At 37.6% G+C, this 72,089-nt stretch overlaps 3 protein-coding genes and 1 pseudogene across 3 annotated transcripts; all 4 read right to left on the minus strand.

The window, feature by feature from the left end:
* Window positions 1–18,448: 18,448 nt before the first annotated feature.
* Window positions 18,449–20,770, minus strand: LOC133794491 (serine/threonine-protein kinase-like protein CCR2; annotated as a pseudogene).
* Window positions 20,771–22,029: 1,259 nt separating this feature from the next.
* On the minus strand, window positions 22,030–23,212 carry LOC133796168 (secreted RxLR effector protein 161-like). The gene is made up of 2 exons (XM_062233650.1): window positions 23,131–23,212; window positions 22,030–22,493 (listed from the first exon to the last, which is right to left on the minus strand). The coding sequence occupies exons 1-2, from the start codon at window positions 23,210–23,212 to the stop codon at window positions 22,030–22,032; spliced, it is 546 nt and encodes a 181-aa protein (XP_062089634.1).
* A 13,336-nt stretch (window positions 23,213–36,548) lies between these two features.
* LOC133796170 (protein EXPORTIN 1A-like) lies at window positions 36,549–40,592 on the minus strand. Its single transcript, XM_062233651.1, has 7 exons — window positions 40,533–40,592; window positions 40,375–40,419; window positions 39,905–40,012; window positions 39,717–39,815; window positions 38,893–39,096; window positions 38,604–38,672; window positions 36,549–36,578 (listed from the first exon to the last, which is right to left on the minus strand). The coding sequence occupies exons 1-7, from the start codon at window positions 40,590–40,592 to the stop codon at window positions 36,549–36,551; spliced, it is 615 nt and encodes a 204-aa protein (XP_062089635.1).
* Window positions 40,281–41,881, minus strand: LOC133794492 (protein EXPORTIN 1B-like). Its single transcript, XM_062231731.1, has 6 exons — window positions 41,798–41,881; window positions 41,648–41,730; window positions 41,082–41,220; window positions 40,895–40,963; window positions 40,533–40,815; window positions 40,281–40,419 (listed from the first exon to the last, which is right to left on the minus strand). The coding sequence occupies exons 1-5, from the start codon at window positions 41,810–41,812 to the stop codon at window positions 40,723–40,725; spliced, it is 399 nt and encodes a 132-aa protein (XP_062087715.1). The 5' UTR covers window positions 41,813–41,881; the 3' UTR covers window positions 40,281–40,419; window positions 40,533–40,722.
* Window positions 41,882–72,089: the final 30,208 nt, after the last annotated feature.

A 72,089-nucleotide genomic window follows, 5' to 3' on the forward strand; every position in this document is an offset into this window, starting at 1 on the left:
AGGGGAAGAGATATACAGTTGGATCGATGAATGTTTTGAAAAATGATCATTGCACAAAATAAGAACCAGAAGTTCAAAATGATAAAATCATACATATATGTATGCCAACTGCAAATCAATATTATTTAAATTGAAAAAGAATGAGTCTAATAGCGCTTGAAGTGTAAGTGAACAAAGTACAAATTATAAAAACAAATGTTCATTTGGTTTGTCCTGAAGATGTTGTAAGCAAGAGATACTCATGAAGATACATTAATATTATAGAGTGTTGATGATTTGAACATTAAATAAAAATGTGTTTATGCGGTTTCAATAGAGTTTTTGTATATCAAGAATGATGCCCTTTTTCTATCCATTCTCCTGGTATTTATAGAGGATTTTCCTAGACAGCTTTGGGTAACCGCGTACATAAATATTGTAAATCATAAATTCAGATAACCTCCCATTTACATTGGGATGTGATTGCCTATGGAATTTACATCTGTTATCTTGAGTAATAAATGTGTAAAAAAATCTGGGCATTAATGAGTGTATAAGGAATCTTCGAATCTTTTGGGATCCTTCCTTGTGTGTCATGACCAAGCTTCCGTAAGCTGGTCACTTCCTTTGAGCTGAATGCCTCAGAACTAACCTATCCTAGCACATGTTAAGTTCATAGTTCCAAAGAAGGGGATCTGGCCATCATGCATCTCGAACTAGGTTTTCGGCGTAGGAGGCCATCTTAAGATTATCTGGTCTTCGTAAGCTGTCAAGTTCAACTCGAGTTGCTCACTCCATAGTTAACTAGATATTCTATATGTACGCTTTCTCCCTGCGCTTATCTGCCAGCTACACCCCGTGCCAAGTGATTCAATTCGTATTTATTTTGGGGTACAAAATTTTCCCCCCAAGCTCCTGCTCGTGCATGATGTCACCTCTGAAACACACAGTTGGGGCTTTTAGGCTTCTGTTATGTGAGATCATGCTCGCCCTCTACTCGAGTGTGAAACACATGTCAGTCTGTAATCGGGTTTCGAGTAATGTAACAATTATTCTGTCAACTTTTTGTCGCCGCAGGGGTTATTTAAACTAGGCCCTTGGATCCCGAATTGACCTAATCGGGTGGCCCAGATTGGTTCCTGAAGTTTACGTATAAATAGGAGAAACAGACATGAACCTCACCACATTTTCATTCAAAAAATTTCCTTTTCCTTCTCAAAACACCTTCCAAACCATTGGCATTCCCTCATTCTCCAGAAGTTTTTAGGCTACTATCTTTGGGGATGTCATAACTTCCCTCAACTGAACAACCAATATGTAAGTATCTCTATATTCGGTTTAAATTTCATCTTCTTTTTTTTTCAATATGTTTTATGAAATTTTCCAGTATTATTTCTTACTTAGGTTATGTTCAAGTTTAATATGGGCTTTTATTAGGCCAAAAATAATAGTACTAGGTCTGATTAGAAATGATGTGCATAAAGAAATGGTTAATTTTCTGGGTTTTGAATGAGGATCGACTGAGTATGTGTGTAAAAATTTGAGGGTTTTTAGGTTCAATTCTGGGTAGCTTAAGGGTTACGATTTCTCGAGCGGTTTTGCATTAAACCGCTTTCCAAAAAGGTGTTGGGTCTTACACGTGAATGTCAAAATATCAGGGGATTTCTTGAGTTTACAGTGCATTGTTACTGAACGCGGGTGAACATACACGTTGTTTCTAGGGGATATCTTAGCTCGTGTATATCTAAGGTCAAATAGATTGAATTCAAACCCTCGGGCCGCCATACCATTATTGTCATATCAATTTTTTTTATCTTAGATCGCCTCTAACAGGCTGCTTTTTAACCAGGCGAGCTAAATCATGGTCTACTAGAAGAAGTCAGTCGCAAGCTCTTCTTCCCAAAGCAAGAGTAAGGTTAAGTAGGTTGCATCTGAGATCCTTATTCGCCACTTCGGCCCAGTAGTGGATAGGGAGATTGTAGTTGACTCCAATGCCTTTTTTGAGGCTGAGCGCATCGAATCCCAGATAAAGACTCTGGGCAAGGTGAATGAAATTTTGTTGAGTCACATGATCGAATTGGGGTCAGAGGGCCTTGTTGCTCGTCCTCCGCTGGAAGGAGTGCGGAGCTGTACTCCACTTTAGGATAACTTCGGGGCCTGGAGTGATGAGCATCTAATGGCATGTGCCTTTCTCCCTTTGGACCAGTACTTCATAGATTTTTTAAACTATGTTGAACTGGCACCATTCTAACTTCCCCCCAATTCGTATCGCCTTTTGGCAGAGTTAAAATATCTATTCTTGAAGTACAAGTGGGACGTTCCCACCCCTGCCGACATCATGTACTTATTTTGTCTCAAAGTCAACCTTGAACAGAAAGGGTGAAGTGATGGCTTCTACTACCTCACCAGATTCCCCAATACGACCTCCGTCATCAACATCCCCAGCCACCTGAATGACTACAAGGATCAATTATTCATGTCAAATGGGTTCAAGAACTGCACCCATCTGTAACGCCCTACTACCTTAGAGCCGTTACCAAGTGAGTTTAAGATAGAAATCGTGCTTTTGACTGACTCTAAGTGGTTTCTAAAACCAAAAGTGTGGATAAATCAGAATTTAAGGCTGTACTCTTTAAAATGTTTAACTTCATTGAAAACGTAAGTATAAAACATCTGGGATCCCAAAATAAGGTTTACAAAATATTTGCAATTCAAAAATAGATTTACATCAGGTTAACTATCAAAAGAATGGATCTATACAGCCATTTACAAAAATGCCCCAAACCAAAGCAGTCGGGCAGGCCGAACATGTACGCGCCGCTCCCACGCTCTCCATACTCATGGCCGGTTGACTGACTCCTTGCTTTTACCTGCCACACGGAGCACCCGTGAGCCGAAGCCCAGCAAGAAAACCCAAATAGCACATAACATATGCAGATAATATCACTGGCATAATTTACTGATAAACAGGAAATCATTAATTAAACAAGCACGGCCATGCCGCCCCAGAGGCCTTACCAAAGGTTGGGGGTCTCGATCATTACCGTAGGATAACTCATGTATCCCTTGGGTCCCACCCTCGCTATAGCATCCCATGTGCTGAGCGTTACTTCCGGCCCCGCTGCCGTACCCGGCCTCGCCGCTCGCGGCCTTAGCCGTTCATTCCATTACAATCACACATATAACACATTCAGAAATAACCATTCAAACATACAATAATTTATCTAAGATTACACATTCGCACACAACACAATCTAGGGCCGCGCCCTGCAATCACACAGTGGGCCTACGCCCTATTCTCAGGTGTTACGGTTTTCTGACCTGTATTCCGTGCTTTCTGATGCACCACGATCACGAGCACGGTCCACTAGTACGAGCCTCCCGAAATCCTAGTCACAACACACAAAAGACACTTTTAATACCAACCAAGCCCAAGACCACTTCCCGGGACCAATCCCGCACTCCCGGGACCTCTAAATCCATAAAACAAAGCATCGGAACCATCCCCCGTGTCCCCGGGCAAAACCCCTAAAAATCCAACATTTGGGCTGCCAAAATGGCCTAGGGCCGCGGCACACCCCTCAAGGGCCGCGGCGCCCAGAGCCCATGCCCTCATCCTGAAGCCTCCTCGCGCCGCGGCGCCCAAGAACAGGGCCGCGGCGCTCCATCGCGAACCCAGAAAATCTGGGTTTTTCCTGCATTTTTCCCGAGCTTTAACCTCTCCAAATCACCCCAAACCAATACCTAAACCCCAAAACTCAAATCCAAACCTCATATGAGCAATCTAACATCCCATAAACACTAGAATCAAGCCAAAACATCAACATACCCAAGATCCACTCCTATGATTTCAAATTTCAGCAACTAACCCCAAAACCCAACAATGTTTAGCTTAGGCATTTAAATTCCTTAAATCAAAACAAAATCCATATTTAGATATGTATAAAACCTTTACCTCAAATGAAGAATCCACACAAGTCCTTGATCCCCTCCCAGACTCCCACTTCTCCTTCTCTTCTTCTTCTTCTTCTTGCTTGCCCTAGCCTTTTTCTCCTCTTCCTTCCTTCTCTTCTAATTTTATCAAGACACTAAATGAGCCAATGCCCAAACCGTACACCCCATATACCCAGCTGCACTTGCCTATTTGCCTTTCCAAAAGACCAATTTACCCCTTCCTAATAATCCCTCCTTAGCTAAACCTTCAAGGGCACTTAAGTCATTACACTTTCATTTCAATTCTACCACTTTCTATCTTAAAACTTGTTACCCACAGCAGTTACAAATGGTTACCCAATCACCAATAACTAACCACTCATTCCCAACTCAACTTATAAGATTCCCAAAGTACCCCTAGGCTTTACCCGAGCCGGGTACAACATCCCGTTGTGACTTTTAGACTAAATGGCTCACTACCACCTCACATGGCACGGTTCACGTAGTACAATTATCACAGTTATGCCCAAACATGGCCAGATTACAATCATGCTCATTCTAAGACAATCAAGTCTACATGCATACTAATTCACATAGTCGTGCATCTCAAATAGTCAAATAGTCATATAACGTGCAATAAGTCATAATCATGCATTAAATTCATAAAAATCACACACAGAATCCCATCATGCCCTCCAGGCACACTTCCCCAGGCCCTAAGCCTAAACACTGAATTTGGGTCGTTACACCATCGGTATTTCAACCGTCCTCGTAAGTTTCTTGGCTCATTGAACTTTGTACATGAATTCTTTTGTAATAAAGTTTTAATATATTCTGATTGAGTTGTTACATTGTGCAGCTACATATAAGAGAACAGGACAGTCAAAGACCCTAGGAGGTCAATATGAGACGTTGGCTCGTATTTCTGCCAAGGAGAAAGAGTTCTGGATGGTAGTTAATGACGCTACCATGGTGGCCTGCAAACTAATCCGGAAAGAATAGATTGTGGCCATCAGAGCTCGAGGTCCTCCCCCTGAGCACCCTCCTCCTCCTCCTCCTCAAGAAGTCATCCCTGCTGCTGAAGACATTGAAGAAGAGGAGGAGGTCACGCAACTGGTGCACAAAAGAAAGGTCTCTAAAGAAGGACAACATCCTGACCAAGGCCGAGCTGAATCAAGGGCAGAAGTCGACACCTCCGGCTAAGATAACCCATATAGAGAATTAAACCGAGCTGCTGCCAATTTTAGGCAAGTTCAATTCAACCCATGACAACTCGTGAGTCAACATCCGGTTGATCCAGACCTAAACGTGACCCTCCTTCAGTGTGTGGATCACTTGGTTGTACGCTATGATCATAGCTACCCCCGGTGTATTGTAGTGGTAGATAGCACCCTTCATTTTAGATCCACCATTTTGGAGGAGTACGGTACAAACCTTTTGTCGTGGCCTTCCCTCCGTCAGAGAGTCTTTTCCCTGGGTATTAGGCAGGCCCTGCATTAGTCTAGTTCATATAAGGAGCCTAAACCCTGTAGGTCCCAAAATTTAATAATATCAAAGTCCCCTACTCTTCTGATAGTTGAAAAGTTAGAGGTTTTACCCAGCCCGGTTCGTAATACATAACCGATCATATTAGTTTCCTCCTCTAGCTCGGAGGGTGTAACGCCCTAACTTCCCTAATATGATTTAGTACCTTGATTGGGGGGCCGGGAAACAATGATTGAGTTAATTATGTGCTTATGTGTTATGAGCATGTTATTATGTGAATTCAATTATGATATGATTATGCTTGCATGTTTAAGTGTATTAAATATGTGTATGGGCATGTTTCTTTTTAGAAGGGCATTTTCATAACTTTGACCAGCTGAGGGTATAAGTGTAAATACGTGTGATGTATAATCGTGACCACATTATTATGTGGATATATTTGAGTTACCCTGCACGAGGCAATCCTAGGGAGAAAGTTAGCGGAAAAGTCACAACGGGGTAAAATACCCGGCTCAGGGTGAGCTTAGGGGTATTTTGGAAATTTGGTAAATTACTGGGAATTATCAAGTAATGGGAAGATAATTGATGAATATTTTGGTTGATAGACTTATTTGAGATTAGCAAGAATTATGCCAGATGACAATTTTTCCCTTGTGGGTAACCTTTGAGGTTAAATAAGGCAAGAGGCATTGTGGTCATTATACCACATGGGATAACATTAGGCTAGCAGTTGGGCACTTAGGCTCATTCATGTTTTTGACATTGCTTTTGAGCTCTGGGAGCATTTTCTTTGAAGAACACACAAGGTACTCCAAAGTTAGGCCAAGTATTGGATTTTTGGTGGAGATTGAAGGGAATTCTTGTGAGATGGAGCTTGGATTGGGATTAGAGGTTACTAGGGTTATCTTCATCCCCAAGCAATTCAAAATTCAGAAGTAAGACCTATGTTTTTGGTGTTCTTGAATTCCTTTTGATTTTGAATCCTAGTTTGGGTCTCTATGGCTTTTTGTGATGAGTTGAGTAGTGGGTTTTGTTGCCTAGGCCTAGCGATAAGTTTTTGAGGTTGGAATCCTACTGGAAAATATTTGTATTGGTCAAATTTAGGGTCTGAATTTGTAGGAAATCGCCGAGTTAGAAATTGGGGAAGAACACTTGTGTTCTAGGCCATTTTCGAGTTCTTTGTGATCTAGTGCGATCGCGCTAGGTTGTAGCGTGACCGCGCAAGTGTCCCCGAAATGGCAGAATTGAAATTCCACTTGGGTCTCAAGTTGAGGGGCGTGAGCGCGCCAATGCCCTTGGAACCTCAAACTTTCTGGGGGCACGACCACGCCAGGGGTCTTGAATTGCTGATTTGTTGTAATTTAAGGGAAAGGCACGAGGGCTCAGGAATTTGATTTGGGAGGCCGCTTAGGGGCTCGGGGGACATTTTTAGCGCACCGTTAACTGGGAACAATGGTTTTAATTGTTAGAGTTCAGTTTGGAACTCGGGCTCTTAGCTTAATTCTTGATGAACATATGCTTGTGTTGTGACTATGGTTTCTGCCAGGCTCAGGTCAGGGATAACGCTATGGGTCGTTTCTTTACTCGCACGAAGCTCGATATAAGAAAACTGCACCTAATGTGTGAGATGTGTGATTAGGGCTTGACCAAGTTGTTAAATGTAAATAGGAATAGGGCTTGGCTTGACTATCAAATGTAAATATGATTAGGCTCAGCCTAGTTGTTAAATGTGAGCATTGTTAGGGCTCAGACCCCTGTTAATAAGCATAATTATCATTATTCCTATGAATATTTGTTTAAGCATACTAGAATGTATTGTATTTGTTTATATGATTTATATATTGTATGTATGATTGTTCCTAATTGGAAGGCTCGGCTTATAAGCCGTGGTCGGCGCTATGCATGTTGAACGCAGTCCATTTTGACTAGGCCACCCTGTGAGTGTATTATGCACTTGACTGGCTCAGATGCCACTTGAATAAGTAGAAGTGCGATACACACTTGTGTGACCCTGTAGTCGCTTACTTGTATAATGTGTCTGCTTGGTTTCATTTATTACTATTAAGCATGTTGTTCTGTTATGTTGATTATCTGATTTTGTTTAAATTTGTTTACTTGTTAAGCCTTGGCTCACAGATGCTATGTGGTGCAGGTAAGGGTAAGGAGAAGCTTGGCCAGCCATGAGTTGTAGAGCGTTATAGGCGATGTGTACATATGCAGTCTGCTCGACCGCCACGACCGAGATATTGCAGGGGAACTAGTGTTGGCCTTGTTTTGCCGCTTAGGTCGACTTATTTTGTAATCTCAGCGTTGTAAACAATTTTCAAACTTTTATTTTGGGATCCCATGTGAAGAGAAAAGTTTTAATGGAAATGTTGATTTCTTTGACCAAATTTTTTAATACCTGAACCATTAGTTACTTAATCACATATTTTAGTCCAAATGACTTGTTTAGTGAGTCCAACACTAATTTAAACACACGTCGTAACACTCTCTGATTAGTAGGGTGTTACAACTTGGTATTAGAGCTACCATGGTTTAAGGGTTCATGATGATGGATTGGGCATGTACACTCGCTGCTAAAGACAAGCTCGACTCATGGTTTGGTAACTATTAATATAGTTATGGGTGCAATTGCTTAAACACTACTACAAATATAGGCTTTCTCTGCGATTTTTTTTTCAAACTTAAAAAAAAAATAGTGAGAAAAAAATTGAATGGGGAGGCGGAGACTTTTCTCCGCGGTTATTTTGAAAAAACCGCAAAGAAAAGTTGATTTTTCTTTGCACTTTGTAAAAATAACCGCGGAGAAAAGTCCATTCCCCATATAGTCGACCCCGGCCCTTCACTCTCCTCATTTTCCTTATTTCAGTCGCATGCGAGAACGGAAAATCCATCGTCTCCAGCCACGGTAATTACCATCTTCACCCTTTTTATGTATTTTTTATTTTATTTTTTTCCACATTAATTCTTTAAATCATGTATATACTCGTAAAAATGATTTATTTTGAAGTTTTAGGACAACAATGAAGAAATTTTGAGTGGGTTTAATGGGGGGCTTTAATGTATGTTTATAGATTGGGTCTTTTTTTTTTTTTTTACAATTTTTAGACGTTTTTGAATGTTTGTAGAGGATTAGAAGACATTTTCATGCTTCAAAACATGTATTGATCTCTTAAACTTGACTTTGTTTTTTATTTTTTTAATATTTTGGATTTTAGGATATTAATGCCTAATGTATTTATTTTTTCATAATGTTAATATTAATTATGTTCATTATTTACAATATATTATTTTTTACATATCTATTTATATTATTTACATAATGAATTTTTGTTAAGTTGATTTTTGTTAATTATTTTAGGAATCCAAATTTATTATTAATTTATCACTAATTTTGTAATTATGATTTAGTAAATTTAATTTTAGTGGTTTAACTAATTTATTAGAAAGTTACTAGTTAAAAATTTAGTTTACTTGTTTTAATTTAATAAATAATTTTGAATACTCTAATCATACAAATTACCATATTTACTAATCATTGTTTAAACTTTTATTATAGGAAAAGCTTGTTTGTTGAAGATTAATTTTGAAGGTGAGTAATAATACTACTTAATGTTTTATTTTTCTTGTTGATATTATACAAACTATTATTAGAGGAGTTTGAATATATTAGATATTCATCCTTAAAGAAGTAGATTTTGAGATAAAATTGTGTGTTGTAGAGATAACAGAAGGTTGAGAACATGTGTGTCTTAGTGACGTAGGTTCTACGAATTTTTTGTGATGCGGTGGTTTATGGACGAAATTATGCATGTTGATTGTTGTGTTTGTTTGAATTGAATTTATAGGTAGTAATAATTTGGGATATGCTATAGAAACAGAGGAAACTCTGCCCAATTTTTTAAAGATCAATATATTGAATGAAATTATGCATGGTGGTTTTTATGTATTAAGATACATTTATGATCTTGAAAATGCACCAAATCCAGTAGAAGTTATCAAGAAGAAAATATGTTATATTTTATACTTTTTTTTGTTTAAGAAAAACTATATATATATATATATTACTTAATCATCTAATCTATATTTACTTGTCAATTATGTAGTGGTTTGACAAAAATGTATTCAGTGTCAAGGATGATCTACTCCCACTACAAACCGACTGATTAGCAAGATTGATGTCATTTATATATGAAGTCTAATTTTTCTTATCTGTAACTTACATACTTGATTCATATGTTCTTATTAATTTTTCTTATGTATGTATATTTAACTACTTATATATATATATATAAATAAATGACATATTTTAATTAGTAATAATATATGAATGTTTTTCTTAATTTTAATTTATTCATTATGTTTATTTAGATAATAATTTATAAAATTACATATATAAGAATATGTTATATGTTATATTATTATATAAATTTGATATAAAATATGGTATTTTATATTAAAATAATTTTGTATTGAATATAGTATTATTAATATAATTTTATTGGTATAAAAAAAATAATCCGAATTCAAATCATATATGAAAGAAAACAGAAATAATTATACATTAAAAAAAACTTTTCTCTGTGGTTTTTTTAACAAAACCACAGTGAAAAGTACTTTTCACTACAGTTTTGTTAAAAAAAATCGCAAAGAAAGAAATTCTTTCTGTACGCTTTGTTTTAAAAAAAACCATAGTGAAAAGTAGCATTTTTCTCTGCAGTTTTTCGTGAACTTTTCTATGCAGTCAAATACACTGCGGTTCCTATTACTCTAAAAAACTGCAGTGTTTTAATGAAAAAAACCGCGGAGAAAGCCCTATTTTGTAGTTGTGAAATGAAATATATATGCCTTACCTACCGGTTTAGTTAGGAAGTATGAGCTATTTTGATAGGATATGGCTTTTGTCTATTGTATGCATGTTAAAGATGTGCTTATTAACACAATTGTTGCTTGTAAATGTTATAGAAATGCTTATTATTGCTCTTGAATGTTAGAAATGCTTAATAGCATTACGTTATGCATATGAATGTCAGGAGCGTGCTTATCATCACTGTTGGTGCTTGTGAAGGTTAAGAACGTGCTTATTAGCACCTTGATTGAGCATGAATATGAATCTTCGTGCTTATTAGCATGAATGTGTATGTGTGAAATTATTGGAATGCTTATTAGCATTGTCGATGCATGTGAATGCTTATTTGATCGATTTTAGACCATGGGTTGGCATGGAATACTGTTATTATTGCCTGATAAGTCAAGTCATTGATTGTAGATAGACTTGGAAGTATGTTTCCAAGGCAATCAAATGAGCTAGCCGGCGCTGAATATTAGGTCGAAAATAATGACCACGGTCAGAACCCTCAGCCAGCCCTTGAGAACTGACAACAAGTGCTTGCTGATATGCAAGCTAGGTTGCAGAGGCAGGAAGAAGAAATTCACCAGTTGAGACAACAATAGGTTCCAGTAGGGAACGCTGCGTTAGAAGCACCATCTACTGCCATAGTACCGGTCGTACAATAGTAGTCTGAGATAGAGAACTATTAGGAACTATTATATGAGTAGTTCATGAAACAGCACCCTTCGAACTTTGATGGTAGCGCAGATTCACTCAAGGCTGAGCAGTGCATGAGCATGATCACATCCATCCTAGACTTTATGAGGGTGGTGGGAAATGAGAAGGGGGCTTGTGCCACGTACATGTTTCAAGAGGATGCCCGAATCTGGTGGGAGGTGGTGTCCTAGACTAGGGATGTAACCACAATGAATTGGGAAGAGTTTAGAGATGTGTTTAATGAAAAGTGTTATAATGATGTAGTGAGAGCTACAAAGGCAGATAAATTTAATAGTCAGGTTAAGGGGAATATGTCAGTAACTGAATATGCCCTAAAGTTTGATAGACTAGCCATGTTCGCTATGGACTTGGTGCCTACTGATGTGACCAGGAAGGAGAGATTTCTTAGGGGGCTGAATCCATGATAGCCCAGGATGTCAAAATTACAACAGTACCTGGAGTGACAACATACACTCAGGTAGTAGAAACATCCATTACTGCAGAGGGCGCTGAGAACAAGATCTAGTGCAAGAACGGGGCCAGAAGAGATACTAGGAGGATGAGACCTCCCATTATAGGATCTGGTAGGAGTGGAGGCTCTAGTGACCAGAAAAGGAAGACCCCGGATACTGTTTTAGCTTCCGGCCCTGATAGGAAATCGCGGAGTGTACAGATTGGCCGCCAGGGCGACAATGAGGCCTGGAGGACATATCTAGAGTCTGCCAAATGTAGAATACTTCATCTGGGAAAGTGTCGGGTGAAGGCCTGATTTTTATGTGGAATCGTGGGGCATCTCAAGAAAGACTGCCCAAAGATAAAGAAAGAGGAGTCGAAAATGGTAGACAACTCGACTCCATCTCCAGTATTCACACGACGCAGGCAGAGGCTGAGGCTAGTCCCTTAGTAGTGACAGGTCAACTTTCTACTGCTGGGACTTCTTATACTGTACTAATTGACTTTGGTGCTACACACTCTTTTGTTTCTAGTAGGATTATTGATAGGCTGTGGCCATGTGATTACTATGCTGTCAGGTTCGGGACCTTATTACCCACTAGGGAGTTAGTAGTTTTCAGGAGATGGGTCAGATCACTACCAATAAAAGTGGACGACCGAAAGTTTTCAGTTGATTTGATAGAGTTTGTTATGATCGACTTTGACATGATTCTGGGAATGGACTGGTTAGCTAGATATGGGGCAACCATTGATTGTAAAAAGAAAATGGTAACCTTTGAGCCTGAGGGTGAGGATCCCTTTGTATTTGTTGGCACTGTGCATGGACCTTATGCGAGGGGATTGCTTAGGATTCCTAGCCAGTGTAGTGGATACCTCTCAGGTCGTGCCAGTGGGACCAAAAGAGACCAGATTATTCTATGAATTCCTAGATGTGTTCCCAGAGGAATTACCAGAGTTGCCTCCACACAAAGAGATATAATTTGTTATTGAATTGGCACCAAGGACAGAGCCAGTGTCTAGGGCACCATACAGAATGGCCCTAGTAGAGTTGAAAGAACTGAAGATACAATTACAAGAGTTGTTAGACTTGGGTTTTATCAAACCTAGTTTTTTTCCATGGGGTGTGCTAGTCCTATTTGTGAAGAAGAATGATGGTTCTTTGAGGATGTGCATAAACTACAGGGAACTGAATAAGTTGACCATTAAGAACAGGTATCCTCTGCCAAGGATAGATGTCTTGTTTGATCAATTGCAGGGTAAAATGGTATTGGCAAAGATAGATCTTCGATTTGGTTATGACCATTTAAGGATCAAGGAAGAAGACATACCAAAGACAGATTTTCGCACCAGATATGAACATTACGAGTTTCTCGTCGTGTCAATTGGTTTGACTAATTCCCCAGCAGCTTTCATGGATCTGATGAACAGGGTGTTCAAGGACTACCTGGATCAGTTTGTAATTGTCTTTATCAAAGATATCCTAGTTTATTCGCAGTCAGAGGAAGAGCACGAGCAACATCTCAGGTTGGTCTTACAGAGGCTGAGAGAGCACAGATTGTTTGTGAAGTTTAGAAAATGTGAGCTCTGGTTACCTCATGTGACTTTCTTGGGTCACATTGTTAGCATATATGGAATCAAGGTGGACCCAGCTAAGATTGAGGCTGTAAGAGATTGGCCAAGGCCAAGGCCAAGGAATGCCTCGGAGATCAGAAGCTTCTTTGGGTTGGCGGGCTATTATAGGCGGTTTGTGGAAGGGTTATCAAGGATAGCTACCCCATTGACAGAGTTGACACGCAAGAGCCAGAAGTTTGTGTGGTCAGATAGATGTGAGAGCACTTTCTCATGATCTGGAGAAGTTTGATTACCGCTCCAGTACTGAGTCTTCCGAAAAATCAGGAGAAGTTAGTGGTTTATTGTGATGTCACAAGGCAATGGATAGGTTGTGTCCTTATGCAGGCAGGGAAGGTGATTGCTTATGCATCACGCCAGTTGAAGGAATATGAGCAGAGGTACCGTACTCGTGATCTGGAGCTAGCAACAGTGGTCTTTGCCTTAAAGGTATGGAAGCATTACCTTTAGAGAGAGAAGTGTGAGATATACACTGACCACAAGAGTCTGAAGTACTTCTTTACACAAAAAGGATTTGAATAGGAGGCAGAGACGTTGGTTAGTGTTAGGAACAAGTTTCCTAATACGCAGCGGAATGGTGGTGGGTTGGCCCAGTGTACAACAAAAATTTTGTAACATATTTAAACTACCTTTAAATATGCGGATCCATTAATATACATACATTAATCATAAGCAATAAAAGAATAGAAAACATACCTCTTGATGCCTATTAAGTGTTATTGCTATCTTTTCGTAATTTGAACGAACTTCCTATCTAAGCTGCTCCCAGGTACTCACACCAAGATCTTCCACAACGTTCTCTACACCTCAAGAAGTGTGTGGGTACTTAGAGAATAAAGGATGGTTAATTTCTTATTTTACTTGATGTACTCAACACATGAGATCAAGAGAATAGACATGAGATTGGTTATGTATCTTTTTCAGGGAGAGATATAGAAATATCATTCTTTTCTCTAGAGCAAATAATAGTCTTTCTTGAGTATTCTGTTTATTTTCTGATAAGTCCAACTTAAAAAGAAAATATTCAAATTTTAAAAAAATAAATTTGTAACTAATTTACAATTTATCTTTTAATTAACTAATTATCTTATTAACGAAAATATCTCAAAACTAACTTTTGAATTTTCCATTACTTAATTAATCAAATAAATAAAATTTTAAAATCTATCCCTGAAAATCTGTGCAGTACACGCCACACACAGTCCTGGTCATGTACCACCCTATATATTTAGAGATATTTGATTTGTCCATAATTATTTAATTATTTATTCAAACTATCTTGTCAAATAAAAATCTAACAACTTGATAATTAATTCAAATTTGAATTAATTATCTTTTTAACTAATTATCAAATATAATTAATTATTTGAATAAATATCAATCTTTTAAATTCAAATCTAATTTGAACGTATCAGTATATTATCTCCCACTCAAATAAAGATATTTAATTAATTCTACCAATTAATTAAAACTAATTTAAATTAAATAATAATTTCGAAATTAAATATTTAATTTATTATAATTTCAAAAATTATAAATAATTAATTATTTAATATAATTTCAAAATTTGCATAATAATTAAATATTAATTAATTTTGTTAATTACAACTAATTTTTAATTAATTAATTAATTAATTATTATCACATAATTGCATATTTAGCTCGAAGAACAAATTTCTTCTTAAATATGTCTTTCAACTATTTTTTTCCTTTATATCAACTCTTGCCTTGAATAGTGTTAATAAAACCACTGTGGGGACCTATGGATCTATAATTCAAAGCTCCAATAAATATGAGATTATTAATTAAACTCTTTACTTAAATAATCTTAATTCATTAATATTATGATTACTCCATTATAAATATGAGACTGCACTCTTGTAATTATAAACATTTCATTTACTAAGTACTTTATAAAATAAAGCGTCCATTAATATATCATTACATACAAATTAACCCTCTAATAATGGTTCGTATTTAATCGGGAATAAAATTACTATTTTACCCTTTTAATTATATCTTGTTTCCTTAAGTTCCATTGACTTTACTTAAGTTTTAGTTTTATATTTTTAAGTTTTAATTCGAGAATTAAATTGATGCATTTAAAATTAATTTAATTTAATCTACATTCATAAATTTTTATTATTTAGGTTAAAAGGACACAATGGACACCAATGTTACCTTGATTTAGTAATTTATGGCAATATTGACTAATTTTAGGGTATTTTGGACATAATCAATTATCTTATTGCCATCTAGAATGTTACGATGTTACAAGATTAACAATGGCATTTATAATAATAAATTTAGTAAATTTATTTGTCAGTATACAATTTAATAAATTTTAAAATTAATCACTATATAAGATAAGATTAATATTATTAGTTTAAATTGTTTTAAATTTGTAGATATTTATTTTACATATATATATATATATATAAATAACCATAATTGTTGTTGTTCTATTCCAAATTAATATCTCAAATAGTATAAATCAAAGCAATATACACAAAGATTTTGATAAAAAAAAAATTATAAATCAAAAGAAAAAGGAATCGACTTGCCCGCCATTCGGATAGTTGTCATTGCTATAGGTGATAGACCAGTTTTAGGTTCGTTTATGGTCTAGTTTTTAGGAAGGTTTTCATTAGTTTAGGACTATTTTATTGCATAATTATGCTTGTTTGTTTATGTTTCAGGTTTTTGATGCTAAGATGGTGAAAAGAGTGGAATAAAGTGAAAGTGGAAGAAAATTGAGTTATTTTGGAGAAAATCGAGTCATTCGGGAGCAAGAAGTCCAAGTAATGTTTTTGTAAATAGTGCTACAGCGCTATCATAATGGCGCTACAGCGCTAGAAAGATGACTCAAAGGCATTTGTCTCTGTAAATAGCGCTACAGTGCTAGTACATCAATTTTTTGACGGAATTTGGCTCTGTAAATGGCGCTACAGTGCTCAAAACCTAGCACTACAGTGCTATCAACGCGGTTTTGAAATCTTAAGCCACTTTTAGAAGGACAAAACTGTCTTTTCACTTGGGAGCATTGGAAAACTATTTAAGTGACATTAATCTGCGAATTTAGAAGGAGTTTTGAGTTTTATAAACGCTAGATCTAGAAAAGACTACTGGGATTACTGTATTTTTTTTTAGATTTTTTTTTTCTGGTTTATGACTTTCTAGATTTCTTCTTCATCTTAATTCTTTAGGTTATTTTCTATGAACAATTATCTGAATTCTATTGTCATCATGTTATCTATGAACTAAATATTTTATCTAGGGATTAATGTAGTCGCTTGAATTTCAATTTAATTTTATTATGATGTTCTATTGATACTTCTTCTCCATTCTAATCTATATGATGTTTGCTTAATGCTAGTAAATACTTGATCACTATTTATTTGATTTTATGGTTTTGATTCAAAAATTGAAAGATGAGAATTGAATATGCTATTATCATATAGACATAGGTTGCATATTGGACGAAAGTATCTGTATGACTTGTGTAGTAATTAGGTTTCCATGCTTAATGTATTTTATATGTTTAAGTTTATCACAGAGTTGTGGAAAACCTGCATATAGATTGAGATCTTATATCTTGAAAAATAATAGGAATCGATTTATGTTAACCTGCTATTAGAATAGGAAGAAGAGATTTAGAACTAATTAGTAAAATTAATAGAATGAAAAGTTGATGAAATTAATTCCCTGGGCTTTTTATTATTGATTTTTAATCCGTTGATTCATTGTTCTGTTTACAGTTATTTAAATTGTGTTCGTAGTTTAGAATTATTCATCTTAATTTTAATCACCAAATAGAAATTGAAAAGAAATTATTGGTAATTGGTTAATAGTCTCTGTGGGACGATCTTTGTTCTTACAGAATTTATTACTTGACACGACCACGTATACTTGCGTGCAAATTTACAGATCAATAGGTCCTATGTCCCACAAAAGGTGATTAGAAAGTTTTTAAATGAATAAAAATATTATAAAATATATTTATTTTCCAAATCAGTTTTTTATTATTTAGGTTTTAATTTTAAAATTTAAGTTTTTTTATTGGAGAATTAAAGTGATACATTTAAAAATAATTTAATTTAATCTAAACTAATATATTTATTATTTAGGTCATAGACTACCACCCGCATTGTTATAATATCAACAATCACACTTATAAAAAAATATAAATGTAACGTCCTACTAATTCAGGATTATTACACCGTGTGTTAAAAATAATGCTTAACTCATTAAGCGAGTCATTTGAACTCAAAAAGTGTAATTCAGGTTAAACATTGGTTTTGTCATTAAAATTTTGGTTAATGAAGTCAAACTTTTCATTAAAAAGGTTTGAATATTTACAAGGGATCCCAAAGGTTTTTAAATCGAAATACCAGTATAATAAAATTACAAACGGTTAGCCTAATAGGGAACAAGTTATCTTGATGTAACGTGATATTTTGCTTTAAAAAATCTCACCAAAAACAAAATATCGAACAGAAAAGTAACTACCTTGATATATCATAAAACATATCATTGGGAGCAACTGATTACGCTACTATTATTTTTTTATTTTAGAAAAAAAGCTTTATATGGTGTAATTGGTGACCTATATTTAAAAAAACTCACCAAAAATATATCAAATAATGTAAGTAACTGGTTATCCCAAAAATTGTAATAAGTTACCTAATGGGGACATCTAGATCTGAAAAAACAAAAAATCATATCTGAAAACATGAGTTAATAAGATGCGTAACACAATTATAAGAAAAAAAATTATTTGAAGGGAAAAAAAACATACAGTGAAAGAAAAAACTCAAAAAAATTATTTTGACATTTTTTTACATATATTAAAAATAATTATGCAAAAAAATAAATCGAGTAATAAAAAGATATACCATAAAAATCTGGAAAAAATCGAAAAAAATTATATATATAAAAAAAAATATAGTAATAAAAAATAATAATGGATGATAATAAATAATGGAACAATTTTGTAAAATATTTCAAAAATATATGTGAAAATATATATTTATTCTTAATTAAAAAAATTAAATAATAAATTGATTTAAAAAAATTAATGACATGACCAAGTTACTCTCAAAATCAAAGAAAACATATGTATCATAAAAATGTGGCATAATTAAATTTTTTTGCAAAAATTTATGGGATAAAAAGCTATAAAAAAAAAGGGGGGGACAAGGTAAACCCACATAAAACTGTAAAAAGTGAAAGAAAAAAATGTCATATGTTATGCAATTTCCTCTTGTAAGGCCCTTATAAATCAGTAACTAAAAGGCTTTCTACAAAACGATTGTAATGTCTTTTAACATTGGTGGAGAGAGAAAAATGATTGAAATGTACACATTCAAATATTTTTTTGTCACAATGGTAATTAAATTGCTACAAAGTGGTGCAATTTTACATTGTCATTCCACATTTCATAGTCTGATCCAACAATGACACAACCTCCGATATGCTTGGCCGCTCGACGAGATTCTCCTTTAGAGCAAGCTCAGCTATGTCTGCAAGCTTAAGCAATGGTTCAACATTTCTTGGAAGAGCCACATTCTTGTCAACAGTGGCTGCTGCTTTGCCTCTTCTTATTAATGGCAATGCCCAATTAACGATTCCCGGAGGGCTGCAATCCCTATCATAAGCTTTCCTTCCACTTAAAATCTCAAGCAAAACAATCCCAAAATTGTAGACATCACTTTCCATGTTTCCATTCTGGTCCTTGTCAGTAGTAGTACTTAGCAGCCCAAAATCTGAAATCCTTGCCCCCCATTCCACATCTAAAAGGATGTTAGAGGTAGTCATGTCACCATGAACAATAGGCGGCTTGGCTTGTTGGTGAAGGTACTCAAGGCCCTTCACAGCCTGCAATGTGATTTTCAACCTTAGATTCCAATCCATAGGTAAAAGTTCCCCATGGAGATGATCATAGAGGGTGCCATGAGGCATATACTCATAAACTAGCAACCGTTCCCCCATCTCTGCACAATATCCCAATAAGTTTACAATATTATTTTGTCGGATGTTGCAGAGTATTTCAAGTTCTGCTTCGAATTCCTTGGTGTTTGTGTGAATTATGGTGGCTGCATTAGCCCTTTTGACAGCTACTTGGCTTCCATCAGAGAGAACAGCTTTATAGACAAAACCAAAGTTTCCTCTGCCTAACTCATTGTACTCCTTGAATCCATGAGTGGCATCTTTCATCTTGAAAAATTCAGAACACTTCGTTGTTGGTATATAGGTTGATACAGAAACCGATGCTTGTGAATTAGTTTCGGGGTCAGCCTCACCGCCTGCTTTCCTGCACACAAAAAGCAGCAGCTTCTTCCTTTTTCTTGATTCTTTGTTTTGATTATTCGGCTTAAAAGAAACCAGGAGATCATAACTAGTAAAGAACCTGAGACCAATGATCCAATGATGATCACTAATTTTCTCATGAAATCTTGTCTCTCTTGATCTCAAATCCCGGAAAAAGAGGATGAAGAGATCTTACATATACCCCAACAAGAACTGTTTTGGCAAAGTGAACAAGCAGTGCATACTCTATTAGTAATCTCAGTACAAATGCTAGAAGGAAAAAAGCCTTCAAAGCAATTTGTCCCACAAGGCATGCAAATTTGTACATCGTTTCTAGCACATAAACTAGTCAAACTTGGCTCATTCAAGACAACACTAGCATTGAATGCAAATTTTCCTAAAGCACACGAGCCTAGAGAGCACATGCCGGGGCTACACAACTGCAAAGGTGGGGTGTAATCCTGCTAGGACTGTCCATGAACACCCCAGCAATCAAGAACTAAGTCAACCTCTCTAACCCCACAAGTGGTGAAATCTGAAGAAGCAATTTCCATAATCCCACAACCTTTTGGAACAGACAACGGAGATTGGATACTTCCCCAACATTGGACACTATGATCGTCCTCAAATATTCCACAATAGTGTTTAGCTCCTACTGATAAGCTCATAAAACGAGCCCCAACAGGTGGAGAAGCAAACTCAGCAGCCTCACCCCAACATTTGGCTTCACCAGTCACAGTTGTAATTCCACAAACAGTTTGTCTGCCTGCAGCCAAGGACATAAGATCACCTGGGGACAATCCCAAATCGCAAGATTTGGGTCCCCAACAAATGACACCACCATCTTTATCAACACCACAACTAAAGCTCTCCCTAGAAACAATGCTTCTTAAAACTAAACCATCAATTATTTGAAGGGTCATGAAACAGGGAGTTAGATATAGTATTCACATTTGAACTATTATCTATTTTGTTAATATACTGCCAACAATCAATATTAGCCACTTCGTTTTTTTCATAGTAATATCCTCTAATACCACATACATGGTCTTTTCCCACCGCCATTTGTGAATAAGAGGTGCTTTTGTAAGCTTTAGGGACGAGATCCATCGCTGAATTTGTTTCCAAGCTCCAGCAATATGCCTTGGAAGAGTTTGACGTAATACCACACATGAATTCTTCACCACCGGAGAGGGAAACCATAGCCGGAAGAGAATTGAAATATGTCATTGATGATGAGGACTTGTTTTTCTTATCCTAGCATATAATGTCTTGCTTCCTGCTAGCGTCAATGGCGCAGAAGAACCCTTTTTTATGGAATGCAGCTGCAATGGGGTCGGGTGAGCCATAACCAAATGTAAACGGCAGCCATGGAAGATGAACAAGAAGAATGAAAATGGGAGCCCCAAAGAGACATATTTGGATTGTCATTCCCTTACTGGGCTTTGTAGGATTTAGTCCAAAAAATGTTTTTGTAACATGAAAATCAGTGTTTCTGAGTTGTTAACAATGGAGGGGTTTTGACCATTTTTATCTCTTATAGAAGTTTTGGATTTCAGACAGTTATAGAGTCAAAGAGAAGTGTCTGACTTTGAAAGAAGTAGTTAATGCAAAGTAACTATAATTTAAAATTTCATAAGGTCAGCTGTCTCATTGTTTTATATCTTATTTTATAATAATTATTAAATCAAATAATAATTATTAATAATTCTCTCTATTTCTCTCACATTTTACGATTTTTTTTGTCAGGCTCACATTTTACGATTTTAGTAGTACTTTTATAAAACATTTTTTGTTTTTTGTTAAAAAAAAAAGAGTTTTCATAATATAGATCCAACAAGCTCATGGGATCAAAGCAAGTTGTAGATTTTGGAATATTCATACAAATATTATAATAGATTTTCACATAAACTTCCATTGACTTGTATGCTACATATTAGTATTTTATCTTTCCTTTTGAGTCACCACTCAATCACCCTCAGCAAAGAACCCCTTCTTTGTTACCAAGAACAGTACTAGTTCAACTTGATTGAACTATCTCACACTCAACTCAAAGAGTTAACACAAAGATCAAAATAACTCTAAGGCAATTAAAGAGAAAATAATAGCTTTATTATTCTGTGTATCAAATTACAAATGATGTATCAGATCATTATTGAGTTACATTGGCCCTATTTATACATATAGGCTATTAATAGAAATGAACCGAATATAACAGTCATTGCTGGCTGGACAGTGGACTGACCAATAGAGTAAGAAACATAATACTCGTGGACAAGTATTAGCAGGCATCTAAACTAACAAATCTCCACCTTGACTGCTAATACAAAGCTAAAGAATTAATACAAAACATATTAAAGAAATCACTGATGACAGATATCGGTGATTTTGAGCAATTCAAGACAGTGATCGAGCTTGGTTGTTGCAAGTGATTTGGTGAGCATATCAGCTGCATTGTCTTCAGTAGAGACCTTGCAAAGTTTGACCTTTCCTTCATTGATTACATCTCTGATGAAGTGTAATCTAACATCTATGTGCTTGGTCCTTTCATGAAACACTTGGTTTCTTCTGAGGTGTAGGGCACTCTGGCTATCACAGTATATGTTTACACATCTTTTAACAATGCCTAGCTCCCTCTTGATTCCTTTCAACCAGATGCCTTCTTTTACAGCTTCTGTAAAAGCTATGTATTATGCCTCTGTGGTAGATAGGGCTACAATGGTTTGAAGATTGGCTTTCCAGCTGATTGTACACCCATTTAGCATGAACACATAACCTGATTGAGATCTCCTTGTGTCTAGATCCTCAGCATAGTCTGAATCTACATAGCCCATAACACCTGTATTGCTTGTGTCTGAACCATATACTAATCCAGTATTGGTTGTTCCCTTTAAGTATCTCAGAATCCACTTGACAGCCTTCCAATGTTGTTGTCCTTGTTTGCTCATAAATCTGCTCACCACGCTAACCCCATGACAGATATCTGGTCGAGTGCAGACCATGATATACATGATACTGCCTACAATTCTTGTGTAAGGAATAAACTCCAAATAGCTAGCTTCTTCTTCAGTGGTTGGTGCTTGTGAGCAGGATATTCTAAACTGATGAGATATGGGTGTACTGACTGGTTTCGCATCAGCAAACCCAAATCTATCTAGAATTTTGGTAATGTATTCACTCTGAGACAATTTAAGCCTTATGTTTCTTCTGTCTCTATCAATTTATATTCCCAAAATTATCTTTGCTGGACCAAGGTCTTTCATATCAAATTCCTTGTTCGGCAACCTCTTTACTTTGTTTATTTCACTCATGTTTTGCTGGCTATGAGCATGTCGTCTACATATAGCAGTAGATACACTAGGGCCTTCTCATTTTTGACATACACACAGCTATCAAAGGCACTCCTTTTGAAACCAGTTTTGATTACATAATCATCAAATCGTTTATACCACTGCCTAGGTGATTGTTTTAAACCATAGAGTGACCTTTTTAATAGGCAAACATGATTCTCTTTTCCCTTTACCTCAAAGCCTACTGGTTGTTTCATGATTATCTACTCCTCAAGATCACCGTGTAGAAAAGTAGTCTTGACATCAAGCTGCTCTAGTTCTAAGTCCTTTAGTACAACAAGGCTTAACAGAATCCTTATTGAAGTGTGTTTCACTACAGGAGAGAATATTTCATTGTAGTCAATACCCTCTCTTTGTGTGAAACCTCTAGCAACTAGCCTGGCCTTATATCTTGCTTTTCCACACCTGGGATCCCTTCCTTTAGCTTGAATATCAACTTACTTCCCACAACCTTCTTGCCAACAGGTTTCTCAATCAGGCTCCAAGTCTCGTTTTTCTTTAGAGAATCTATATCTTCTTCCATTGTAGCTTTCCATTTTTGATTATCACATGACTTCATGGCCTCTTCATAGGTTCTAGGTTCAAAGTCACCAACTTATGCAATGTTTAGTGCATAGTGAACCACATCTGCAAAGCCATACCTCACAGGTGCTTTCACAGCCTCCTCTTACGATCTCTGACCAATTCATAATCTAAAGTGGTATCCTCATCTTGATCGGATTCACTAGCTGCTAGTTCTTGCTTTCCTTCTTCCATAACTCCTTCTGTTGTAGCTGGAATGGTATGTTCTGATCGGTCAGACAGCTCCACCTCAAATTGAATATCATCATCAGCCTTCTTACTTTCTGCCTCAGCAAGAGATTTTAATGTGTCTTTGTACATCTTGCTTTCTTCAAACACTACATCTCTGCTGACAAAGTATTTCTGGTGATTTCCTGGTTCAATGCCCCACAATTTATACCCTTTGATACCCTCTGCATTCCCTATGAAAATGCACTTTCTTGCTCTAAGTTCTAGCTTGTCTTGTTTCAAGTGAGCATAAGCTACACACCCAAATATCCTTAGATGTCCATAGTGAGCATTATGTCCTAACCATGCCTCTATAGGAGTTTTAAAACCAATGGCAGATGAAGGGCATATATTGATTAGGTAGCTAGATGTTACCACAGCTTCACCCCAAAAGTTCTTAGGTAAGCCAGAGCTAATGATCATACATCTTGCCCTTTCAAGTAGGGTCCTGTTCATTCTCTCAGCCAACCCATTTTGCTGTGGTGTTCTCACAATTGTAAGATGCCTTCCAATCCCCTCTATCCTGCAAAAAGCTTTAAACAGGTCTACACAGAACTCCAAGCCATTGTCAGTCCTGAGTTTCTTAATTCTTTTTCCAGTTTGGTTCTCAAGCAGTGCTTTAAACTCCTTAAACTTGGGAAAAGCTTCATCTTTAGTTTTTAGAATATAGACCCATACTCTTCTAGAAAAATCATCAATAAAAGAAATAAAGTACCTGGCTCCACCTCTTAAAATTGTTCTAGCTGGTCCCCATAGATCTAAATGCATATAATCCACAATTCCTTCTGTGTTGTGTTGACCAACTCCAAATTTTACCCTAGTGGATTTCCCGAGCACACAATGTTCACAGAATTCCATGTCTTGGATGATGTCTTTGCCGAAAACTCCTTTCTAGTGTAAAACCTTTAAGCCTTTGTGACTTATGTGTCCAAGTCTCTTATGCCAAGTCATTGATGCATTATTGTTGTCTTTGATTGCAGCATTGATTTTATTCTTCATGGTACTTCCTTTCAGAACATAAATTCCATTCATTGATGATCCTTTCATAATAACCATGGACCCTTTTATTACTTTCATCAATACCATTCTCTACCTCTACTGAACATCCCTCATGATCCAACATAGCAACAGAAATCAAGTTCCTTTTGATCTCAAGAACATGTCTAACCTGTTTCAATTCAACTTCCAAGCCTCTATCTAAGATTAACTTGACTATCCCAATCCCAACTATAGAGCAGGATTTGTTGTCCCCAAGCTTCACAAAACCTGCTTTAATCTTTTGATAATCATGAAATTGGTTTTTGTTTGGACATACATGAAATGAACAGCCTGAATCCAGAATCCATCCTAGCTCCGATTGTCCATTTGAAACAACTAGTACCCCTGCACTCTCATAGCCATCACTGTTTGCACAATCAGATACAATATTTGCATTGCCATGTTTGTTCTGGTTATAGCTTCTAAAAATTGGATAATCTCTCCTTAAATGAGAGGTTTGATTGCAAATGAAACATCTTCTCTTTGATTTTGGATTTGTTTTTCCCTTATTTGAATCTTGTTTCCCACTATTCTCCTTTTTGAAGGGTTTTCCTCAAACCACCAATCCTTCTCCTGAACTTTCTTCCTTTAGTTCTGATCTCCTCTTGATCTCCTTAGACATTAGTGCATTCTGCACTTCTTCCAATGTTAAGGAAGCCTTACCATACATCATGGTATCCACAAAATGCTCATAGCTTTATGTGGGAAGAGAACTGAGAACTATGATTGCTTGGTCCTCATCTTCAATCTTGATCCCTATATTTTCCAGATCAAGAATGATCTTGTTGAAATCATCCAAGCGATCTTCAACATTCTTCCCTACTGTCATCTTAAATTAATAAAGTTTTTGTTTCAAGAACAGTCTCTTGGCCAAGGACTTTACCATGTAAAGATGATCTAATTTGAGTCAAAGTCCATCTGTTGTGGTCTCTTTTGAAACTTCTCGAAGTACCTTATCTCCAAGACTGAGAATAATGGTACTGTGAGCTTTCACCATGATATCCGATTTCTCCTTCTTTGTCAATTTAGCAGATAACTTTTCCTCCCCAAGCAATGCATCTTGCAAACCTTGTTGTACCAGGAGTGCTCTCATCTTCACCCTCCAAAGACCAAAATCATTCTTACCATTAAATTTTTCCAAATCGAATTTGGCATTCCCCATCTCTTCCGATTGATCACCAGAATCTTGAAACTTGAATCAAGAACCTTCTTCGAACAATCAACCCAGCTTTGATAACAATTGTTGAGTCACCACTCGATCATCCTCAGCAAAGAGCCCCTTCTTTGTTACCAAGAACAGAACCAACTCAACTTGATTGAACTATCTCACACTCAACTGAAAGAGTTAACACAAAGATCAAAATAACTCTTAAGGCCAATAAAGAGAAAATAATAGCTTTATTATTCTGTGTATCAAATTACAAATAATGAATCAGATCATTACTAAGTTACATTGGCCCTATTTATATATATATATATAGGTCATTAATAGAAATGAATTGAACATAAGAGTCATTGCTGACTGGACAGGGGGGACTGACCAATAGAGTGAGAAACATGATACACGTGGACAAGTATTAGCAAGCTTCTAAACTAACATTTCCCCTTGATTGTACCCAACAAACAAGATTATAACATACATAAAGTTATTTATTCTCCATATCAACTTGGTACTTTTTTTGTTGAAAAATAGTTATTCTTCAATTCCTAGTTGTGCGCTCTACAATAATACTTGAAAATTTTGAGTTGTCTAGCACTCTCATATTAAGGTTGTACTAAGTAAAGAAATATATGAGTCTTAATGAGATGATCTAAAAGATCATAAATCTAAATTAAACCACATTAACAATATGCATCTGAAATTAATTATATATTTTCTTTATGGCCTAGACAAAGTTGTAATGATTAATATGGTATATATATACAAGAGAAAAATTGCAACATTCAGATACTTTGTTTGGACATGACAGCTAATGATCAAGATATTATACTAATGAAATTAAAGCAGCATTATATTGAAGTGAATGTAGACTTAGTTTAATGCAGATAGGCATTTCCATTTATTTAGTCTTTATCACCATCATATCATTGTTATTAGTTAGTATTCTTAGATTTCTTGATAAGAGCAATGTGGGGCTGAAATCCATGGTATTATATATGGTACTATGTAGAGCCCCAAGAGTAATGCCATGAAGAAGAAGAAGAGGCTAGCTAGCTGTATATGAAGGTAAATGACATCAGTCTTTACTAAGACCCATTAGAGTGGCTTCTTATCTTTCTGTCTACCAAACTAAATTAAAGCCTTAAACAAGTACTACATCCAAATCATTAAGAGGGTATATAATGTTTTACCAATAATCGTTTTTAGTGTTACACACACACACACACATATATATATATATATAAATATGGGCTTCAATTATTTTTAGATACTATAATATATCTTCTTTCTAAGATTTCAGATCCACCAGTGTCCAGACCACATCTAATCATGCCTTGGTATGGAGAAAGCCATAACCAGTCATTGCCTGCTAACAAGACACATGAAGAATTACAATTCCATAATTGTCATTATCTAATTTAATTTATTTTTACTTTTTAAAACCAAGAAAATATTGTAGAACATGGGTTTGTCTAACTTGTGCCCCCTACCACCATGTGATGATATTTCATGAAAAATGGACAATATCATGTTATAAATGCTTTGTTCTTGAAAACCAGAAATTGAATTTCAATTAGATATAAAAACCTCGGAGTACCAAGAAAAATAGATAAAGATATAGCCAAGCAAAGAAAAATAAAATCATAAAATCTTCTGTAGAGATTATTTCATGTCGACCAATTAATTAGTGCATAGCTCTGAAGTTGGGTAGACTAATTTGACGACTTTAATTTGCAACCAATTTTTTTTTTATTATTATTATAACAATTTTTTTTCGTATTTTTAATGGAATCGACGAAATTTGTTGTGTGCGGCTAATAATTGAAAAACAGTCGTATCATTATATATATTCCATAAGTTTTATTTCTTTGAATATAATTTTATAAAATAAAATAAAAAAATCACTACATAGAATGATGTACGTAGCAGTTTCATTAGTGGTACGGGAATGAAACACAAAAGAATAAGACAACAGATTAGTCTAATAAAATTAGACATATGTGATTAGTAATCGCACTCTAATTAAAATTTTGAGATTTACAAGAAAAATTAGAGCTCAAACGATCCGATTATGTTGACCCAATATCACAGATTAATTAGCTCTAATTGTCTATAAATTAAAATATAATATGTGATCATGATGATAAAAGAGATATTATCACGTGGATATGAACGAAAATAGTGGGGAAAAGAGGAAATTTGTAAGAAGTCTCTTACGAACTCGAGTGTACCATATAAAATATCTCAAATAAAAGAGAGGAAATATAATTTGTCGATGTATAAAAGCGAAAAAATATTATCATATACGTAAAGAAGTTTGGTATTAAAAATAAGACTAGAGAGTACATCGATCCGTACTATTGTGAGAAGGGTTGGACATAAAAAAGAGTCCTCATCAGAGAGTTGTTTTGGTCTCCATTCTAAGTGAGTCAATGAGAACAAAAGGCACACTTTTTGGATTAATAAAGTCACAACATATGTGTTGAGTTATATAAGCAAAGATTCTCTAATATACTTCTTTAATAATAATTCATTTATAATTATTGTGCAACCATTAATTAATAATAATTTTCTAGTTTGCTTAACCGTTAACCCACATGTAACGTACACTTTGTTGTAGATTATTACTAAATGTAATATTGTTCCATGCAGACGTTAGTTTGCTTTTTCTTTTCTTTCTACAAATATATTTCCACTTTCTACCTTCTACAAGATATATTTCCTATTTCCAAGATCCCCAAGACCATATTGTTTGCTCTTGATCATGTTTGATAAAAAAAAATATTTATGTTTCAGTCAAAAAATTTCACATAAATCTTCTGTGCTTATGGACTTCAGATCGTTAGATCGTTGATGTTGCTCGCTTTTAGTTTACGCATTCTATTGACTTAATCAATTGCATAAATACGTTCTGTTATGAAATTAGTAGTAAAAAATATAAGGAGTGATCCTACAAAAGATACTCTAATGCTTAAGGCAGCACAATGTTTCCTTCCATCAGTCCTCAATTTTCACAAACTTTAACTGAATTAAAGTCGGTTGGTCCCAAATGTGGTCCCTCAATCATCTATTTATAGAGAAATAATGAAGGGAAAGGTTAAGAACACTTATCCTTATTGTCCACGTGTCGAACTTAACTCACCCTTCATTCTTTTCCCTCTTCATTTCACGCGTTGACTAATCAATCAATTGAGCGTTGAGCTCAGCTAGCTATTCATTTTGTTGAGCAATGAGCTCAACTAACTTATTCAATCATTTGAGCACTGAGCTCAGCTAATAATTCAATCTATTGAGTGCTGTGCTCAGCTAACTATTCTATCTGTTGAGCTGATTGTTATATTATTTTAAATAATATAATGTCAGATTAAATAATGTAACAAAATGTGATTTGTCACACAAATATGATTTGTCACACCTTGTAATATATTATTGAGAGTCACAAAATTGGACACATGTGTGTGCCCACATGTGACATATTTTGGAGTTACAAATTTGTAACTCCCAAATATTACCAAATAATGTGTAGATTTGATATTACACATTTTGATTTAAATTTCTCAAAGCCATAAGAGATATGGTTGTTAGAGATGTGATTTTAACTCTCATAATGTGTATGGAAGTTACAAAATCAAGTGTGGGAATGAATTTGGAACGTTTTGAAAATTTTGGAAAATTGGTAGCTGAAAAAATGTTGTGGGCCGAGGTCAGTGTTTTTCAGACCGCGGCTAGAGTGGCAGACAACATTTTCCAAATTTCAATTTTATCCAATTTTGAACGTTTCCAACAGCCAAGTAACTCTCAAATCTCTATCTTAATTCCATAAACATCCAATTAATCATTGGTAACAGCCATGAGAGTTGGTGGAATTTAAAATTCAAATGGTGTCTCAAAACTTTATAAATAGGAGCTTATTGCTCATTTGCATGACATATCATTTTCTATCCACAAAGAACTTGGCTGGAAAATATACCATAGATGCTTGATAATTCCAGAGCTATTTCCTTGAGAGATCCCTTAGTGCTTAGAGAGTAGGGGGAAATAAGCTTTTGGACAAAGGTCTTGAACTTTGTTCTAGTTTGTGATCCCCACTACTCTACACTTTAGTTGTGTGAGAGTTTGTGTTCTTTCTATTATTCTTTTCATTCTTTTGATCTTGTTGTTCTTATTTACTTGTATTATTATTGTTTTGAGTTTGTGATCTTTCCTCTTTTAAATCTTTCTATTTATTTGTATTTTGAGCATGTTGACGCAGTTTTGCCAACAGTGTATTAAGAAATAATAAGGGCAGAATAGTGCTTAATGATAAACCGTAATGAAGAAATAACAAAAACCCACTCAATAACATAGATCTTTTACGTGGTTCACTGGCTAAATCTCCACCTAATCCACGAGTCAACATTATTAATGTTTCTCTCTCTATTTTGACAGAGTTTCGGCATTACAGAATAATTGGGTCCTTTTCTATCAAACATTCCCAGTATTTATAGGGAAATTCCATGGAGAGGTTTTTGTTGTGTGAGTCAATCATGTAACTACATAATGTCTATATTTAATACAAATCATATCCCATTTATGTTGGGATATGATTTGATAACAAAATAAATATGTTCCTGCTATCTCGTATAATAAATATGACAGTCTGGTCATGAATAAGCGTGCAAACAAATCCCGAGTCTCTAGGGATTCTTTAGTATGCGTTATATCTGAATCACCACAAGGTGTAAATCTCTCACGAGCTTGTGCTTTGACAGCTATCTGACCCTGAGCTAGCGCTTTAACAACTATCTTATTCTTAGTTCATGGTAAAGTCAGGATGCCTAACACTAGGTCTGATCATTATGAATCTCGAGCTGTCCACATGGATAATAAGCAGATATTCTACTTGATTATTTTTCCACATATTTACCTGCCAGTTGTACCCGAGTTGAGTGAATGAACTCATGCTAAAATTAGGATGCAACATTTTCCCCCAAGCTCCTGCTCGTGTTTGTGTCGTCATTTTCTGACATACACAGTAGGGGCTTTTAGACTTTTGTCACATAAAACCATGTCTGCCTACTACTCGAGTATTGGACACGTGGTCTACTGCAATTGGCATCTGTTTGGGTTTCGAGGACTGAATAATGGTCTTGCCAACTTTTTGCCGCCATTTGGTCTATTTAATCTTGGCCATTGGATCTCGAGCTAACCCAATTGGATGGCCCAGATTAATTTATGTAGTTTATGTATAAATAGGATGATCAGACTTCAAACCTTACCACCTTTGCATTTGAAAATTTCCCATTTCTAAACTCTCAAGCTTCTCTTCTTCTTCCCCAGAATCCCCAAAACTGTTCATCGTGCCCAGACATTCAGAAGCTTTCTAGGAGCTTCCCGTTGCCGAATCTACATCCTCTAATCACCAAACATACTTCATGTAATTATCTGATCCCTTGGTTTGAAAAGTTTCCCTTTTTTCGTTATTCAATGAGATTTATGTTCTCAACAATGTTCGTCCGCAACGTTCATTGTTTGTTACCGTTAGGCTATTTCTAAATGTTCATAGGAAATAGGTTTCAATTTAAGTTCAATGGGTGAACCAAAACATGTTTTAGAAATAAGACATTCATAAAACTAGGCAAATTTCTGGGTTAATCTGGGGTAGCCCTAATGGCAAATTATTTTAAAGAATACTCATTCGAGGTAAAGAAACTGAAGGGTTTTTAGGTTTAATACTAGGTAGCTTAGGGGTTACGCTTCCTTGAGTGGTTTCACACTAAACCGTTTTCCAAAGGAAAGTAGTGGGTCTGACATTTCTAACACGCGGATCCCGAAGTATCTGGGGATTGTTAAGAAACCGTGGCACGTAGCCTAGGATATCGTGTGGCATCACGCGATGAGGCTAAGGCTAACTTTAGCTCGTGTAACAAAAATAGTCCATTTCATCCCTCGTACCTTTACGACATAGTTATAGACCATCCTAGGTCGCCTACTAACTAGGCCACTTTGTCGTTAGGCGATCTGATGGCACCCCCTAAGAAGAAATTCGCGAGCTCATCCACTCAACGCAAAGATAAAGGGAAGCAGGTTGCCCCTGACTCTCCTATTCTGCATTTCAGTTTGGTAGTGGAGAAAGAAGTTACTATCGACCCAACACATTCTTCGAGGCCAAGCACATAATCTCAAAAATCACAACTCAAAGGAAAGTGAATAAAATCATGTTGAGTCACAACATTAAGATGGGAGCTAGTGGTCTCCTCGCCCGACCTGCGCTTGAAGGGGAAAGGAGTTGCGCCCCTTTCCAAGATGACTTTGCGGCCAGCGATGAGCATCTGAAGGTTGGTGCCTTCCTTCCCCTGGACTAGTATGTCGTGGACTACGTGTAACTGGCTTCCTTCCAGCTCCCCCAAAATTCATACAGACTTTTGGCAGGGCTGAATTATCTGTTCTTGAGGCATGAGTGGGAGGTCCCCTCTCTAGCAGATATTTTGTACTTTTTCTGTCTCAAAGCAAGCCCATACTAGAGAGGACAAGGTGATGGGTTTTATTACATCACGCAGTTTCCAAACTCCGCCTCCTTCATTGAGCTTCCCACCCATCCAAATGAATATAAAGATTTATTCTTTATGTCGAATGGCTTCAAGAATTGAGAGCATCGATACTTCAACCGACCTCGTAAGTCTTCTACCTTTGTAAATTTAGCTCATGAATTTTTATTACTTTTACTTAAAATATTTTTTTTGGCACATGTCTTGATTGAGTTTGTTTCTCGTGCAACCATATTCGCCAGGACGGAAAAATCTGTGACTCTCGGGGGTCAATATGAGAAATTGTCCCGCCTTCCCCCTGGGGAAAAGGATTATTGCAAGGTCATGAATGATGTCACGATGTTGGCCTATAAACTGATCGACGAGGGTCAAACACTGGCTCTGAGGATCCGAGCTCCTCTTCCGGTGATCCTCGAGCTTCCCTCCTCTCAAGAGGCTTTGCCAATCACTGAGGACACCGACGAGGAAGAGGTTGAGGTGCCTCTCATGCGGAAAAGACAACCTCTTGAAGTTGATCAAAGACCTGATCCTAACCGGGCTACTTCTGGAGCAGCAGCCGCCCCCTCTGGAAAAGGTAACCCATACCTTTTTAGGGAGTTAGATCGGGCTTCTGCTAGCTTTAGGTTAATACATTTTAACCCTAATCAACTAGTTAGTCGCCACCCCACCGATCCGGACCTAAATGTAACTCTCCTCCAATGCGTGGATCACTTGGTGGTACGCTACGACCACAACTATCCCAAAAGCACCATTGTAGTTGACAACATGCTGAACTTTAGATCTTCTATCTTTGAAGAGTACGGAACCAACCTTAGGATTTGACCTTCTCTGCTCCAGGGATCATTTGCTCCTGGGTTTAGGCAGTATGTAGACAAATCCAGCCCCGAGGAGGGACCTGAACCCCCTAGGATCTTAGAGATTGTATTCTTAGATTCCCCCTCCCCTCCATTAATCCCAGAGCTGGAGGTCATGCTTAGCCCGGTTCATACACTCGAGCTGGTGATAATAGATTCCTTCCCCAACCCAGAGAGCAGGATCTATATCTTCCCCCCCCCCCCCCTTTTTTATATATCTTTGAAACATTACTTTTGTGAATTAACTCCCTTTGTTATTTTCAGGTGAAGAGATGGAATCGATAGGAGCCCCCGACCTAAGAACTGCCTTTTAGGCAAAAAAGTCTAGAAAAGGCCCCGTCGTGAAGAGGCCCAAGGTGACGAAGAAGGCCACCCCTAAAACGGGGGATACTACAAAATCCCCCTCTAAGGGTAAAAACACGAGCTTGGCTCGGGAGCCAGCTCCGGTGACTACGGTCATCGTTGGGTAAGTTCCTCCTCCTCCCCCTCGACACATGCCTCTACCTCCCCAAGTAATTCAAGTCGAGGCCCCCATCGTCCGAATACTGGTTGAGCCACAAGACCTGGAAAAGATCCTCGAGGCCTTTTGGGGTATAGTGTATGAGACAGCGATGCATATGGTGGGCCACACATATAAAGCCAGTGCGAGGGTTCTGAGAGCCATAGAGGAGCATAGCCCAGAGGATGTCCTCGAATCTTCCATGGGGATGAACTTCACCGTGAGTCCTTCTCCCACACCTAATTCTTTTTTGTTTACTGTGTTCTTCCTCTTTTTTTTTTAATTTGAACTTGTTTTGTTATTCTGTAGTCTGTCCTGGCCCAATACTGAAGCATAGCTCGTGCTAAGGCCAGAAACGAAGAGATTCGAGTCGAGCTGGCCACTGCCAAGGCCGCCTTGAATGTTGCTTAGGAAAATGAGCATGCTACTAAGGCCATTCTTATCTCTTCCCAAGAAAGTGAACAGGCCACAAAGACCGCATTATCCGCCTCCCAAGCTCAAGCCGAAGAGGTGAACCACCGTGCTGAACAGCTTCAGGCCGAGAATGGTGAGCTCAAAGCGAAACTACTCGAGGTTGAAGTTAAAGCCAAGGATGAAGCGGTAGTGTCATCATCAACCATGGAGGAGATGCTTTACCATTGCTAGGCTTTCAACCAGGATGAGAACTTCTCCTTCATGGAGCCCGGGTTGGGGGATCCATACCTTGCTAAATTCAAGGTTCAGTTTTTGCAAGAACCCTCGGACACTGGTGAGGCTTCCAGAGCGGTGGAGGGAGATGGTGAGGAAGTTACTTCGGGGGGGGGGGGGGCAAGCTGATGGAGCCCAATGATCTCATTTATGATTTTCTTTGTACTTGTCTAACAATCTTTTGGTATTAAATAATTGCCTTCGGGCTTAGCTCGAGGTTATTTCTCCTCGATGTGACAATATATTTGTTTGTTTTATTTTAATATATATCTAACTTGTGGTCTATTTGTCTTTCCTTTATTATTTTCTCATGTTATATGAATCCTTAGACTCTTGTACATTCAAAAATGTAGGGATCGACTTTTAGATCTAGATAAATTTTACCAAACTTGGTTATTTCCAAGTTTTTGTTCGCTTATTTGCGTCGTACCTGTTAAGAAACAGGCCTCGAACCTGGTTATATCCAGGGTTTATAATGATTTAAACTTAGTTCGTACTAGGTTTATTGAAAGTTTGAGCTTTAAGAAGTCGTTGAATAATCAATTTTTCTAAACTTCTATGTTTCGGACCTGGTTATATCCAGGGTTTTAGATGATTTAAACTTAGTTCGTGCTAGGTTTATTGAAAACTCGAGCTTTAAAAAGCCGTTGGATAATCAATTTTTCCAAGCTTCTAAGTTTTGGACCTGGTTATATCAAGGGTTTTAGATGATTTAAACTTAGTTCGTGCTAGGTTTATTGAAAACTCGAGCTTTAAAAAGCCGTTGGATAATCAATTTTTCCAAGCTTCTAAGTTTTGGACCTGATTATATCAAGGGTTTTAGATGATTTAAACTTAGTTCGTGCTAGGTTTATTGAAAACTCGAGCTTTAAAAATCCATTGAATAATCAATTTTTCCAAGCTTCTAAGTTTTGGACCTTATCCAAGTAGGCTTAATTTCTTAGTTTTAAAAGAATTTTTTACTAAAAATCTTGCCGACCTCGGTTATGTGCCCCCCAAGTAACCAGAATGTATAAACTTTCATGGTTGCTTTTACACATATGAGAACACGAACTCACAATAATAAAAGTAAGAAATGGTTTTTTAATAATCCATCTATTTTTTAATTGAAAAGGCTTTTATAAATAAGCCTTAAATTGACAGTAGTACTATTGATAATGCTTTTGCAAGTGAAGGGCATTCCAGGTTCGTGGGACTACTTCCCCATTCAGTCGAGCTATCTTAAAAGTTCCCTCACACAAGACTTCTATGATTTGATATGGTCCTTCCTAGTTTGGGCCCAATACACCATCCCTTGGGTCTTTATTTTCCAAAAAGACCCTTCGGAGAACTAGGTCGCCTAATCCAAGTTTGCACCCCTTAACTTTAGAATTGAAACAACGAGTGATCTTTTGCTGATAATGGACAAGCTGTAACTGCGATTCCTCTCGTTTTTCTTCGATCAAATCGAGAGATGCGTTAAGTAGCCTGTCATTTTGTTCTTGATCAAATTTCATTTGCCTGTGATTAGTTACCATGGCTTCGATTGGAAGCATGGCCTTTGTAACGACCCAAAATCACTAATATGGCTTAAGGGCCTTGATTAGTGTGCTGGGAAGGCATAATTGGCTTAGGTGTGAATTTATTGATTTAATGCATGATTATATGATAAGCATGCTTGTATGATTATATGAATGTAAATGTGGTTAAATGTTATATCTGTGAGAACCACATTATTATGTGGGTAGATTTGCAGTGTGCGACTTCAGGCGATCCTAGGGAGCTAGATAGCAGGAAAAGTCACAACGGGGCTCAATATTTGACTTTGGATAAGTCAGGAGAATTTTAGGTATCGGGTAGTTATTTAGACTATCGGGTTATGGAAATAAATATATGGAGATATATTTGAGGATAGGAAGCTTAGGCGGGAATATTGGGGAAATTTACCGTTTTTCCCTCGGGGACGTTTCCTGTACCCCGAGCCTCGGGATTGACTTAACTGGCTAAGATTAGACTAAGTTAATGAAAGGCACAAGAATAAAACACAAACCGACCTTCTCAGCCCTTCTCTTCCTTCTCTTTTCTCTTTCAAGAAACCACTGGAATTCAAAGGAAATCAGCTGGAAAATTATGTGTTTGAGCTGAATTCATGAAGGTTTAGCTTAGTTCAGACTAAGGGTCACTCAACCAAGATTAAGGTAAAATTTGAGTTGTGTTTTTGGGTGTTAGAACTTTGAGATTTTGGCTGAATATTAAGGTGTTTATGATTTTGATGTTTAAGGGCTGAATTGAAGCTGGGTGCTTGGGTTTTAGCTCAGAGGTTGTCAAGGAGGTGGTTTAGCAAAGGAGGTAAGCTTCAATTCGTAATTTAGAGGTTAAAATTTGAGTTTTTCATGACTGGTTTTGGTGTTTTGAGTGGCTGAGTTTCAGAAATCAAAATGGAATTTTAGTAGGTTTTTATGCTTGATTAATGTTGGATTATGCTGTTAGAATCATGTTAAAAGTTTTGTGATTAATGGGTTTTGAATTAGGGTGCTTTGGGAAGGTTTTGAATGAGGTTAGGATGCTAGAAATGGTGGATTTTTTGGGCACAAAGGGGAGGGCCGCGGCTCTATTCTAGAGCGCTGCGGCCCTACAAAGCAAGAGAGCTAGGGAGGCTCGGCCAAAGGAGAGCGCCGCGGCGCCATAGGGCAGGGCCGCGGCGCGTGTCTGCTTACTAGGGGGCTTGGGCTCTATTTTAGGGGCGGGCCGCATCTAGGGTTCAAGGGTTGTATCCCTTAGGTGCATTTCTGATCTTTTGGGGATTTTAAGCGGGGGAATTTTAACCTAGGGTGCTCGGGATCGATTTCACCACCGTGCTTGGTGGAATTTGAAGTCCCGGAAGCTATTATTGTACCTGGAAACCTTTACTTGAATATTAATGGAATCCATTACCTTGGTTGTGACTAGGTGTTAAAGCTAGGGCTCGGGAAACAGATCATGCTCGAGGGACGTCGCTCGTAGTCAGTGAACGTAGAAATTAAAGGTAAGAAAACTGCACCCGGTTGTGTAATTGTAATGGGACTAAGGGTTCCCTAATATGTATGCTTTGAAAGGATGGTATTATGCCATGTAAATAGTAAACCAACGGCCTAAGAGTGCCAAGGTTAAACTAGCGCACAGGGCGCGACTCGACCACTGGTAGCTGAGGACAGCTTATTATGCACTGAGCTCGGTTTAAGCGGGCCGGAGTCAGTGGGGTAAACAGAGGGTGCGGCCTAAGTTGTCGGCCTTGCTTATCATGTAACTTGATTGTTATTAATGCTTAGTTGTATCTTTGATTCTGAATACGTGCTATGTGGTTAATATGAGTATTGAGTGTTTGTTCATGTTCAAAGGATTATTCATCTGTTATTGTTGTTTGTGATGCATATTATGTTTTCTTGTTGGGCCTTGGCTCACGTGTGCTACGTGGTGCAGGTAAAGGCAAGGGCAAACTCGAATAGCCCTGATTAGGAGAGCTCTGCGAGCTGAATGTACATGACCAGTTGCTCAGCCGCCACGATTGAGGGGAAAGCAGGAACAGAGGAACCAGAAACGTCTGTTTTGCCTTAGAATGGCTGATGGTTGTCTGTATTTTGGAGATTCTCACTACAAGAAAAAACAGTATTCATAACACTTAAAAACTGTTAACCGGGACTATTGATAGCGTTTCTGAAAATGCTAACATAGCCCCTGTTATTAAAAGTCCTGTCTTTTCTATAACAGTATTCGAATGTTATGTTCGATGTTATCTTAAACTATTCAATAACACATTTTCAGTTGCTATAACATTCAAATAATCACATTTAGTTAGAGTATTTGATTATAAATTTGGAGTTTAATCTTATACTTTATGCATAACACTTTTCCACTGTTACATTTAATTATTTTGATAGCATTTTTAGTTTGTTATATTATATAAATCATAACAATTTGTTATGCTTATAATATATTTCTAAATCATAACATATTAAAAGTCTAGTAATAAAATTTTGTTACTTTAGTGTGGATAATATATTTTAAATTTTATTTTGATAAGTATACTTATAAGGTTTTTTTTTTTAATTAAAAGATTTTCATTATTGTATTTTGATAAAAAAAAATCAAAATTAATCATAAAATGTAATTCTCAATAGATTGATAAACCACAAGTATTACATTAAACAATAACTAATTCAAACCATGAATATGTCTACTTCATGAGATCTTAGTTCTAACTTAAATTTGAAAGCATAACATAATAAAGTTTTATAATCTTGAACATTTTTTACTTTAAAAATGAAAAACAGAAGCATTACAAGATATACAAAAGTAAATCATGCATGAAACTTGCTCCATCCTTCAATTCATCATCCAACCAAGTACTTGCTGCTGAAGTTGTTTGCTGCCATCCAAAGCTCTCTAAATATCAAAGTCTCCCTCATGATCTGCAACAATAATAGACCATAGCAATTTGGTTAAGGAAAGTTTCCATGATAATTAAAAATGAGATACCAAAAAACAATTTAAAAAATACAAATGTAGCACAAAAATAAATACAAAAAAATTAAAAACCAAGAATTTTTTTTTTAAATATAAATTCAAATACCAAGGACTTTTTCTAGCCCACTTATAATGAATTTTACTTGCAAAGCATAGATTACTGACCTTATATTGCACGAGAACATCATTGTCCTTCATGGTTTCACGAACAATATTGCCATTTTCATCTTCCACTATGAGAACCTCTTCTGGCTTGGCCATACGAGAAATCATAAGCATTCTTAACTTTGACATTGGCTCAGCATATAATTGCCACCGCTGCATCAGTTGTGATCCAAGGCCATCAACCATACCAGGTAGCAAAGGCATCTGCTTATTCAGTATAAAACCACAGGCTAAAATAAGTATCTGTCCCATTACAAATTTCGAAAAAACAAATAACATATAAATAAAAAAGAATCACACAAACAAAGAGGAGATGGAAAGACAATTTCCTTAATAAGCAAAGGTTTGACATAATTCAAGAACAGAGATTACAGGTCACAAAATATTTGATGTCACAAAACTAAAGAAATTATATATTACTATCTCCAACCATTTAGACTACAAAAAGGAAAAGAAAAGAAACCCAACTGCTCTGAAGGTTCAAAAGACAATATTTATGGAAAACACAAATTGAAATGAAAATTACATATATATCATGGAAAACACAGAAATAAGAAACAAATCAACTAATTTTGTATCCGATATACAAAAGTAAACAGTAAACTGGAAGAGGAAAAAGATGATATGTGCAAGTGCAACCATATGAAAATAAAACAATCACACCAAAAACTATAAAATATCATCTGAAAGTAAACAATATACAAAAGTAAAACAGTAAACTGCAAGAGGAAAAAGATGATATGTGCAAGTGCAACCATATGAAAATAAAACAATCACACCAAAAACTATATAATATCATCTGAAAGTTAACATATTCACAATACCTGCAGCCCCATCATGTTTGCCGTTACAGCAGGATTATCCAAATTGTGGTGTGCCTCAAATAGTTCCAACACAAACGAATTCCAAAGGTCTAAGCAAACCTGTTCCGATCATAAAATGATTAAAACTCATTCCAATTTTAACAAATTTCACTTGTATGTTCGAGTCTAGACTACTAAAATATTGGTACCTTGAAAAATTCTGTGTCATCCACATATGAAATTTTGGTAAGATATTCAACACCCATGAGCAAAGCAGCTATGTTCTCTCCAGGAGTTTCCAGCACACGAATGTGAGACTGCACAAGGATAGAACGATGTAAATGTTGCAATGTATTTAAACAGCAACTTCAAATCTTTGAGATTTGACAAGGAAACAATGTGATTGTATATTATCTTATTAAATCCCTTAAGCAGTGAATGTTGCAATGTATTTAAACAGCAACTTCAAATCTTTGATATTTGACAAGGAAACAATGTGATTCCATATTATCTTATTAAATCCCTTAAGCAGTGCCTTATTGACACATTAAGCCTGTTCTACAACTAAATGAACCAATACTTACAGCCATAAGAGGATGGCCATTGAGATATAAATATAACAAAACGTGGTAAATACTAAGATCAAGAAAGTATAAAGGGAAAAAAGAAAAAAACTTGCCTTATAAAATGAAGTGAAAAACAAAGCCAAATTCTGAATAAAAGCCTGCAGAATAGGTAAGTTAAATAAAAAAAGACATTGCCAGAAATAAACAATTATTGAGCGAACACATAAAAAATGGTCTTCATTAAATTTTGAAGCGCCAAAAACAACTTTACCTGCTCTTCGCTGGAACCAATTGCATAAGCCTCAGGAATGTTTGTATTAAGAGGAATCATGGTCTAACCAAAAGGAAGAAAAAAAAATATTAATAGCAACACAGGAACAAGACATACAATTAAATAAAAGAAAAAACTGGACAATGATGTGATGAGTAAGCCAACCAAAGATAGTACTACAATAAGCATTTCATTTTGGACCTACCTGTAACAATTTCATGAATATGGTGTACATCTTAACGTACTGGGCATTGTAGAAATCTCCAAAATTAAGTGTTGCAACCTAAACACCAGTGCAGTGAACTATGAGAACTAGGCACAGTTTTGAAGCAACTCTTAACTAAATCAGCATACAAACACACCTCTGTCAAACACTGAAGAGTGAGATTCCGATACGATGGCATGGGGAAAAAATTCAGCAGCGTTTCAAGCTATTACATAAACAAACACAATCAGAATTTTGCTCAAATGTACTTACTCTTTTAAGGAAGTTATTAAGTATTAAATTCAAAGGCAATACAACAACCATCTATCAAGCAAAGCACATACCAATGGAGACTCAAATATATATCCCAGGGGAATCCATGAGAGAAATGCGTGCAATGTGGAGAGTGTTGCACGTATAAGCTCAGCTCTTTGAGAGGCTGATAGTACATATAAGCATAGCTCATGAATGAGTTGAAATTCACTGCAACAACCAATCACATTATCTGTGAGAGATTGGAAAAATGCATAAACATATCATTACGGTAACATGTGACATGCCAATTAGAAAATAAAAGCCAAATATATGATGACTATGAACTGGCAGTACGTGACTATCAGTAGTCCAAGATAAGTGATCAGATCACTTGACTTTGTGGTGGCAGTTCACCCGGAAGACATTGTATCAAAATATGTGTATAATAGTGAATAAAAATAACTTAAAAAGTGCATAATGACTTCTCATCAAAGGATATCTAAAAGAACTGTCCTTAATATATATATATAATTATAAGCAAATGATAAGTCTACATAAGGAAAAAAAAAAAAGAGCACTCATGAAACATTACAATATAAAACATGAAATGCATCCCAAAATGAAATAAAAATAAAAAAAAACATAAATTATTTACCTGTTCAATGATTGTTTAAGCTCCTTTATCTTACTTTGAGTCATCTCTCCTCTTGAGAAATCAAACACCTCTTCACTTAGAAGCTGAAGAAAACATATTCAAGTAATTAGTGCCAACTAATTCTCAATAGTTTAAGAGAGAGAGAGAAACCTTCAATATAGCCATGCAATTCTCACAAATTGTTTCACTAGTTTTAGCAGCTGAAACAAGATTAGGAATAAAGCTTTGCCATCTTGCTGGCTAATCGTGCTTCAAAATCTGTACATTAAACATAGAGGAAGCAAATTAGGGTTGATTATAGAACTTCAAACAGAGATACAACTCACCAAACAAAGTAGCCCCTCACTTCAAACAGAGATACAACTCACCAAAAAAAGTAGAAAAAACAAATTTGTCAAAATGAGAAAGTTGCAGGTGGGGAAGGGAACACAAAACTAGAAAGAAATGTATTTAATTTTTTGATTTTATAGAACTTCTTGCAATAAAATAATCTCGTGGCCTTGAAATGTATAAAGAAACAGAAAATCAAACTAGACCCAAATTTTAATATGTTTTACATGATTTGGGATTTGCTTTTCTATGATGTAACTAGCTAGCAAGAAAAATTATAGTAGTTTACTATTACTACTACTACTACTACTAATTTCAAGTAAATTTAAAAAGTTTGTATTATCACAGAGAAAACTAATCCAAAATACAATTTAGATCCTTTACCAAATAGGTGGTGGATTTCTTGATGGCATCCTAGCTAAAATACCCACCAATCAAGTAATTTAAGAAATGGGATTTCTTGATGGCATCCAATCAAACAACCTAATAGCTTTATCAACTTCTCCATGTTTAGAAAACCCATAATTATAGAACTCTAAAATATAACATCTAACTTAGAACTTTCATCAAACAGTTTTCTTGCTTCACTCAGAAACACACAAAAACAAAAATCATTAGCACATACTACAAATATGCAATCTGAATTCCAAAGTAAAAATCTTAGTCAAATGAAACTCATAAAATAGTTGGGAAACAGCCAAACTAGTCTTAAAATCAACTACGGTGGCAACAAATCATTTTGATGCTATGCAAAGCCAACATCTTTGAGCTAGATGATAGTTAATAAGTAGAAAATTAATTTTCATCTACTTGACAGTTTCAATCAAATCTCATCAGTCTCTCAGTGTTTTTCTTACACAGAAACTGAGATAAAAATTATCTAGATGTGATTAAAAATAAGAAAAGGATTCCTTAAAAAAAATAACTTACCATGCCTTTCATTAAGATCACTAATAGTTGTCTTTTTGTCTAATTCTGATCAAGAGTCCAGTATTACAGTATATCTATAGACAATGAAGCTCAGGGAGGAGGTTTAAGCTCAATATTACAGTATATCTATATTCGCTCAACTCTATAGACAGATGTAACTCATAAAAGTATATCTCAGAAACAGTATTACATGTATATACCTGAGCGAATATAGAGTTGACTTCAGAAATTTATTCAAAAAAAATCTTAATAAATGAAGACCTGATGCCGTGAGATACTGAGGTGTTGTGCCTACTGCTTGCTGCCATCTGGCTTTTGTGAAGCTTTGAGGTGTCCTTCCGAATTGATGCCGTGACTAGTGAGGTGAGCTGCCTTGAAGACCTGGTGTCATGACAATGCCTCTTGCTTTTTGTCTTTCATAAACCGAAAATCTTGGACTCTTGGAATATTTCTGTACACAACAAAAATAGCACAGAAATTTTTTAAAACAAAATTGTACTTAGAATAGTATTCAAAATATGAAAACTAACAGCGGCTTCGAGTACTTGAACTAATTAAGGAAACGTTTCCATTGGTAGTCTTGAAAAAAAAATCAAAACCAGACAAGAACAGAACATTGAGAAGAAAAAATAATACATAAAAAGATCTAATAACCACCCTTGAGATCGTTGACAACATCATAAGGAATGGGGGTGACAGTTTCCAACTGAGCTCCTTCGACCATGAAATCTGGCTTGGGACCCTCTGGCTACCTCTTGGTGCTAATGGCCTCAGCCTTCAACTTGGCCTCGGGCTTGAGCTTATCGTTCCTTAACTTTCTGTTTTTGAACTCCTCAGTGCATCTAGAGGGCTGGACATGCTCCACACGAACATGAATCCTCTTCTTAATGATGCGGTTCCCAACCTGCTTGTTAACCTCCACGCCAATAGCGCGCTTGGTGATGTTCCAGACACGCCCAGTTTGGCAATGGTAGAACTTATGGGGCATACCCTTGTGAATGGCCCCGTTAAACTTTCAAATCCATAAATCAACACCAAAAAAAAATCAAACTTGACAGGCTCAGTTACCTTAGTTTACATATAAATCATACTTCATATATCATAAATTAAAAAAATGGGTTAAAGTTACCTTACTTCACATAATGGACAGACTCGGTTGCCCATCGCCCATGGAGGAAAGGCCTCTGGTTCGCGCTAGGGAGAAGAAAGGGTCAAAGCACTTTGGGGAGCATCTGCTTCGCCCCTTATTGCGTGTTTTCATCATCGTCCCAAAGCCCTTTCTTGGGACCCTTCATCATTGATCCTTAGCACCCACATCTGAAAGAGAATGAGAGAGAGAGGTCGGTGAACGATGGTTCCAAACCAGAGAGAGCGAAAGAAATAGTCACTATGAGTGGGATGAACGAGAGATTGAGAGAAGGCAAGAGATTGGAGTGTGTGTGGCTATTTTTAGAGGGAGAGAAAAAGAGACAGAGGGGAGCACGGTTAGGGTTGATTTGTGAAGAAGAAGATACAAGAGAGAGAGAGAGAGAGATACTTTAGGGCTAATAGAATATTAGAGGGGGAGATGGAAAAGCTAGTGGCGGGCTGTAAAATTTTACTGTACCGAGCGCGCCTGATTTTTCTATTTAACCATAGCGTTTTTTAAAAATTGTCATTTTTAGGTGTTATATTGGCTAAAATTCTTGTAGTGTCTGTAAACCAACTTTTAAACACTGTTTCTTTTTGGGATCCCTTGTGAAAAACTGTTTAATTATATAAAATGTATCTTTTGAGACCAAAACCCTTTTTTTAAACCCTAGGACACTCATGGTTAGTGACACGTTTTAATTAATGACTTGTTTAGCAAGTCCTGCACCTTTATAAATACACAGTTTAGCGGTCTTGGCTACCCAGGGCGTTACAGCCTCACTTCCAAAAGTTAAGGAAAAAGGAGTATGCCCCGTGGAGGTCCTGTGAGAAGTTCGATAGGCCCAAAGTACTTGCGGGAGCTGTTCGGGCCATAGTCCTTTGGCTTCGTCCAACCTCTTCTTCAGGCTCGCCTTAAGGGTTTTGTTTACATCCTCGACCTGCCCGTTGGCTTGTGGGTATGCTACCGACGAGAAACTCTTCATGATGCCATATTTTTCACATAAGTTAGTGAAGAGATCACTGTCGAATTGCGCCCCGTTGTCTGACATGATCTTCTTAGGAAGTCCAAATCGACATATAATACTCTTCACCACGAAGTCTAGGACTCTTTTTGAGTTGATGGTTTCCAGAGGCTCGGCTTCTACCCACTTCATGAAGTAATTGATCGCCACCACCGCATATCGAACTCCTCCCTTTCCCATAGGTAGGGAACCTATTAGGTCGATTCCCCATGCTGGAAATGGCCACGGGGATGAAATCATCGTTAGCTCGACTGGAGTAGCTCAGGAAACTATGGAGAAACGCTGGCATTTGTCATATTTTTTAACGTATGAGATCGAATCTTTCGTTAAAGTGTGCCAAAAGTTGCCCTGCCCTGGTATCTTCAGTGCCAAGTTTTGCCCCCCAACGTGCTCTCCATAAAAACCTTTGCGTATTTCCTGTAAAATGGTTTTGGCTTCCTCGGGCATAACACATCGTAGGAGGGGCAACAAATGACCTCGCCGATAAAGGGTTCCATCTACCATCACATACCTTGGAGCTTGATAGAGTATCTTCCTCACGTCTTTTCTGTCATCAGGTAATTTTCCAGTCGCGAGATATTCCACTATAGGAGTCATTCAGGTCAGTCTTATGTTAATCATTCTGACCTCCATCATTTCTCCTGTTACACTTGGGCTCTCCAAGAACTCTACCGGCACTACATCTAGTGTTTCAGCCTCTTTGGTGGTAGCAAGTCGAGCCAGAGCGTCGGCATTAGAATTCTGCTTGTGGGGTATCTTTTCAATAGAGTTGTATTCAAATTCATAGAGTTCCCCTCTTACCTTAGCCAGGTAGGCTGCCATCTTGATTCCCTGAGCTTGATACTCTCCCAATACCTGATTGACCACAAGTTGGGAATCGCTATAGCATTGGATGGCTTTTTCCTTGAGCTCTCTCACCACCCTCAGCCCTGCTAATAAGGCCTCATATTCTGCTTCTTTGTTGGATGCCTCAAATCTGAATCTTAGAGTTGTATGAAATCGATGTCGTTCTGGTGAGATTAAGATTATTCTAGCTCCTGATCCATTCTCATTCAATGATCCATCAACGAATATTTTCCATACTTCCTGAACTGTCTCCCTTATGAGCTTGTCCTGAAAACTGGTGCATTCAGCCATAAAATCAACAAGGACTTGACTCTTAATTGAGGTTCGGGGTAAGTACAAAATATCAAACTGGCTAAGTTCGATGGCCCATTTTAAGAGATCTCCTGACGTCTCAGGTTTTTGTAGAACCTGCCTTAAATGTTGGTCGGTTAAGACGTTGATTGAATGAGACTGGAAATATGGCTGGAGCTTTCTGGAGGCCAATATTAGGCAGAACGTCAGTTTCTCTATCAATGAATACCGTGACTCAGCTCCGAGAAGCCTCTTGCTCACATAATATACTGGTTTCTAAGCTCGTTCTTCTTCTCGAACCAACACGACACTGATCGCATTCTCTGTTACGGCCAGATAAAGGAATAGAGACTCTCGAGATATTTATTTGGATAATACCTGGGGCTTAGCCATATGTATTTTTAGATCATGGAATGTATATTCGCACTCCTCGGTCCACTCAAATTTCTTGTTTTGTCTGAGCAAGGCGAAGGCATTTCTAATAACGATCTGATTTTTTCAAGGTTCGCCTCTATTTCCCTCGTGTTGACTATGAATCCAAGGATCTTTCCAGATGCCACCCCGAATGTGCATTTCTGAGGATTCAGCTTCATCTTAGATTTCATTAATATTCCAAAACACTCTTCTAGATCAGATACATGGTTATTGGCAGTCTTTCACTTGACAAGCATGTCATCGACATACACCTCCATATTTCTCCCGATCTGGTTAGCGAACATTTTGTTGACCAAGCGTTGGTACGTAGCCCCAGCATTTTTCAACCCGAATGACATAACTTTGTAGCAATATACGTTATGTTCGGTCATGAAACTAGTATATTCTTGGTCTGCAAGGTTCATTGCGGTCTGGTTATATCCAGAATATGCGTCCATGAAAGACATGAGCTCGTGACCTGGCGTGGCATCTCCCAACTGATCAATTCTTGGTAGTGGGAAACAGTCCTTGGGACAAGCTCTGTTCAGATCGAAGAAGTCGATATAGGTTCTCCATTTCTTGTTCGGTTTTGGGACTAGCACGGGATTAGCAACCCAGATCAAGTATTTTGCCTCTCAGATGAACCAGCATTTTAGTAATCGAGTTACTTCTTCATCAAGTGCTTCAGCTTGGTAGTTCCCAAACGTCTCTGTTTCTGAGATTTTGCAGGCACGCTCTTGTCCAAATTTAAAGTGTGCATTATTATACTTGGATTGATTCCCACCATATCCTCATGCGACCAAACGAAGACATCCAGGTCCTTCTGTAAAAAATCGACCAACTCCATCTTTCTTTCATTGTCAAGATTCTTTCTAAGTTTTACAACTTTTGAAGCTTCTTTAGGGTCGATATTCACTTCCTCGAGCTTTTCTATGGCTTTGAACTCTGACTTGTCTTTGCCTACTCGCGGGTTAATGTCATCATGTTGGGCGACCTCATTATCCTCTTCCCGCAGAGGTTCTTCCGTCCCATAAGTAACTTCTACTTCCTGGGACTCCTCACCTCCATCATTTATGATCATTGCTTGCTACATGGGTTGTGAATTTCCCTTCATAGAAATGTTATAGCATTCCCTGGCAGCGAGCTGATCGCCTCTGATGGTGCATATTCCCGCAGTTGAGGGGAATTTCAATGCTTGGTGGCAGAAAGAGGTTATGGCTTCAAATGCCATCAGCGCAGGTTGACCCAAAATCATATTGTATGCTGTCGGACAATCGATTACCACGAACTCGAGTAACTTGGAAATAGTTCGTGACTCTTCTCCCAATGTCACCACCAGTTCGATCATCCCGATGGTTGCTAACCCTTCTCCCAAAAACCCGTATAAAGTCATCGAGGTCACCTTAAAATCAGTTACGGATAATCCCATTTTTTCTAGGGTGGACCTGAAAAGTAGATTTACAAAGCTTCTGTTATCCACTAGTGTCCTTCATACCCTTCGGTTGGCGAGCTGAACGGTTACCACTAGCGGATCGTTATGCGGGAATTGGACGTTGCTAGCATCCTCTTCCGTGAAAATGATTGGTTGCTTTTCCAATCGATGTTGTTTCGATAATCATTTCTTTGGGACGAACTCCACCCCGTTATGAGACTTCAGTTTGTTAATATACCTCTTTTGGGCCCTACTACTCGTGCCTGCCAAATGAGGTCCTCTCGCAATAGTGGTTATAACTCCCCCTACTATCGAAGGAGGGTCCACCTGATCTACATTTGCTCCGGGTTGGCTTGTCGGAGCTTCCGGAACTGGTAGCGGGTTCTGCTCAGTGGGCTGACTCAGATTCACCCGATTTTGGGGGTACTGGGCCAAAGGTCCCGCCCTGATGAGAGTTTCAATCTCATCCTTCAACTACCAGCAATCATCAGTGTTATGACCGATGCCATTGTTGAACTAGCATAATTTTGAGGGATCTCTCTTCGCCCTCTGGTTCTTCAAAGGTTCTGGCTTCTTCCATGGAAGGTGACTAGAATTGGCCAAAAAAATGTGCTCACGTGTGTTCGTTAGGTCGGTATACATGGCGTAGATAGGTTTTAACTTCTCCGCAGGCTTGTTTTTCTTCGTCCCGCTCTGGTCGGCTTCACCATTCCCTTTCGTTTTGTTGCTCCCCCTTGGTTATTTTGGGTAACGGTTTGGGCCATAGCTGCCACATCTGTTACTGCTCCAACGGGTTGGATAGGGGTATGGTTGGTTCCTGCAACAGAAGCTCACGCCTCCTCAAGATTTATCCACTCTTGAGCCCGAGCTAAGAGTTCATCTATGCTTTTAACTCCTTTTCTTTGGAGTTCCTGCCATAGGTCGCCCCTAACGAGGATTCCTATCCTCATTGCCATGAGTTTGGAGCTGTCATCAACATCCCTAGCTTGTGTAGCAACATTGGAAAATCTACTCAGATATGCCTTCAACATTTTTCCAGGTTGCTGCTTTACGTTGGCCAATGAATCAGCCTCAACCGGAGCTGCCTGTGAAGCTCGGAATGCTTTTTTGAAATCAGAAGAAAACTTCTTCCACGAGCTTATGGAATGCCTCTTGTATTGTTTAAACCACTGCCTAGTAGGCCCGACCAGAGTTGCAGGGAACAAAATACACCTTAGATCGAGCCCGACATTGTAGACCATCATCATGGTATGAAACATTCCGAGGTGATCTAACGGATCTCCATTTCCATCAAATTTTGACAAGTGTGGCATTAAAAAGCTTACCGGGTATGTGGTCGTCGAAATATTTGGAGCAAAAGGCTCGAGCTCCTCATCTGAGTTGCAATCATACTTTTCTTTTCCGGACAAAATCCTCTTCATTTGCTCTTCCATCAAACCTAGCTTTTCGAGGGTTTGGTCCCTAGGCCCTAAGTTAGCTGGGGGCTGTTCAATAACTCCCGTCCTATCGTATGTGTGTGATGGGTTATTGTCCCTCTAAGCCCGAGCTTGGTTTTGTGGGGCATTCTCGTTATCACGTACTATGGACGGACCGCCGTTGTAACGCCCTGGCTACCCCAGAACAGTTACGGTGAACGGTGGACCGGAAATTTGACTCACTACCTGAGTCCTTTGGTCAAAAACGTGCTCTAAGTGTAATTAACAGGTTAAGGCATAAAACCAATAAAAAGGAAATGGAGATTTTATTACAAACTACTCTTCAGAGCTAAACAAAACATTTACAAGTGGTTCTCAGTACAAAATGGTCACTAGTGTTCGAAATTTACAAACCCGCCGACCTAAGCAGCAAAAATAGGGTAAACCCCCGAGTTCCTCTGAGAACTTCTTGGCCGTGGTGGTCAAGCGGCCGCATATGTACACATCACCACATCAGCTCTCCACTCAAGGCTAGGTGAGCTTTTCTTTCCCTTTACCTGCACCACAGCACCCATGAGCCAAAGCCCAGCAAGAAAACATAATACTTTTCATAAACATTATCAAATGATTATCATTATAACCACACTGAGCATAAAGCTTTCAAACAAATGAATAACACATGATTTTAGCGGGAGAGTGGCTGTTAGGTAAGCCACTAGCCTCCAAGCTCTGTTTTCTAGCAGGAGAGTGGCTGCTAGGTAAGCCACTAGCCTCCAAGCTCCATTTTGTAGTAGGAGAGTGGCTGCTAGGTAAGCCACTAGCCTCCAAGCTCTGTTTGTTCATCGACCCTCAGGGTCGGTCAGGCATTAATGCTCCTTGAGTCATTCAATGCTAGCTAGTAGTCGATTAGATCTAATCTCTGTTGGCTTGCGTGACTCACGCTAAGGCCGTTCTGACAAATAAGTCACAGCCTCACAGCTGATACTAACACTTTTTTCGATTCTGTATTCAATCCATGTCCATATTTATACAATCAACATGCTTTACCAATATCCATGCATGTCACACTTTGGGTGCAGTTTTCTTACCTCTGGTCCGAGCTAGAACAGATAAAAGAATGACCCTGAGAACGATCGACCTTTTGGTCCTTTAGCGGTTACCTGGTCATAACCAAATTATGGGATTCCATCAATAAAATGAATAATTAAAGGTTCCCAAACCAAAACCTAACCTCCGGGACCTCAAACACTACTCAACCGGGTAGTAGGTTCAATCCCGAGGCCTTAGGCTTGCATCCCCGAGCCAAAAAGCTAATTCTGGCCAAAAATGCCTTAAGGGCCGCGGCCCTCCTTGGCCATGCCGTGGCCCGCCCCTCAAACAGAGGCGCCTAAACCCAGCAGCTCCCAAGGGCCGCGGCTCACCCTTGCCATGCCGCGGCGCAAGCTCCATTTCAGCCAAAACCCCTGTTTTTCTTCCCTTGCATTTTCTCTCGGAACCAACCCTTCAAACCCAATTTAAACACCACCCAAACCTCTTTAAAACACCCATTTAAACCTCCAAACATCACCCATAACTATCCCTCATCATAACCCAAGTAAAACATCCCAAGAACTCCCCTTGATTCCAACTTTCCATACCAAAATCTAAAGCTGAAAACTATGAACGAAAACAGAGCAAAACCAGTAAAACAATGGATAAAACTCACCTCAAATTCGAAACCAAACCCCCTTCAATGACTGAGCTATGTCTACAACCTCAACCTCCAAGTTCCCTAGCTTAATTCCACACCTTGAGCTCAAAACTCCAAAGAGGAAGAAGAGAAAAATGAACTTACGGGAAGAAGAAGAAGCAAAACTCTGTTTTGGTTATGTTTTCTCTACAGCCATCTAAACCATATATATCCAAATCCCAAATGACCATTATACCCCTAGGTCTTTAAAAGCTTCTAAATCCAACTCAAGGGTAATTTTGGTATTTTCCACCAACACCGTTAATCATAATTAACGCTTCCCTTTTCCCGCTAATCTCAATATCCTCAAACACCAATATTTCACCTCCTGTTACCCATTAATGCCCGGTAACACTCTAATCATTAAAACACCCCGAGACTCTCCCCGAGCCCCGAGCTTAAGCCCGTTATGACCAAACCGACATTAAACATTCCTTGATCGTCTCATGCCAAATGGCTCGAACAAACCCACATCTTAATGTGGTCTCAAATTATATCACCAACATGTGAACAATTAATCAATTTGCCCTCAACGGGCCAAATTACCATCACACCCCTGTATAAAGAAATATGGACTCACATGCATGCATTTCACATCATATCATAATATAATCAACATATACATGCATTTTATCAATTAATAACATAATTAAGCAAGTACGGCCCTCCCGGCCTACTGTTCACGCCGTTAAATACATCGGAGAATTCGGGGCATTACAGCCGTCTTTTCGAGTATAGCTAATATCTTCATCCCGATCTGGATACCTTCTCTATGAGTTCAGACGATCACGCATATCGGGTTGCGGGTCATGCTGAGGGCTCTGCGGTAAACTCAAATGATTCCTTAGGTCACTCTCGGACCTGCCGCTACGATGGATTTCGGTCCAGTAACTCCCGTTTGCAAAGCTTATAGCTCGCGGCAGGGGTCAAGGACCTAGATTCTCAACACGTGTTCGTGGGACATAAGTATTGGCAGATGGGGGAGGATTTCTGTAACGACCCAAAATTGATAATAAGGCTTAAGGACCTTGATTAGTGTGCCAGGAGGGCATTAATGGAATAATTGTGATTTAAATGAGAAATTATATGTTTAATAATGTTTATGTGATAATTAATGATATTATGTGGTAGTGTGATATGAAATAAATATGTGATATACGTGAGAACCACATTATTATGTGGATAGGTTTGCAGAGCACGACTCAAGACGATTCTAGGGTCAGATAGCAGGAAAAGTCACAACGGGACTTAAGTTATGACTTTGGATAAGTCGGGGGTATTTTTAGATAGCGGGTAGCGATTTGGACTATCGGGTCATGAAAATAAATATATGGAGATATATTTGAGGTTAGGATGTCTAGGCGGGAATATTGGGGGATTTTACCGTTTTGGCCTCGGGGACGGTTCCGACACCCCGAGCCTCGGGATTAACTTAATGAGTGAGATAGACATAAGGAAGCCTTTAGAAAATGCAAACCAACTAAAACTTTACCTCAGCTCTCTCTCACTCTCAAGGTAAACAAAGGGAAGGGGAAAACACAGAAAACTTAAGGGGAACAAGCTAGAATTTCTGGGATTTGTGGTGAGGATTTGGAGGTCTAGCTCAGGAGTAAATCAAGAACTAAAATAGGGATTAAGGTAAGCATCTAATCTTCTTTTCTGTGGTTGAATTCTGAGTTCTAGCTAGGTTTTGGTCAAGTTTTGAAATAAGCATGGTTTGGATGTCTTAAGGTAGAATTAAGGAGGAAACTTGGAGACTTAGCTTGGCTTTGGCTTGGTGAGGTGATTCAACAGAAGAGGTAAGTTTCAACTTATGGTTTAGAGGACTTAAATTGAGTTTGAATGGCTGGTTTGAGTGTTTATAGCTCTTGAGTTTTAGAAATTGAAAAGAGAAGATTAGTGTGTGCTAGGCTGTGTTTTCTGTGGAATTATATTGTTTAGATCATGCTAAAGGAGTTGGGATTAATTGGTTGTGAGTTGGGGAGCTTTGGGATGGTTTAAGGTGAGGTTTGAAGTTTAGAAATGATGGGTTTTCTTGGCACGAAGGGGAGGGCCGCGACTCTGTTCTAGAGCGTTGCGGCCCTAGCATGAAAAAGAGCCAAGAAGGCTCGACCATGGGAGGGCGCCGCGGCACCCAAGGCAAGGGCCACGGCGCGTGTGTGGTTTAGCATGGAGGTGGTTCTATTTTGAGGCTAGGGCCGCGGCTAGGCTTCGGGGGCCGCAGCCCTTGGTTGCACACATGAGTTTTTGAGGGTTTTAGGCACGGGAAAGTGGTCTAGTGTGCTCAGGTTTGGTTTCACCACCGTGCTTGGTGGAATTTGAAATCCCGGGAGTTAGTTTTGTAACTGGAAACCTATATTGGAGTATTAATGGAACCCTATACTTTGGTTGTGACTAGGTGATAAAGGCTTAGGCTCGGGAACGGATCGTGCTTGAGAGACGTTGCTCGTAATCCAATAACTGCACAGACTAAAGGTTAGAAAACTGCACCTGGTTGAATATATGAGACGGGACTAAGGGCTCCCTATTGTAAATGCTTGAAAAGTTGGTATTATGCCATGCAAGCCATTTAGTGAACCAACGGCCTAAGGGTGCCAAGGGTTTCACTAGCACACAGGGCGCGGCTCGGCCACTGGTAGCCAAGGACAGCTTATTATGCACTGACCTCGGTTTAAGCGGGCCGGAGTCAGTGGATTAAACAGAGGGTGCGGCCTAAGTCGTCGACCCTGAATATTATGTGATATGAGTGTTATATGTGATAGAATGTATCTTGAATCTGATTATATGCGCTGAATATCTATTGGGGATTATCTGATGGGAATACATGCTTAATGAGTTGATTGTCTATTTTCATTGATTGAATTGTTTAAGATATTTTCTTGCTGGGCCTTGGCTCACGGGTGCTACGTGGTGCAGGTGAAGGCAAGGGCAAACTGGACCAGCTTTGACTGGAGAGCTCAGCGAGCGGAATGTACATAGCCAGGTGCTCGGTCGCCACGGCTGAGGTCTGGGCAAGGACATGAAACCTGAAGACTGTCTGTTTTGCCTTAGTATGGCTAGTGAATGCTCATGTATTTTTGGGAGTCTGTAAACTTATTTTAACTCTACTTTCTTATGGGATCCCGTGTTTATTACAGTTTAAATGAATGAAATGAGTCTTTTGAGACCAAAACCTTTTTAACCCTAGCTCGTACATGTTTAGTGACACGTTTTTAAAATGTTGACTTGATTAGCGAGTCTTGCACCTTTATAAGTACACAGTGTAACGGTCTTAGCTATCCAGGGCGTTACAATTTCTCCTACTGTCCCCATGAGCTGGAATATCCTGTTGAGGACGAGGTGGTGTTGGATGTCTTATAGGTGATGGGGGATGCCTTATTAGTGAGGCTATCCTCTTTCCATCAGGACGAACTAAATTAGCCCGACTCTGTTCTACTCCAATGTCTCTAGGACTTATTGCCTGGTGATCCGATCGTGGCGTAGGAGGATTTGTTGGAGCATTTTGTCTTCATGAGCCTGTCCCACCCCCTCCTCGTGGATTGTCATGGGCATTCCTGGGAATCTGTGAAGAAGGCACCGAACTTGGGGTTGCAGTCCTGACCGACCGACTAACATGCTAACGACCCCTGTGATGGTCGTTGGGTCGAGCATTTTGGTGATCTCGCCCCGCAGGTACAGAACTTGGAGTGGCGGTTTTGACTGATCGACTCAGTTTTGATCAATTATTGCTGTGGGACTTATGAGACCCACTTTGCCTCTTTCTGACATTAACGTCGATTGCAAGAGGGGGTAACTGAGCCAAAACCTCCTTAATCTGCTTGTTTTCCCTAGCGAGATGGCTTCTCTGTTGCATGTTCTCCGTCTTGATGGCAGTTAGATAGCCTAGGTTTGGGTTCGGCGGTAATGACACCGAACTCCCAGTGTCGCCTTGACTGACCAGTTGTCTTCCCAAACATTGCTAAATCTCAGGGCCACGTTCATTCGGAACAACGGTATGATGGACCTCCTGCCCACCAGGCTGTTCTGTCTCATTATCGTGCATTGAGCGAGTGAGCACCATGATCGAAATCGACTGGGATTTTTGTGAAGCACTAATTTGCTCTCGATGAAAGCACAAACTATTGACGCGATTTTTCGCCAACAATGTATTAAGAAATAATAAGGGCAGAATAATGCTTAATGATAAGCCGTAATGAAGAAATAACAAAAACCCACTCAATAACATAGATCTTTTACGTGGTTCAATGGTTAAATCTCCACCTAGTCCACGAGTAAATATTATTAATGTTTCTCTCCTTATTTTGACAGAGTTTCGGTATTACAAAATAATCGGGTCCTTTTTTGTCCAACATTCCCAGTATTTAAAGGGGAATTCCATGGATAGGTTTTTGCTGCGTGAGTCAATCATGTAACTACATAATGTCTATATTTAATACAAATCATATCCCATTTATGTTGGGATATCATTTGATAACAAAATAAATATGATCCTGCTATCTTGGATAACAAATATGACAGCCTAGTCATGAATAAGCATGAAAACAATTCTCGAGTCTTTGGGGATCCTTTAGTATGAATTATATCTAAATCACCACGAGCTACATATCTCTCACGAGCTTTTGCTTTGACAGCTATCTGACCCTGAACTAGCACTTTGACAGCTATCTTATTCTTAGTTCGTGGTAAAGTCAGGACGCCTAACACTAGGTCTGACCATTATGAATCTCGAGATGTCCACATGGATAATAAGCAGATATTCTACTTGGTTATTTTTCCATGTATTTACCTGCCAGCTGTACCCGAGTTAAGTGAATGAACTCATTCTAAAATTAGGAGACAACAGAGCAATAAAGTTGTAACACTTGTTTAAATTTTACGTTGTCTGTTGTATTTTTTGCATAGAGTTGTATTTTGGTTTTGCCATTTCCATTGAGCATTATAATATATTATCTAACAATCAAAAGCTTATTTTCCTTTTCAATGGAAGGAGAAACCATGAAGATCTTGTGAGGATCCAACTTTGAAAAAATGGTAAGATAAGGTAATGTTCTTCTTTGGTTTTCTTAGAAGATTTAATGACTTTCATATAGTGATAGAAATGAGAAAGAAGAAAATTTTATAAATGAGATTCATGGTTTTGTAATGTCCTTTGGTTTTGCAAATATAGTGGTTAGATTAGAATATAATTCAACATTTTGAGTTGTTGCTATATGTGATTAATTAACATATTGTGTAAATAATCTAGTAGAATATTGGGTAATATGCTAGCATGTTATATAATTGTCTTATTATGTGATAATGAGAAATTATTATAATGACAATTTTATGAGTTTTATATGACATATATAAATATATTGATTTTGTGAATCAATAGAAATGTGAAATCATATGTGTATGATATTTGTAATTTATATTTACATATTAATAAAGAGCTATGTTAGTATGATATAAGTCATATGTGTTGACAATTATGTGAAAATATATTGAAATATAATCATTCAAATATTTGTGAGATGTTAATAGGTTTTATTCTATATTATTGTTAGTATGTGATTTGTGAATAAAATAATTAATTGAGAATTTATATTTTTCTCATTTAAAAGATGACCATCTCATTTTATGAAATAAGAAAAGATGAACTTAAGGGGGTTACATCTTTTAATGGTTGTGCATTGATATTGCAAGAAAACGGATCAAGGTGGATTCAAAAATTGTGGGATGACATATTGACTCAATAAACTTAAAGTCTAGAGTGTGGTCAAATGAAATATATTTGAGAATTATTTAGTGGCAATAATTCTTAAATATTCAATGTCTCAATGAGAAGACATTGTAAAATTGGAGAAGCAATTTTGAATCTTTACACCAATAGTGAATAGATTAAAGAGAACTTTATTCATTTTGGTTAAAGATTGTGACATGTTTAAATTAATCTCAAATAGGAGATAATTTTAAACTAAAACATAAGAAATTAAAGCGTTTAAATAAATAATTGAGGGTTTATTTTCTGCGTTTAAATAAAGTGTTTAAAAAATTGACATCTACAAATTGATTTTAATGAGAAAATCAATGGATGTAAAATTGGTGTTTTCAAAAGAATCTCAAAGAAACTCTTAAGAAATACACAAAAGTTGTTCAAGTGATTTTGAGATTATTTAGACAACTAAAAGTAAAAATTAGTGATTAATTGTTTGAGAAATTTTCACATGACATTTGTGTTCACATATTTTATTTTGTGATATTTTATTAGCACTATGTGAGAAATGTGGGGGTGATACTCCAAAGTTAATCAATTTATTTTGTTGATAATAATTGATTAATTTGGTTATCCTATCAAATAGGTGATTTGGAATTCCACATTCTAAATCACTTTGACTATATGTGTATAGAATGAATAAATCTAGACATGCCTGATGTCTAAAGTTATTGTTTGTCATATTTTGATTCAAGAAGGAATCAACTTAAAACATAAAGGAGAATTTTAGAAAGAAAGAGGTTTCTAGAATTAATATTCAAGGATAATGTTTTTCTTGGATATTGAAGTATAAAATAGTGGGGGTGTTGACTATGGTTAAACTCAATATTTTAAAGGGGTAACTATTTTAATCAAACTATAGCTAGCAACAAAGTTTGAATAAAATAATGAGAGTGTTTAAGTATGCATACATGAGAAAATAAATGACTCAAATGAAATCATTTCTACATCTCAAGGGGTGGGACTTAGACTCCCTAAAGAGATTCACAGTTGATGGTAACATATCTTAATACTAGTAACCAAACTAGTATTAGGTTCAATAGGTAATAACAAGTCAATCAAGTGAATAATAGTAGTACTCCAATTTTGTCCCATATGAGATATGAGTACTAATGTGTTACTGTTGACGCGGTTCTTCGCCAACAGATAATTATACAAATAAATAGGATGGATTAGTGCTAATTAAGGAACCATAATGTAAAAATAACTTAATTCTAGACTGGAGAAATTAGTAACATGGGAAGGTGATCACCCCTTTCTTTTTAGGTGGTTCGAAGGTTAAAATCTCTCTAGTCCACCAGTCGATATTATTGATATCTCGTGGTTAATTCTTACAGAGTACTTCTTTACAAAAAATATGTCAACCCCTTACAATGCCCAGGGTCTTGGTATTTATAAGGGGAGGATACCTGGGTTGGCAGAGGGGTCATCCCGTGACCTCTTTATCCTTCACGTCATCTCTGTGACACTGATGATTAATTCCTAAAACCTGACAGTGAAGTGTGGTCTAATCAATAGGTAAGGAGGGATAATGGACCGCATGGCCCAAACCAGGCGTGGGATGTCTAAATACGCACGTTTATACTGCGTGTCCGAGAATTCAGGAATGGAATAGACACGTGATGTCTGATATATGCACGTTTACATTGCGTGGTTGTCTTTACAAGGATTCGGGTGTCAGATTTATGCCCCATCCCGAGCTTGATGCAGCGCCAACTCGTGATATCCATACCCCTGACCCGCTGCCTTCGAGTAAACTTCTAACTCTCTAATCAGCTCGGGCTGGACAGGTGGAAACCCCTAACAACAGCTCTGGGTGGACGATTTACACGTGGCAGATCGAATTAGGCCCTTTTCCAGCTTGCCAATAGCTTGCGAATATATAGGGCGTACAGTTACCAAAATGAGGGTTAAAACCGAAAGGTTTTTTAATAGATATTGGTCTTGAAAATACAAATATTTTAGGGTAACAAAATGTTATAAGAGTTCTACCTATATGGACTTAGGGGTGGTGCCCCCCCACGTGAGAATTGGGAGTCATTCTCTAGAAAAGTCTATGAATGGAATGTGCACATGGCCATTAACGGTGCAAAAGCGAGACATTGAGGTCTCAAGTGAACATAGCAAAGGTGTGTGTTATCACCGGTTTGTTATCAAGGGATAGTGGTTCAATGCTTCGACAACTAAAATTTCAACAAACTTTGTGGTAATTACACTAAGGTAAAATTCAAGTCGAAAGACATTTTACATTATGCACCAATGCAAAGATTTCTATAGAAAGTGATTATTTAATCAAGTGGGGGAACATTATATTTTAATATAATGTTTGATTAAATAAGTGTTACAAAATGTGATTATTTAATCTAAGTGGGGGAACGTTATATTATTTTAAATAATATAATGTTAGATTAAATAATGTGACAAAATGTGATCTGTCACACCTTGTGACATATTATTGAGAGTCACAAAATTGGACACATGTGTGTGCCAAAATGTGACATATTTTGGAGTTACAAAATCAGTTACAAATTCGTAAGTCCCAAATATTACCCAATAATTTGTACATTTAATATTACACATTTTGATTTGAATTTCTCAAAGCCATAAGAGATATAAATATTAGAGATGTTATTTTAACTCTCATAATGTGTATGGAAGTTACAAAATCAAGTGGGAATGAATTTGGAACGTTTTGAAAATTTTGGAAAATTGGTAGCTGAAAAAATGTCGTGGGTCGCAGCCAGTGTTTTTCAGGCCGCGGCCAGAGTGGCTGACAACATTTTCCAAATTTTGGTTTTATCCAATTTTGAACATTTCCAACAGCCAAGTAACTCCTAAATCTCTATCTTAATTCCATAGACATCCAATTAATCATTGGTAACAACCATGGGGTTGGTGGAATTTGAAATTCAAAGGGTGTCTCAAAACTCTATAAATAGGAGTCTAATGCTCACTTGTATGACACACCATTTTCTATCCACAAAGCAATTGGCTGGAAAATACATCATAGAGGCTTGATAATTCCATAGAAATATTTCCTTGAGAGATCCCTTAGTGCTTAGAGAATAGTGGGAAATAAGCTTTTGGACAAAGGTCTTGAACCTTGTTCAAGTGGTGATCCCCACTACTCTACACTTTGGTTGTGTGAGAGTTTGTGTTCTTTTATTTTCTTTTCATTCTTTTGATCTTTTTGTTCTTATTTACTTGTATTATTATCGCTTTGAGTTTGTGATCTTCCTCTTCTAATTCTTTCTATTTATTTGTATTTTGAGAAATAGAGTTGTAACACTTGTTTAAATATTACCTTGTCTATTTTATTTTTTTGCATAGAGTTGTATTTTGGTTTTACCATTTCCATTGAGCAATATAATATATTCTCTAACATGTTGAGCTTAGCTAACTATTCAATTTGTTGAGCGCAGAGCTCAGCTAACTATTCAATCAATTGAATGCTGAGCTCATCTAACTATTCAGTCAACTAAGTGTTGAGTTTTATGCCCTTATAAAACCATGTCGGACATGAAACACGATTTCATATTGTCAATAAAAGTAGTAGAAATCATTTAGTTGACAACCGTGTTGCTTGCTTGTTTTATTACATGATTATTGATATAATACAAACATTTATAAAATCCCAAACATATGGATAGTTACAATTATAGTGACTAGGTCACAGTGGATTATAGTTGTAATTATATGTTCAAAAGAATAAGTCCTAAGATTAGATCAGTGCATTGGATTTTCACTTATTAGGCAACTACGATATGATCTACTTACACATTCGGGGTGTGATGTCTTGTCCAAGGCACTAATCAAGTATATAAGATCGAATGTATTTGGTTACATCGGACTAGGACTGATATTGATTATTGATATATAAATAAGTATTGTTGTTATTGAATCTAATCAATGTCACAACGTTGACCATAGGTTAAGTCGATCTTAATTCTGAGTGATAATATTCTGCTAATTATATTATTTAAATCTTTTGACTTGTTCGTTACTAGCTTACCCTACGGTCTAGCCCATACCTACATCTTGGAGATTTAGTAGTGTAATTTAGTGGGAGTATTATTCATAGTTATGAAATCTATAACTTCTGCATGAGAAGTGAAAAGATGATTTCCTTAATTTCTTTGTTCAAAAGGTTAAATGATTGAGATCTCATTTCTGTGATTAAGTTTACAAAAATATCATTTATAAGGAACTTAGTGGGAGTTAAGGATATAATACTGATGAGGGGTAAAACGATAATTTTCATCCAGCTCGTTAATAAGTCATCAATAGATGATTGATTGACTGTAATGGTTATAACAACGGATAACGTATTTATGGTTTGGAAAATACATTCTATGAATTCAAGAGTTTAATTTCGAGTCTATAGTGGAGTTACAAGGAATTAAAAAGGTAGTGAAATTATTCGTAAATAAATTCCTGTTAACTTATTGGAGCTTGATTTCATGGATCCATGGTCCTCACATCACCTTTGAGTAAATCATCTAGAATGTCTCAATTAATTGGTTTAATTATCAATTAGGATTTTTAAAGTTGACTAAGTCAATTTTGGGAAATTTTACAGAGATATGAGTTTAGAGAATAACAAAGAATCTTTGGGTAGATTTATTAATATTGATAAATTGGTGTCAATATAAATAAATAATATTAAATCAAATTTCAAATTATAATTATTTAATTTGAATAAGGATTTAATTAATTATTTTAAAAAAACAAAGGGTTTTGAATTTAGGCCCAATTGATATTTAAATTCAAAACAAAGAGATTGGGCCCAAGTTCATTTGTGGGATCCCAAGGATTTTATTTTTTGTTTATTATTTTTAATTAATTTAAATTTAAATAAATCTCATTAAGGTGCTTATATAAGGAATATGATATCTAGGGTTTTCATAAGTTAGTCTCAGTTGATTCATTGGGTAAGTAAAAATCTAGATAGTCTAACCCTTTCTTGGCCATTCACTCTCTTCTTCTCTTCTAGATCTCTATCTCATGTCTCTCATTCAATCTAGGTATTTACATGTTTGTTTGATAATATGTAAATTACATGAAAATAAATAAATGTCATGCAATATGTATTTCCTACAATTGGCCTTAGAGAAATAGGTTACTAGTTTATTTTCATGAATGAACATGTATGAAATTGATTGATATGTTAGGGTGAAAATTAGACGGTACATGTTATTGGTGCATGTTTATGTTTTGTTATGTAAATTTAGGAATAATTTGGTTGTTTTTGGCTTGTTTTAGGATTGAAAAACTACACATGTTTTTTTTCAAAATTTCTTTGGACTAATTGGGCAGTGTTCGTGTTGGGCACGCATGAAGGAGCCGCCAGGACCTCGGCCGTACGGACGTCCGTATAGATCTGTACGATGTCGATGCCGAACCCCGCGACGGTACTATTTTGCAAAAAAAAAATTAATTTTTTTTATTTTTTATTTTTTAAAATTGTATATTATGTGCAATTAAGTTTAAAATTGATTTTCTTATTATTTTAGATATTGTAGTTTTTTAAAATATTTTGAATTGGTTATTTGATAATCATGCTATTTTAAGATTTTTTTATCTAAATATTCAAAATATTTTTATTGTTTAAAATATTTTAAATTGGTTATCTGATAATTCTAGATATTTTAGATATTTTAAATTTGGGTAAAATATATTTTGATATTTTAAAATTGGTTAAAATATTTTATCTTGTCATTCTTAACAACTTAACAACCTAGTTTAAATTATTTGAAATTGAATTTTGTTTGATAAATTCTATTTTAATTAATTTAATATTTTGCAACTTGTTTAATTAATTATATTGAATTTTGTCTGATGAATTCTATGCTAATTAATTAGGGTATTTTTCAAAATAGTATATTGTTGTGGTATATTTGTATAATTTAATAATACATGCTTATAGAGTAATATGTTAGGCCCATCCAATTATTAACATATTAAGCATCATTATTAAGTTATTTTTTTGTATTTGGACTTTAAATATAAGTATAATGATGACCTAATTTCTATTTTAAAAAATGTTAGAAAACTCAAATAAAACTTTCAGTTAGGTTTTATTTAAGCCCAATTGAACATATAAATTTTAAATTCCTCTCTTGTGGGTGGTTCCACTTGTGAGGCCTATTTGCTTTGCATTACTAGATTGAGCCTAATCAATTGAATAACAATTAATAAAACAAATGTTCAAATTCCTGTATTTTTGGGCTTTGTATGGAAGTTAAGGAGCCTTAGTAGTAGGGTCGGCATACTGAACCCAACTCTCCCCCATGCAAGCTCCAATTGCTAAGGCCCATTCACCTAAGTTGGACTTAATTGTATTAGGTTAATTTTTTTTAGTTGGACCCAATAATTTATTAGAAACAATTAATTCTATTTTTTGAAATAATTTTCAATGGTAATTTTAATATTAATGGGAAAATTATAAACAATGGTTTATTGATTATTTTAATAATTTGGCAAATCTAAGTTGGTTTATTGATTATTTTAATAATTTAGCAAACCTAAGTTGATATTTTAAAAAAAAAAAATACTAAAAGATTTAATAGTGAGTTTTAAAAATTTGAATTCGATCTCCACCGTTCATTTAACAATGTTAGAGTTCAATGGGGCCTCATGACGCTTTGATTTCGTCTCCCTACGAAAGGTGCTCACTAGACTTCTTAACTTGGTTAAATTTTTTTAGGATAGATGGCTATACATAAACCTTTTCCAGAACCATCCATATGGTGACTATAGGAATTAAATGTATAATAATCGAAACCTAGGTCAAACTCATAAAGCAAGAAATATTTGTGAACTCTCGCCAACTGGGACACATGAATTTTCGTTACTTTAATCAGATGGATAGGTAGTTAGTAAAAGTCTATGATGTTTTATTAATTGAGATGTTTCTCTATTTAACTAAGTGAATACTTGTGACTCTCACCGACAGGGACACATGTGTTCATGGCTAGTTAAAGTACCTAAGAAATATAAGATAAGTGTTTTAGTATTTTACTTATCTCAAAACATTTTGTATGTTATGCTATTTCTAAAATTTTGATGAATAAATGTTTGTCAAGCAATGCATTAATTTCTACTTGGTTGATAATCGTAGCTCCAGACTTCCCACCCCATAGTCTCTCAAATCTCTAAAAAAGTTTCTCTATGGTGAGAACCTCATGAAATGTTTGTCCAACATCAACATAGTGTTGATTATGGACAACATCGAGTTCATGATAATCAAATATATTCTTACTTTTCCTATGCAATGATCACCAAATCCTTCAAAGATGATTGTTGATGGTGGACCGAGCAAAAGAAAGATGGCTAATACTACTTGTTATCCATATTTTCCACCTTTGACACATGGTAGGGCCAAATGGGTCCATGGGCCCTTAGAAGAGGTCCGGGCCCAACCTGGGCCCAGTGAACAATGAATCAGGAAACCCTGACGACCCAGACCATACTAAGCCCAATGATGGGCAAGTAGCATAAGTATAGTGAGGGGGCCAGAACCAAGGTTCAGGCCCATAATGTCTCCATGAACACTCTCAAACTACATCCTCCGAGATATAAATGGTGATGGCGGATGGCTCACTCTAGGAGACGGATCCCACCAAGTGGAATCCAAGAAAAGATGTAGTTAACAAGGTATTCGCCTTAGTAAATGAACCTGGATCCTGGTAAACGAACCAGGACTTAGGTAAACAATTCTGGGTATTTGTAAATGAACTCGAACCATACATCTAGATAGGGCGAGCCTCATCTTCCTTGATGCTGACGTGTTCCCGAGAAATCGAGAGGTTGGTCTCCCTATCTAACCTGTAGAATGGGGTACTCACGGAACGTACATTGTTCCTAGGAAACAGTACTGCTACTACTCTGATAGATCCTATCCCCAAGATCCCCTTAGTAGCCCATGTGGATCAGTCCATACTAACAAACAAAGGACAATTGTAAGGCTCGATCACGCCTAAGCCAGCCCAATGGGCGCAGATTAACAACATCTAATTACGTTTTATTCTTTGTATTATGGCTTCGTTAGAGAGCAAATTGTAATTACATCCCGATTGGGCTCGGATTAGTTCGGGCCAAGCTACTTGACTGCCTATAAATAGGGTCAATTGTGCACAGTAGTGGGGATCCCATAATTTCTCTTGTAAGCAAAAACTCTTCTGAACTTGTAGAAAAGCTCCACTGTCAAAACTCTCTAAACACTAATACTAGCGACTCGTGGACTAAGGCTCATTAACGCCCCAACCACGTAAAAACTGTGATTTTTCATCTCTTATCCTTTCTTTCTAGCTCTTATTTCAGAACATATTTATAGTTTCTGAAATACTCGGTAATCATTTTTGAGCTTTCGTTGAGAGCTGAAGAAATCTTGAGTCAACTTTGATCATCCGCGAAAATGGTGAACACCTGGCATACCATGTTTGATCCTGCTCACCAGCAACAACAAGACAATGGAGAACCATTGCCCAATCAACCACTTCCTCAAGACCAACCTGAGGGCATGCCTTATCAAGGGCCTCTGCTTGACGACTCCCAGAACTTCGGGGAAGGGGGTGACTACGACAAAGGCTATTACGAGGAAGGAAAAGGGAAGTATGAGGATCACAAGGTCGAGAACCCCGTTGATCGTGACGAGAAGGATATGGATCTTGAGCAGGAGGATCCAAAGGTGGTCTGTTTGAGTCAACAAATTCTGGATCAAGAAGCTAGGATAGATGAACAACAGGAGGCCACCCACCAGATGCAAGAATCCCTCCTGGCTCTTCAGGATTTCATTGTTGCCCAAGGATTAGCAGCCAATCCTTCAGTCGTTCCTCCCTCAGGAACACAGCCGCCTGTCCCACCTATAAGGACTGGCGTGCCCAATAATGCTACTCCCATTCCTCCTTCGGGACAATCCCCGCATCCAGAAGTCGATCCATCAAATCCTTCTCAATAAAAAGGGAAAGCCAAGATGGTCGATCCCGTTGAAAAAGTAAACCCCCAAAAGAAAGCGCTTCTCGCTCAAAAAACCAAGGCTGACCCAGGGAAATTCCCTAGGAAAGAACGGATGAATCCTGTCCTAGGAAAGAATCATTTGAACAATCCGTAAGGGAAGCGCTCGCAGGGTACAATGCCCCGGCATGTCCCCAGACAAGACGAGCAAGGAAGACGACTTTATCCAAGTGCATCCATGAGCAAGGATCACGAAGGGTGCAAACGCGAAGAGGACCCGGAAGCGGTCAGTTCGAGAGATGACACATACCGAGTGGATTTGTGAGACGAACTCAACGCTCAAAAGGAGCGGGCCCGAAAAGAAGATCCGCCCTCGAGGATGCGACTTAAGGAGTAACTATAAGGAAAACTTATACAGGATCTTGTTTATTTTCATGTAAATATAATATTAAACAAATTAATATAAGAAAACCTAGAACATGTTTTTATAATTGAATTTAAACAGAGATAATGATACGAACACTTACATTATACACAGCGAAATGTATTGGTCCTTCCTTCAGTTTCTCTAACCCTTGAATCCTTTCTGTCGCAGAGTATAACCAAGAAACTGAACTGATCTTCAAATTTCTTCACAAACTTCCAAAGTATCTTTAGAATCACTTAGACTAGAGTGGGAAATTCTCAACACATGAGATAGATACAATGAGAAGAAGAATATTGAGGTTTAGAAAATGACTTATGTTATAGAGAGAATCTAAAACCTAGAATATCAAAACTAGATCTTGTGATCATATGTCGGGTCATCTCAATCATATGTTTTCAACTCCCACTTAGCATTCATTTTATAGTCTCAATTAGGTCATTTATTTAATTAAAAAATCAATAAAATAATATATAATATCAGCCATTAGGTCGAAATTATCATGGACTTTAGGCCCGTGAAATTTCCCATTTAATTATATGCCCATTGGACTTAAAATCAATGCATGTATTATTTTCTATTGATTAATTAATTAAATAATTATTTAAATCCTTTATCAAATTAATTATTTATAATTTGAAACCTAATTTAAACTTATTTATTAATTTAAACACCAATTTTTCTTAATTAATAAATCAGCCCTAAAATATCTTTCTCTATATTGTAAAACTCTATGAAACTATCCAAAATTGACCTAGTCAACTTTGATAATTCTAATTAATAATTAGATCAATTAATTGAGACTATGTAGATGATTTTATCCAAGGTATAGTGGAGACATGAGCCTATGAAATCAAGCTCCAATAAGTTATCATAAATTTAACAAATAAATTGACTAACTTGTTAATTCCTCGTGACTCCACTAAGGACTCAGAATTGCATTCTTGAATTCATAGAACACTCTATAAAAAAACATAGATACATTATAAATTATCTATTGTTACAACCATAATTGCCACTCAATCCTCTATAGACGATCTACAATGAGATGAGACTGAAGTATCGTTTTACCCCTCATTGTATTTTATCCTTAAAACACTTAGTTCCTTGTAAATGATATTTCAATAAACTAATATTAATTACTGAAATGAGATCTCTATCATTTAGCACCTTTAAACAAACTAAAAGGAAACCATTGTTTTACTTCTTTATTAGAAGCTATAAATTATCATATCTATGATTAACACTCCCACTCAATTATACTACCGAGTTCCCAAGATGTAAGTATGGGCTAGTCCGTAGGGTAAGCTGGTAACGAACAAGTCAAAGAACTCAAATAATACGTTCACTTATAATACTAACTACTCAGAATTAAGATTGAATTGACATATGGTCAACTATATGATATGACTAGAATAGATAATAACAGTATGTTTACTTATCTTATCTACTGTCAATATCGGTCTTGTCCGATGTAACAAATACATCCGATCTTATCTACTTTGATAATATTCTGGAAAGAGTATAACACTGCAATGTGTAAGTAGATCATATCATAGATTGGCAAGTCATTATAAATCATGTGCACTGACTAATCTTAGGACTAACATATTTTGAACATATAATAATATTTATATTCCACTGTGATTATGTCAGTATAAATATGATTAGCTATATGCTCGAAATTTAATAGAAGTTTATATTAAACAAATAATTATGAAAATAAAACATGTAAGCAAAGTGATTGACCAATTAAAAAATGATTTCTATTCTTTTATTGATAATAAAATGAGATTACAAAGAAATATGGTCTTAATTAGGGCATAAAACCCCCAACAATAACCTCAACGACAGGAGGAAAGAAAGAGTCCTCCTGGACGATGGAGTGGTCAGGAAGTTAATGGAATAGCTGGCCGCTCTCAAAAAGGTCGCAGGCCGTTTGGTTTGGAAACAAGATGGCGGAGGTTCTGATTCTGAAGAAGAGGAAAATGAGCCATGTGCCAAGCACATACTGGACGTCATGTTACCTAAGGGGTTCAAGATGCTGGACATACCTGCCTATACCGAGAACACTGATCCCAGAGATCATTTGTCCAACTACAATTGCCTGATGAATGTAGATCACATGTGTGACAATGACAAATTCCTGTGTTTCTCAATCACTCTTGTTGAACCTACAGAAGTGTGGTGGAAAAGACTCAAGACATGATCGATCCAGTTTTGGTCCGGATTGCAATCAACTTTTCGTAAACAATTCGTGGGCGCCATAAAGCTAGACGTGGAAGTCAGCGCGCTGGCCAACATCAAACAACATCCCACGGAAACCCTTAGGGCTTACACCCAACGTTTCACGGAAGAATCATCAAATACTAAGCCTCAAGCTCACCAGCTTCAAGGTGGATGACGGACAGTGCCTGGTAGCTCTCTAGTCTAGAATCAGAGTTGGATCCCCTCTCTGGGATGACATGCAACACAGTAAGGTTGCCACCCAGCAGTGGCCAACCGCCCTAGGCCCAAGCAACAGAGGCGAGCATAAATCCTTCCTGGGGAAAGAGATCAGGAAACAGTCATAACTGATCCAACCCCTCGAAGAAGGGGAAGAGGGGGTACGAGCCCCAATACACAGAGTATACGAACTTGGTGGACACCCGGGAAAACATGTACCTTGCAATGGCAATGTAGTCCATTACAAGAAACCAAGCCCCATGTTTAAAGGGGGAAAGAATTCAAGGGACACCAGTAATAGGTGTGCCTACCACAAGGACATCGGCCACACGACCGAGGAATGTCATCAGTTGAAAGACAAGATTGAGAATATGATCAAACTGGGACATCTCCACCAATGGATCAAGATGCCAACGGGAGTTCTGGGACTGCCCATAGCTCCAGGACAACCTTTTGCCCTGGATGCACAGGTGTCGTACCAAACTCCTCAGGGGTACACTCCTGGATTGGGTGCACAGGTCCCTCAGAGGGCCCCAATAGTGCAATCACCCGAAGGCCCTATGGCTCTTGTGCCCGGAATGTCGTATCCTCCTAAAACCGCGCCTCCTCGGGTAGATGGCCACATGGCCACCATATCAGGAGGCATGCACCTAGGAGGACCATCCCGAAACGATAAAAAAGATACCTCAATGAGCTCGATCATGACCATGCAGTTTGCACATTGGTCCAGACTCCAACCCAGTGTCCAAAGCTGATGAACTTGCCCATAACGTTCACGTAGGAAGACGCCCGGAATGTTCACTTCCCGCATCACGACCCTTTGGTCATTGATGCCCAAATCGCCAACAAACGAGTGTCCTGAGTGTTGGTGGATGACGGGAGCTTCATCAATGTTCTATTCAGGTGAGCCTTCATGATGATTTGGCTAACAGAGGTGAACCTAGCTTCCTGCCCTACACAAATTTATAATTTCAATGGGGATTCGTTGCTCTCGATTCTCCCCGTGACTCTAGGGAACGAGTTTCAGGGCTTGTTCAAGTACTGCACCTTCGTGGTGGTGGATTTCTCACGGCGTACAACGTGATCTTTGGGCACCCACTCTAGTTGACTTTGGCGCCATAACCTCCATCTGCCACCTATGCATGAAGTTCCCATGTGATAACGGCTGAGTGGGAACTGTATGGGGAGATCAGAAGAGCGCCTGGAAATGTTATCACGTCTCTGCCCGACCAATCTTCATGGTCCGCGAAGAACCTCTCGAAGAGGAAAATGCTGATCCAATCCCGCCACCACAACCATCACAGAGGGTGATCTGGGAGGATGAAAAATTGGATCTGTGGATAGAAACGGATAGGGCATTAGAGCCCATGGAGGAAGTTGAGGAGGTGTGCATTAGTGACATCGACCCAACCAAAGTGATCCGGGTAGCGAGGAACTTGAAATCGGAGGTCCGGGCTGCCATAATTGCCCGGGGGAAAAGAACCAGGACGTCCTGGCTTGGTCTCACTCAGATATGACTAGGATCAACCGCAACATCATATGTCATGCCCTGAACATTGACGAGAATGTGACTCCCGTCCGGCAGAAGTGAAGGCCCCTAGGTGCGGAAAGAGCAGAGGCCCTCAAGTTAGAAGTCGAGAAGTTTTCCTCGATCAACTTTATCCAAGAGGCCTTGTATCCCGTTTGGCTAGCAAATCTGGTGTTGGTACCAAAGCCAAATGGAATGTGGAGGACATGCATCGACTTCATGGACCTTAATAAGGTGTGCCTAAAAGATTGCTTCCCTCTGCTCCGGATTGACCAGATGGTGGATGCTACATCCGGGTATGAGTTATCAAGCTTCATGGATGCTTACTCCGACTATAACTAGATTTCGATGCATGTAGTAGACAAGGAACACACTAGCTTCTAGACGGACAAGGGTGTATACTGCTACATCGTCATGCCCGGAACCAACTAGGGAAGAACATGGAGGTCTACATAGACGACATGTTGGTCAACTCTAAAACATCGGCCCAACACGCGGACGACCTGGCAGAAACATTTTCCATTATCCAAAAATATGGGATGAAGCTAAATCACAAGAAGTACACTTTTGGCGTGGCATCTGGGAAGTTTCTGGGCTTCATACTTAGCTCAAGAGGGATAGAAGCTAACCGAGACAAGATTAGAGCCCTTATCGACATGCCGTTACCACGAAACACAAAGATGTTCAAAGCCTAATGGGAAGGATAGCAACTTTGAGGTGCTTTGTGTCGAAGTCCACAGACAAGTGCATCCCGTTCTTCAACATACTCCGTGGAAACCAGAGATTTGAGTGGACAGCCGAATGTGAAGAGGCCTTCCAAAAGCTGAAGGAACTTTTGGCCCAAGCGTCAATCTTGTCAAAACCAGTGTATGGGAAACCACTGTGCCTATATTTGGCAGTGTCAGAACATGCCATCAGCGCTGCATTAGTGCGAGAAGAGGGAAAGGTCCAGTTCCCAGTCTATTATGTAAGTAAAAGGTTGCTAGGCACGGAGTCCAGATACCCTTTGATCGAAAAATTGACATTTTGCTTACTGACCGTCTCCAAGAAGTTAAGATCCTACTTTTAGGCCCATGCAATCAAGGTACTAATGAACCATCCCCTACAACAAGTATTACAGAAACCCGAGTCATCGGGAAGACTTTTGAAGTGGGCCATGAAACTGAGCTAGTTTGACATTGCCTATGTCCCCAAAATCTCCATCAAGGGATAAGCCCTGGCCAACTTCATCCTAGAATGCACTGGGATAACCGAGGACAAAGAACCCATTGACCCCGTACTGCTCTTTTGGAAGATCTTTGTTGACGGTGCCTCCAACAAGAATGGGGTCGGCGCCCGGATCATCCTAATATCCCATCAAGGTCACCAGCTGCAAAGTGCCATACGCTTCCAATTCGAAGCGTCAAACAAGGAGGTTGAACACAAGGCCATGCTAACCAGATTATGCTTGGCTTGGGAGGTAGGGCCAGAGAACATTTAAGTCCACAGCGACTCCCAGCTGGTAGTTAGGTAGATTTTGGGAGAATACCAAACGAAGGGGAAAAAGTGGCCGCCTATGTGGCGCGAGCCCTGGAGTTACTCCAATCTTTCAAAAGACACTTCATTTGTTAGATCCCCAGGGAACAGAACATGTTTGCAGACACGCTGGACAAATTCTCCATGAATATTGAAGCAGAACTCTCCAGGGTAGTATAACGTCCCTAATTACCTAATAAGGCTTAGGGCCTTGATTAGGGGGCCATGATGGCAAATTATGGAAATTACATGTTTATGTGTTTTATATGCATGTAATTAT

The sequence above is a fragment of the Humulus lupulus genome, chromosome 8, assembly GCF_963169125.1.
Source record: "Humulus lupulus chromosome 8, drHumLupu1.1, whole genome shotgun sequence".
Classification (NCBI taxonomy): Eukaryota; Viridiplantae; Streptophyta; class Magnoliopsida; order Rosales; family Cannabaceae; genus Humulus; species Humulus lupulus.

Excerpts from the sequence above, each read along its gene's own strand:
- LOC133796168 (XM_062233650.1), bottom strand. The coding sequence starts at position 23,212 with ATGGAAGAAGATATAGATTCTCTAAAGAAAAACGAGACTTGGAGCCTG. Across the intron at positions 22,494-23,130 it reads TGGCAAGAAGGTTGTGGGAA|ATAGATTTGGGTTTGCTGAT; the intron begins GTAAGTTGATAT and ends CCAAAATTCTAG.
- LOC133796170 (XM_062233651.1), bottom strand. The coding sequence starts at position 40,592 with ATGATTCCTCTTAATACAAACATTCCTGAGGCTTATGCAATTGGTTCC. Across the intron at positions 40,420-40,532 it reads TTGGTTCCAGCGAAGAGCAG|GCTTTTATTCAGAATTTGGC; the intron begins GTAAAGTTGTTT and ends CCTATTCTGCAG. Across the intron at positions 36,579-38,603 it reads ACTTCAGCAGCAAGTACTTG|CTTACCTCCTTTGCTAAACC; the intron begins GTTGGATGATGA and ends TACGAATTGAAG.
- LOC133794492 (XM_062231731.1), bottom strand. Across the intron at positions 41,221-41,647 it reads CTTAAACAATCATTGAACAG|TGAATTTCAACTCATTCATG; the intron begins GTAAATAATTTA and ends TGGTTGTTGCAG. Across the intron at positions 40,964-41,081 it reads ATATATTTGAGTCTCCATTG|CTTGAAACGCTGCTGAATTT; the intron begins GTATGTGCTTTG and ends TTTATGTAATAG.